Source organism: Homarus americanus, unplaced genomic scaffold (genome assembly GCF_018991925.1).
Source record: "Homarus americanus isolate GMGI-L3 unplaced genomic scaffold, GMGI_Hamer_2.0 scaffold16430, whole genome shotgun sequence".
In the NCBI taxonomy this organism is placed as follows: domain Eukaryota; kingdom Metazoa; phylum Arthropoda; class Malacostraca; order Decapoda; family Nephropidae; genus Homarus; species Homarus americanus.
This window is the reverse complement of record NW_024729259.1, coordinates 732,768-804,856: the sequence shown is the minus strand read 5'-3', so window position 1 is coordinate 804,856 and position 72,089 is coordinate 732,768. Positions and strand designations below refer to the sequence as shown.

The window sequence follows — 72,089 nt, the reverse complement described above, 5'->3', positions numbered from 1 at the left end:
AAACCTGCAGAGACCCTCGGCCAGGTCAAAAGAATACACCAGGACTGGTTTGATGAAAATGAATCGGCAATCAAAGTATTCATCGGTGATAAATGTGCTGCTTTTACTGACTGGCACAACAACCCTCAGTCTCGGACCAAAGCTGATACCTTCCGCAAGAAGAAAGCGGCAGCCTAGCGGGAAGTTCACATTCTAAAGAATGACTGGCTTAAAAATAAAGCATGTGAAATACAAAAACCTGCAGATCAGCACAAGATGCGCGAACTTTTTCAATTCCATTAAAACATTTTATGGGGCAACCACTCGTGGCGCAGCCCCCTCTGGAGAGAGCACTACCATTCATTGCTCAACCGAAACACCGATGTGGATGTCCTGACTACCCAGCAGGTCGCTCAGCATCCAGAGCTGACCCACCTCAGCTATCATCCATCCCTGGATGAGGTAGTTACTGCCATCAAACAGATGAAAAATAACAAAGCCTCAGGGCCTGATGGAATCCCAGCCGAGGTGTATAAAGCAGGAGGAACTCTGCTTACCAGCCGTCTCCACTCTCTCCTGGAGAATATATGGGAAAAGAAGGAAATCCCCCAAGCTCTTAAAGACGCCTCCATTGTCAATATTTATAAGAACAAGGGAGACCAGTCAGAGCAGTGGCAACTACTGCAGGATCTCGCTGCTCTCCGTAGCTGGCAAGATTATCGGACGAGTCCTCCTAAACAGACTCCTTCTTGAGGCGGAAAACTTCTAACCAGAATCTCAATGTGGTTTTAGACCATCACGTGGCACCACTGACATGATCTTTGCTGCCCACCAGATACAGGAAAAATGCAGAGAACAGCATCGTGACCTGTACATGGCTTTCATCGACCTAACCAAGGCAATCAACTGGGTCAACAGGGAAGCCCTCTGGTGGACCCTCAGCCGTTTTGGGTGCCCACCAAAATTCATTGCCATTGTGAAGCAACTCCACAGTGGTATGAACGACAGTGTCTTCCACAACGGCAACCAGTCAAAGTTCCTCCCCATCCGAACAGGGGTTAAACAAGGTTGTGTACTGGCACCAACTCTCTTTTCCATTTTCTTGGCTGCCTTCCTTACTCGTGCCAGTGCCAATTTAGCCGGCGGGGTGGACATCGAGTACCGGATGAAGAGTCTTTTCAATATAAGACGACTCCAGGCAAGAACAAAGGTGTCGACAGTTTCCATTACTGAACTTTAGTATGCAGACGACCTCACCCTTGTTGCTCACACTGAACACGACGTACAGGAGATCCTAAACACCTACGCAGATGAGTAGGCGCATCTTCGGCCTTGAGGTGAATGTACATGACTCAGATTCTCTTTCAACCTGCCCCAGGTTCAGACATACCTCCACCATCCATCCAGCTTAAAAGTACTACCCTCTCTAATGTTACCCACTTTCAGTATCTCGGCTCCCACCTGTCCACCACCGCAGACATCGATGAAGAGATTCAGCATCGGATCAGACGTGCATCTCAAGCCTTTGGCGGACTCCGAAACCGTGTCTTCAGCTGTAGGGAGCTGAAATTATCTACGAAGCTGCATGTATATCGAGCAGTGGTCCTCCCCACCCTGCTATATGGCAGTGAGACATGGGTCACATACAGGAAGCACCTCAAGGCACTTGAAAAGTTTCACCAACGTAGCCTACGTTCCAGCCTCCGAGTTTGCTGGGAAGACAAGAGAACAAATGTCAGTATTCTTGCTGACGCTAACTGTAGGAGCATCAAGGCTACCATTATCCATGATAGCATGATAGTCTTAAGACGAACCTGAAAAAGTGCCAAATCGACCTCCTCACCTGGGAGTCGATTACTCCACATCGTAACGCTTGGAGGAGCACCACGCGAGGTGTCAATACTTTCGAGTTAGCCCGACTGCAAACCGAGGCAGACAAGCGCCAACGCCGGAAAGACGCTGCCACCGCCCCTCCCGCACTAGATGCAGCCCTCCACATGTGCAACGAATGTGGACGACCCTGTGGGTCTCGTATCGGCCTCTTTAGTCACTTCAAAACTCACCAACCTAGGTGACATCCCTAATAACTCATATCATTGTATGATGATCGTCATACTCGATTCCGAGCGACAGCAAAGTTGTAAGTAGTAGTGTTACTAGTGTGTGTGTGTGATGTAAAGGCAGTGAAATAATATTATGAGCGAGATTAGGTTAGATTAGGTTAGGGTAAGTTAGTTTTGGTTACTTTAAGTTAGGTTAGGTATTGTAAGTCACCTCCATTACTATAATCATAAATACTTCTGATCAGTAACACACATAATTCTATCTTATTTTACTTTTCAATGTTGAAAGAATTCGCGCTTAAAATCCTAAGTTATTAAAGTGCAGTAATACATCGTCATGGAAAAACAATGCCCACAGTTTAAACAATTATACATTAAAATCCAGGTATTATTTTTTCATGAGTATCATAACTTCACTTTCACGCAGCCTCCGATAAGTTCAGTCCAGAGGCTTTGATATACACACTTAACTTGATTCGTTCCCACGTTTTTACTAGTTTTAAATTCCTAAGGGCTTCCTATTTTTTTTTATTCTTTTTCAGTGGTTAAACTCCAGGTCGATTCCGGGATCATTTTTCAAGAATAAATTCCAGTTTTCTTATTTTTTTTTCAAAGACAAGTTCATTCTTTTTACAGGGCGCACGCACGCACGCACGAGACTCACCCCCACCTTATTAAGTTTTTATATGTTGATGAGAATCAGGGAAGGTGAAATATACCGGTAAGGTGGGCGTATGGATGGGTGGGTGGATAACAGTAATACGTCAAAGGCAATCTAGGGAGGGAGGGAGAACCGAGATAACGGAGATACGCCAAGAGGGTATTATGAAGGTAACGCGCATATATATACAGTATATATATATATATATATATATATATATATATATATATATATAACCCTGAGTTAGGTTGGGTTAGGTTAGGTTATTCTGATTAGGTTAGATTAGATTAGGTCAAGATAGGCTAAGTTAGGAGGCCAAATTGGTGTGGGGTGTATCAGACTGAGGCCCATGAGAACTGCCTGTGGACACACACGACCCTGAACACTACTGCCCCAGATGAGTGTAGACGTAGAATCAAATGCCGTGACAAAGAACATCTTAGAGGTGACTCCTAACCTTCCACAAGGTCACCATCTCGCCAGCGGAAGTCCCCCGTGATGCGCGCACACACTCCGTAAACTACTTGTGATGTTTCTGTGCCTGTCTCCTTTTGTCTGTTTTTCTTCGCTTGCGTGTTTGTCTTAACGTCTGCTTGTCTGTATAGCAATGACCACAATAGTAATAACGGTGGTGATATAAACAGTATTCATAATAAATATTATAATAATAATAATAATAATAATAATAATAATAATAATAATAATAATAAAATAATAATAATAAAAATAGCAGTAATAATAGAAACAGTTACCGTATACCAATAGCAATACTAAAATGATGGAAATCATGATCATATTAATACAGGTAATAGTATTAGCATCAGTAGTAATAACACTGCTACTAATAATAATAATATAATGAGCAACTGGGATCATAAAATACCCAAATAAACATACAGACAGACTGACGGACGTATAATAGAACGGGACACACACACGCACACACACACACACACACACACACACACACACACACACACACACACATAGCACCATCCCATCTATTGTTAAAATAATAAACAGCTCCTGATTTATGTACTGTACAGCCCTATAAATGTATTGAACGTATATTATTATGTCAAAATCACATGTAAGTTTGTATATTTTCAGCCACCGGCTATAACTTTATTATTAAACCGTTTATTATTATTATTGGGCAGGAGTTTGTCGCAAAGTTAAGGCCACGCTCGTCCTCCAATTCCTATAAGTATCCTTGGACAAATTACACGACCATAAATAACGGTGAGGATCGTACTAAAACTCAAGTGTTACTGCCTGGCAAAGTCAACTCCCTCCAACCCCGAGAAAAAACACCGGATGTAAAGTAGCATTGGCAGCGGACGTACTGGTGACTTGAACCTACTCACTCACACCGGGGAAACATTGGTCTGGTTGAGAACTCGCTAGTTGAGTACACAAAGGCTAAGATTTGACGAACAGGAGAAGAAACCACTAAGTTAAACCTCTTGTCAACCCTATTAGATGAAACCTCTCAAGTGAATAATCTTATATTAAACCTCTTGAATGAAATGCCTGAAGAGAATCCTCTTAAATGAAATGTCTTAAGTGAACGCTCTTAAGTAAACTCCTTAAATAAACCCTCTTAAATGAAATGTCTTAAGTGAACCCTCTTAAGTGAACTCCTTAAATAAACCCACGTAAGTGAATCCTCCTTAATGAAGCCCTTTAAGTGAAGACGAACTAGGTTAACGGAGCAACTTCCTCCCCCCCCCTCCTAGAAGTAACCCACAAGCCTTAATAAACTCCTCCTCCTGAAGAGGATTATCCAGAAAGGAGCTAAATAGTCGTCTTTTCAGGGTAGGAGTAGAAGGATTATCCAGCACTCTCTCCTAGACCTAGAGGACACCAAAGAGGCATTATCCAACCAACACTGGATAAGGGTATTATTCATCAGTACATCAGGGTCTTTATCCTGGAGTTTTTAACAGAGGCATTATCCAGCACCAAGGTTAACTAGAAAGAATAATTTAACAGTACCGCAAGACCTTTATCCCAGGATGTTGCAGAAGATGATGATTACCCAAAGCACAAGACAGGACAAGGACCAAAACAGTTGAAAGTTGTCATCTCCACAAGGTGATGTAAACAAAGGCAAGGGCTCTTATTGGTGCCAAGTGCTGTAATTTTCCTAGTTGAGGATGTCCCTTAGTCTCGTTCAGTACTATCTATTTCCTGGACCACATCACATTTTTTTTTATTTTAGAGAAGTTGATTATGTCTTGAAATAGAGAGAGGTGTGTTGTAAAAAGATAATTATATTTTTATGTAGATAGATTACAATTTGGGATAGGACGAATATATTCTGAAGCAGATCGATTATATTCTGAAATAGGACGATTATATTCTGGAGCAGATCGATTATAGTCTGAAGCAGGTCGATTATATTCTGAAGCAGGTCAATTATATTCTGGAGCAGGTCGATTATATTCTGAAGCAGGTCAATTATATTCTGGAGCAGGTCGACTATATTCTGAAGCAGGTCAATTATATTCTGGAGCAGGTCGACTATATTCTGAAGCAGGTCAATTATATTCTGGAGCAGGTCGATTATATTCTGAAGCAGGTCAATTATGTCTTCGCTTGTAAACAAAACCAACTCAACACCATAAGGACGAGGTGAGGAGCCCCCAAAGTTATACAACCCTCACACAACACAACTGCGCCGTGACGCACCCTGCTGACGGAACTAACTCCCTCCTCTTCCTCCCCCTTCTTCCGGCCCATATACCACAGAGGTTCCTTACTTCCTATGCTCAAATTTCTTCCTAAATGATGATCATGAGAAATTACCCGAGTTTATTTTCTTTATTTTTTTATCTTAGCAACCAGAGGTGAGAGAGAGCGGGTCACAGCACACCAATTCCCCTTCCCGATTGGGTAATGTGAGGACTCGTCTGATTAGTTCCCTCTTCTTTGTTTATAAGGCATTTAAATATGGCGGCTTAATTGTACTAGGACTATACCGTAACTAGGGAATTTCAGTCACAGTTACAACGAAAAATAATAATGTTTGGGTGTATGAGAGTAAAGAGCCTCGTACCCAGATTAGTAGTTCATGTCATTATATCCTCCCCCGTAAATGGATGTAAGACTCACTCAGTTCCATCTCGATACAGCACCATTTTGAGCGTTACTTATGCGACGTATCTTAAGTAAGCCTATTAGCTACGTTATTACATTACCACTTTCGATAAACATCCAACATGGAAACGTTTAAGAATCCGGACCCTGAGTAACAAGGCTAATCACTCGTCACGGTATAGAGGCATGACAAAGCACCACTCTCCCCCTAAAAGAAGCTCGTCGTTAGAGTATAGAAGAAGAGTATGAGGAGAGGACGATGATGAAGAGGGAAATGTGCAATAATGAGGCTGTGTTGTGGGTGGCGCCAAGTGTTGCCAGCGGCCTTGATGCTGGGCAACCATTGGCTGTTACCGTGAAGATGAGTCTGACGAGCTTTTATTGGTTGGTCATGACCCGGACCTGGAGAGAGGCCCCGCCCCTCATCACCTTACGGAAGATGATAGTGGTGGGCGCCAGGTGGGGTGTATGACGGGTGTATATAAACCGGAGGCGCCAGGCACCAGGCAGCCCCGACTGTGTGCCATTGTCCAAACAGCTAAAGGTAACTCTCTGGAGGTTCCCACAGTGAAGAGTGTCGACACAACTTCAGTGTTAAGGGCCATAATCCTCAAAAGTTCTTACGTTAAAATCTTGTACCCTGAAACTGGAAACAAGTGAACGCATCTAGTCCAGTCTGTGCAACTTCCACACCAACTTTGTGTCTTAGTTTACTAAGTTAAGATGCATTCTCGCGTGTCTAGTCGCAGGGAAAGTTTAACGTGTGAACCACTGAGGACCGGGTTAAAAGTGGGGAGTTTTGTGTTCATTACTACTGTACAGGTACTCTTGTAAGTCTGAACGTGAGGGTTTCTCCAGACATTGTATACTCTCAGTACCAGCTGCTGCCAACTGCTGTAACATTTTCATTACAAGTGAAAGCTTCACTCATAACCTGCCCTAAGCACTGGCCTATACGCCGGGAGCTTCTCGAGTCGCCGATTCTCTAGTACAGGTATTTGGTTGTTGGGTCAAAATTATTGTGGTTTATATTTCAAAGACACAGCGTGGTCTCATTACTGTAAATATTGTGAAAGTAAGTAAGATTGAAATCCAGAGAACTTTATGGATTTAGCAGTACTGTACGTAGTCTGTAAAGTGACCCAGGGTCTGTAAATTCGACTAAAAAGTAGCTTTATAGAATAATAAGTGCAGACAAACGCTTATATAACTAAAAAAAATAGAGTAAAGTAATAAAATATGTATAAAAACGACTAACTATAACTTGGAGGACAATGAGTGAATAATAACGATAAAATAACTCAAATTCAGTTTATCTGTAAAGTGACAAAAACGTGTACCTACTAAAAAAAACGAGTAAGGTAACCAGAACAGTTTATCAAATTATGAAAATGAGCATTGTACATCTTTCTAAACATCTTTCGAGAGTTTCCCAGCTATGAGGGCCAGTATACTGTATATATGTAAGTTGTTGGTTGGTAAGTTATCTCAAGAGTTTATATAAATTATTAACTTTCTGATGACTAACTATTGAACCGTGTGTTGGGCAGCCATGTGTATGCGCGTGTTGATGGTGGTGGTGAGTGTGGTGGCGGCAGTGGTGTCTGCTCTCCCACAAGACTACGGCACAGACGTCGCCGGCAGACAACTCCAGCCCCAGCAGCCAGTACCGCCCATGAATGTAAGATCCAACACACTTCAACAAAACAGTAGAGTACCATGTACAGTATTATAACGTTATCTCATTACCTTACGGCCGAGGTAGTGAGGCTAACTGTTGATGTTCTGTTGTGTACATGACAAATATACTGTATATACTGTACACTACATTATGGAGCTTTCTCAGTGTGTCATTTGTTTATGTTTTATTATCTATCAGGAGGATCAGAGTAGAGAATATAATAACTATCATAACAAAAGTTTTGTTGTTGTTTGTGTGGTGCAGTACGACTTCCAGTGGGAAGTGAACAACGAGGAGTATGGCAACTACTACGGCCAGCAGGAAGCCGCCAACAACGGCCGCGTTGATGGCTCCTACTTCGTGTGGCTCCCCGACAACCGCCTCATGAAGGTCACCTACTATGTGGAGGGCGATTCAGGCTTCGTGCCTACCATCACCTATGAAGATAATCATTCTCCTGCCTGGGGAACCCCCTACTACGGGAGGTAGACGGTCTCATCTCCCTCCTGCTGGCCACTCATGTCTAGCCTCGCCCTCACTCATTCTCCGTTTCCTGACGACCCTCCTATGACGACCCTTCAATCAGAGGCGTCCCACACACCAGGACGCCCCTCCTCGTAACAACTCCCCACCAACAGCGATGCTCAATACCCAGTAGGTGGCCGTCCCGGTAGCGCCTTCCGCGAGTGCCGTGACGGCATGGCTGTTCTGACGGACCACACAAGGCTCACACGCAGCGACTCTACTGGACTAACACCCTCAACGCTTCTCTCTGACTGCCACGCCTGCTAAACCTCTTCCTTAAACACCTATTCGTTTGTAATATCACAAAATTTTGCTCCCATACTCTTAAACTTCTAACAGCATAGAATCTATCCATAAACACTAGACAGTATAGCTTTTGTATTAATTGGTATAGAAATAGATATATGTGCACTGATCTGTAAAATACAATAAAAATATATAGTTAGACTTAAGGTTTTTTCTATGAACAAAAATCATTGTGTTAGAGGCAACGAGAATGACCCATTTGAACTAAAGTCACCTGAGTAATAAGAATAATGAAACATGTAAATGATGTGTGATGTCTGGCTTTATGAAACGACACAAGTAAACCGGAAGAAAATCCTCAGGGGCCATTTAAGAGAACCCATGGCAGAAAAGTTGAGTGTCTCTGCGGTTCTAGATTGCAACCACTGAGCCTAAGTGGGGTATAAGCTTGCCAGAGTTAATAACAAAACACATTATAGAATATCCCCAAAACTAAAACCTCACACCAAAGTTTATCAGTATGTGTGTCCCCTCTTAATGAAAATACACATAACCCACGAAGAGTTCAACACGCTCTGAAGGTATAATCCACAACTAGTCACATGGGCTCCAGTCTTAATAGGCCTCCATCTAACGATTAGGTTGGGGCCCAACAGAACCGGAGAATATTTGTATCAGTAACTGGAGTGGAAACCCCCAACGACTGGAGATAAATACTTCCAATGTGTAATTTGTACGGAATACCATTTCCATCTCTACAATCATACCCTTCCCTGTGTCAACATGAAGCAACTGATAATTCTGACAACTAGAAAGACATAAACGGGTAGTGGTTTAGCCTGTGCTTGTCAGAGTCAACAATGGCAAACAGGTTGACCTCATGAAACTAATGATCAAACTATATATGTGACTTGTAACAGCACAATTTGTATTATATAAATATTTACCCAAATGTATATTACCCATACATTCACCAAGTCATTCATCCATGAGTATGAATCAATTGGTGAGTTGACATTTCCTCTGGGGAGTGGGCGAGGTCAAGCTTGGTCAGCACAGCTCAGTAACAAACATCTGACGCGCTTCCTTTTTAAGACCTGCCTGACCACCCTCTCCCTGGAGAGAGAGAGAGAGACTATCATATCACCTGTTACCCAGTGAACATCTCACTTAAGTGCTCTCCCATAAAAGTGTACTAAGACATTTCCCTGAGCAGAGAAGGTATAATATACTCTCAACTGAACTCAGTACCTGTGAAACTATATTTTTCTACAATAAAACAAAACCAACAAAGTGTTTACTTCAGCCCTTCCACTTATCATATCAAGAACTAATATATATTTATATATATATATTATGTGAAGGAAATCATCGAGTTGGGGGAGAAAATTAAGCTCATCCTTGACAACGACCCAGACAAGCATCGGTATGAAGTGTCTAATAACCATCTGTCGAAAGTTATGGAGCAGTATGTCCAGCTTTATCTCGACAACATCAATGCTAGTCGTCAACGTAGTATTAAGGACTTCTTCGCCAGCAACCCACCACAACCACAGCCAGCCCAAGTCAGTGATAGTGACAGTAAGGATATGGACTTTGAGGGGTTTGTCTGGGAGGCCCTGCAAATCTCTGCTAGTAGTGAAAGTGATTCACAGGAGGGCAACTAATCTGCCCTCTGCCTCGGAACCAGCCGCCATCCCCGTGTGCTCAGTCATCTTTTCTACTAACGTAAGTGTTAATAAACCTAATAATATTGATATTTCTCTTAAATATAATTGTGTCGGCCCAGTCTCTATTTCAATTAATCCCATATGTTCTGTTATTTCGTTTACGCATTTCTCGTTTTACGCGGACCTCCACGGGTTCAATTGACAGCGTAAATGCAGACTATACTGTATGTATGTATGTATATATATATATATATATATATATATATATATATATATATATATATATATATATATATATATATATATATATATATATATATATATATATATATATATATATATATATATTGTGTGACCAACACAGACTCACGACTGAACTGTCCAAAATATATATATGTAATGTGGGTAAAATAATAAATTTCTTCTTTCATTTATCTTTAAAGTGAAGTTTTGTATTACCTGTACACTAAATAATTTTCTATTCATCCACTATAAATTTTATTTTTATTACACGAATTATACTTCGTTGAAAAGTAATATGGGCAAAAACATAAACAAATTGTACCCTCTACAAAGTTGCTTAATGGTCTCAGAATCACGGCTAAAACTTTGAGATAACCCCCACCTGGCGACACTTGTAATAGCAGATCTTGATGTTATGTTTATATACCTGTATTGTACTGAACTCGGAAGTTTCCTCTAAATGCAATCTCTATAAAAACATATTACAAACAACTGTACCCTTACAATCCAGTTCGAAACCAAATCAACCTTAAATTAGTTAACAAGCAATCCAGGGTACTGTTCCAGCAAGTCAGACGTCAAGCGAGGGATGGGAATTTTTTTCTGTGACTGAAGATAAGTAATTGCTTCCCTTGAAGGGTTAGGCTTTGAGTAAATAATAAACATGGTGCCTCACCTTGTGCTGATGTTTGGTCATGATGACGGCGGTGGCATGGGTGTCATACTGTGGCCTGCCAGCACGACCGGTCATCTGTAACAGCTGGGCCACCGAGTACTCCTGGTAAGCTCCGCTCACATACTGCGCTGTTGATTTGATCACCACCAGGTGCGCAGGCAGGTTCACCCCGATGGCTGTCAACAAATGAAATAATTAAAGACACTTGTGTCTAAATTACAACCAGCCGTCTCATTTACAGTAGTTTTAAATTACTAAAGATTGTTAGAATGGGTTACAGTGAGCATAACCGTTATCACAATTTTTTGACAATACTGTAGATGGAAACTATGCACAGTATATTATTCACTGAGAGGCAGAGTCAGTGCAAAATGTAAATTAAATGGGTTTTTTTCAAATAACAATGACAGCAACTTAGGCCCCGGCCACATTATACTCTCACGGCTAGTAGTGCTTGCAGAATCTATCAAGAGAGACTCCAGAAACTCAGATTATTTTTAAAATTATCATGGACTCACTTAATTTTGTCATTCTGAGCAAATGAATGCTGATTGATGAATTGTGACTGAAATTTCACAGTTACTACACTCCATTGTAACTATCCACATTCACATCCTCTTGTTAAGATATTGGAAGTGAAGGTGAATATGCTTAATACTGACCAAGAGTGCTGGTCGCGATGAGAACCGGGAGTTGGCCAGCCACAAAGAGTTCCTCTATCTGGTGGCGGTCCGTGGTGTCTAGCCCTGCATGATGGTACCCCACGCCACACAACACAGACTCTGTAAGATCGAGTCTATCAGCTGTGGAGACCTTCAGGTTGTCAAGGGTCAGTTTACTAACATTCAACTTATAATATAGATGTGTAAATGTAGTATATATTACCTTTATAATTTCTCACATAGTGGAACTTCCTTAAAAATGAAGAGGACAACAGCTGTGTATAAAAATAAGAAAGCCAAAACATTGTTTAATTCTATAAATTAAACAAAGACAGTAATGCTTGGAAGAACTTACTAAAGATCGAAACATCAAAAGTGGAAGAGGATTTGGACTCTAAGTACATGTACAGTATATAATTACCATCAACAGAATATAGCAACACAACAAATATGAACATTCCGAAAACTTCCCATTCTCTAGCTGACTCACACAGACTGCATCACTAAGATGTTACCTCTGAGCTTGTTGTCTCTAAGGGAATTGCCGGTAGCGGTGAGTAGCTGTCTGTGACCAGCGTCTCTTACTAGTCGGGCCTCCCGCGTCAAAGCAGTTGCCGTTGTCTGTGCTGACTTCCTTGTTGACACGAAAACCTGCAAATGACGAGGGTGACAATAATGAGGTACAGGTGAGATTTAGGAAAAAAAATTGTGGCAAGACAGGTAACATCATTGTATGTGTTCATAAGGTAAACTTTTAAGAAATTATATACAGTATTTGTTAAAAACCATTAAGGAAAGGACTTAATTGGTGTTATGTATCATTGCAATTCTTAATAAAAACACTCTTGTTATTTGTCAGTTTAAAATATTCTTCCTTGCTGCCTTTCATTCTCCTCGCATTTTTACCCCACTGTGCACATCTTATTCACGCTTACATATCACAGACACCTGAAGAGTAAAGGTGAGTACAATACAAAGTGTGAGGAGACCCACCAGGGTAGGCTTGTTATTGCTGTAGGTGGCAATGACGGAGGGTAAACGGTAGGTGAGGGAGATGTCGAATCGAAAATCTGTCCAGGACTCTCGGGAATCGTAGCCCAGCACCACACGACGCAGTGCCACCGGCCGCAGACTCTCCTCCAACCTGCAGATAACGTTCACTGTAACTAACACACACACACCAACACCATAACTGGCCTAATCTTCAATTACTATTATCATTATCTTAATTGTTATTAAATAAGTCCTAGTTCACCTACTGACTGTTCCACCATCGGTCACGGGTAATTGGACTGTGGAACATATGATACTTATCATTCCAAAAGAAGGAACAATGAAATTATGTACGGTATACTAATCTGGGTTTGTTTTTGAGGGCGGCTCTCGGCCAATGTGCATGACAGCACTACGTTCACTACATTATCACCTAACTACATTCACTACACTTACATATATACACTACAGTACATCCTTTACAATATCTAAACAACAATAATTGCACTATCACTTTTAGGTCTGCGTTTTATTAAGGGGTTCTACATTTGAGATTAAGGGGGAGTGAGGGGTCGGTACTTATATGGGCTAAAATCCTACCTTTGGGATAGCTCTGGGGAGCATGTGCATCTCCATGCCAAATTTTAGTTATAGTGTATCTTCAGAGCTATAGCCAGAGAGCGTGATTTTGCATTAAGAAATTCATAGTGGAGGATACATGTGAATCTCTGAAATATACTGAGAACTAAGGATGTCATTCTAAGATAAGGTGGAGACTTACTTATGGTAGATCGCAGGACCTTGGTCGTCAGAGAGCCAGGCAGCCACGTCCTCTGCATTTGGTATTGTTGCAGACACAGCAATGAATCTGAAAGTGAACAAACATTTCAACCAACAAACATAAATATGACAACCATTGAAAGCAAGACAAATTTGACTGACAATGCAGTTAAGAAATACATGAATGGCATTTGAGAAAAATTCGAAGAGCTTGTTTCCGTTGAAAAGGGATACCTGTAGTACAGTATATGGACAATGATAATTACACTACTCAAGAATGTTAAGTTAATATTTCCCTAATGCATAAATGTAACATACGTAGTAAAACCACAAGCCCACTCACTTCAATCCATACAAGTACTGGAGAACTGAACGACATCATCGTTATACAGTAACTTTTACTGGCTAAGGATAAATTCTACGAAACAAGTCAAATAAAGTTTTAACCTATATTAATGTATCAAAAAATCCAGTGATTTGATAAATGGTTAGTTCTAACAGATGCAAGTGTCACTAGACCTAACTTAACCACAAGGACTGTGACCCAATGTGACTCAAAGACATACTGTAGTGGATACTCTCAACAAGCCTCCTGCTGGACCCGGAACTGTGAAGACCGCCCTCTCTCTGCTGCCATTGTTGGCCATCTTCCCTGACCGGACCATCCACCACTGACATGTCGACAACATCTCACGAGCGTTTTCGGTTTATCGAGCATTAGCTTGCCCTCCCCACTGGTGGTGTGAGTGACCCATACTCCAGCTGGAGAGCAGCTATAGCGCGATATTCCCGACGTGGTTTGAGCTCTTTTCCTTCTACTGCTTTTTTTCCTTTTTTTCGCTCTGGCCTAGGGACCTGCACCTTCAAAAGTGTATTCGTCCTGCGGTCCCCCCTGTAACTGTTCACCTCCCTCCCAGGAGATTGTGATCACGAAAGGGGGTTGGAGCAAGAACCCATCCCAGCCGAGTCTTTCCAGGAAAACTGTGATCGTGCGGGTCCACCTACACCAACACTCAAAAAGAATATGGACAAAGTTAGAAGAAATAGAGGCAGGACCAATCATAGAATGGATGGAAGAGACAGGAGAAGGAAGAAGAGAACACTCGTGGTTCCCTCGCAGTAAAAGAAGAGCCCTAGAACCCACACCAACCCCACTCTATTGAAAGATGCAACGTTATCCCAGTGACAACCTTGGCAGCCCTACCACTTACAACATTAGATCATAAAAGACGGGATGTTCTTAGCAGACACACAAGTACCTGCCCTAGACTCCACACCATTGGCTAGGACACAAGACCCGAAAATGTAAGGCATAAAATTGCAATATTTGCTGAAAATACAAACACATGTAAATATAACACCTAAGACGAAAATTAGCTGAAACACAAACATGAGAAAACAGAAGCACTTGGGTTGAGCCCCAAGACCTAGCATTCTACTACTATTTTCCAATTTCCTCGCTTTTCTTCTTGCACTATCCACCAACCCCAAGTCCCTCCAAATTCCACCATTATTCTTCAAGTCCAGTTCCCGCACCACCAATCTGCGCACCAGCATCAAGATCTCTTCATACTTTACTTCACCCATCGATCGATCGATCGTGGAGATCATTTTACTCGCATCGACTGGACCAACAACAACTCTCTACAGCGCCTCACCAACCAACTCCCTCAGAAAGCTCCTCGCCCAACAGGACCTCTGAGCAAGCTTCTCATCACCTAGTAACTCCTTAGCACTGCACTGTACATCAATACAGTATATATACAGAAAACGCATTGTGAGTTTCTATTCTACCTCAATCCTGAATGTGAGATATCTTACATGTACGTACGTTTGTGAGCCCATACAGAGAGATAATAGACAACCAAAGAGAACTGACAACTGTACACTACAATACTGCTGCAGAATTGATACGTTTAATGATTCCTCCCCTCCTGATCTACGGGTCGCTGGTTCGCGCCCGAAATACCGTCAGGCCATTCAGCTGTGACTGGGGACCTATTTCTAATATTCTACAGTTGTAAAAATGAAGGTCGTCGAGTATGATGATGACCACACTGTCGCACTGTGTACTGAAGGCTTAGTATCAAGTGTGGTATACAGTACATGTACTGTGTCTAACAGACAATTAGGCCTATGGGTCCCACGACACACAAAATATCACCTGAGGGCAGGAGAGCACTGGTTGGGGTGAGTAGGGGGTCTGGTAGCGCGGATGGTCTTCATGCGGGACACAACAGCCTCCAGGGTGGGCCCTCGGCCCTCGTCGCTCAACACGTGTACCTGAAAAATCATTCAATAACCATCCACACAAACACGCGCGCGCGCGAGCAACAAAGTCTAGCAAGTGTAAGTAGAAGAACCCCAACCAAGAGGACCTGAAGTAGTGGGGAATCAAAACTTTGTCGTTTACCTATTGTGAAAATGGATCACCTGAAGAAAAGCTCCTCCACTTATTTCACCAACATAATAACCAGCCCAGTGCTAACCTAACCTTATCCAAATTAACTTAACCTGATCTGTCATAACCCTCCCAGGTAGCATAAGGGTTTTTTAATCTTAAGGTGTGAAAATAAGCAGGGGGCTAATTTTCAGGTGATCTTTGAAAATGATGTGTTATGTTGAGAATTACCTAAATATATTTTCTTATATATATAATTATTATTATGCAGATTTCAGAAGAATTAGTTGGGAAAGAGAGAGAGATATAGCCGTGAACTCACTTCATCGATGAGGAGGAGGGAGACGGCCTGCATGAGGGAGGCGTGATCCCTCCACCGACGGGTGAGAGAGTCCCACTTCTCAGGCGTTGTCAACACCACCTGTAACACAGCTTAAACATTAATACCTGTACAACATTAGTAACATACAATATTTGTAATGTCACCACCACAGCACCCAGTAAACACAAATAAGCCACTGCCACCTGCAACACAATACAAATAAACGACCATCACCTGCAGCACAACACAAATAAGCCACCACCACCTGCAACACACAATAAGCATTGACTTTCGCACCCTTTATCTGGTGGTGAGATCACGTCGAACACACTCGGGGTGGGGTTGAGTGAGATGAAGGTTGCCCTCCTTATTCCGGCGGGTTTCAGGGACTGCACCTTGTACTGTATAGGATGTAAGGTCTAGTGTAGGTCCTGGGGATTGCTATAGCTGAAAGTCATGGTTTAAACCTAACGAGAACAATTATCACTGCGCCTGAAAGAGAGTTATAAGCTCAACCGTATTCTAAATATCTATAGAATTGTTGAACAGTTAAAGACGTTAAGTGTGTTGAGTATTAGGGATAGCGGGTTGCTTCGTTGTGGTTTTAGGTCAAACTTCAGGTTAAGCTGAGTTATGTTAGGTTGTTAAACTCAGGGTAACTTTGGTTACATTGGATTAGGATAGGTTATCCTTGGTTAAAATTTGTCTGATTCAGTTTTAGATTAGGTTAAATTTAATCTGGGGTTAAGATCTGGTTAGGTTATGTCTACTCAGGTTGGATTACGTTAGCTGATGTAGCATATTTTCGTCCACTCACGCTTCAGGCACCGACCTGGGAGTTCCTGATGACAGAGATGTCGTCGTGTTCGGTGTCACCAGTGACCTCAGCACAGGTGATGCCCAGAGGACCCAGCCGTCGTTTCCAGTCCAGGTAGCGCTCACTCACTAGCGCCTTCATCGGTGCCACTGCAATATGGGCAAGAAGACGAACGTTAAAAACAACCACGAACAGACATTAAACATTTTATTTCAAGCTAAACCTAACCTAACTTAACCTAGCCAAATCTAACCTGAACCAACCTAACCTTAAATTAAATCTAAAATCCAGCAAATATAACCTATCACTGTACCCCAAAAACCAACTAAACCCAATATTTTCCAACCTAACCTAACGAGGCTAGGATATTTATTTTTTCTGCTGTAATGTTGCTTCAAGTTACTGGAGAAAAATGGTTTCATGATGTGGTACTATTCTCAGCATTTTCAATCCCACAAGGGGGTGCGAGGTGGAAGGGGTCAATCCAGGAGACAGGAAAAAACAATATTTCATTTATTACTGTGACAGTTCAACAGATGCGGGAAGACAATAACTATTGAAAAAGATAAGAGAGATGATATAAATTTGATGACATTTACACAAGGCAAAACATATAAATTTCTTGCAGAAGATATTTATTCAGGAAAATCTACAATCAAGTTGGTCTAGGTAGCTAGGTAAGGTAACGTTAGGCTAAGTTAGTTTAGTAGATATCGATTTGGTAAATATTCGTCCATAATTAATAATTATCTATATATGCAATAACATTAGTAATGTTGGTAGATACAAGTTAAAGTTGTTGTAGTATTCCTTAAAAGAATTAACAATACTCTATGAAAATATCTTGTTAAAGAAAACGAAAATTAACCACTTGGAAAAAAACAAACAGGAGTTACTGTATAAAGTAAAATGAAAATGACTATATACAGTATTCAATCACTAACTCATACCAGGAGAAAAATAATACATGTTGCATATTAAGTGAAACTTATTAAATTTCACATTATCACTGGAAAAACAATTAATTTCATTGCATTCTAAATGAAACATAATGCTCTACTGAATACATGTTGAATCCAGACACGTTATGGTTCCACAAATGGAATCGATTACGATTCCCTTGGTTTCCCAAGACGATGGAATCTATTACTATTCCTCAAAATGTGGAATCGTTTCCAATGATTACGATTACAGCATGTTTGGTTGAATCAACGTTAATTTATATTACGATGTTACCGAATAAATGTCTAATCTAATCTACTCGACATTATCACTGGAAAACTAATATTAATTTATACTTCTTGAAGCATGCTGTATCCTCACATCATCAGTTCAATTCAATTTCAATATTTATTCCTTGAAAGAAGCGGGATCCTAGTGCTGTCACTAGGTACCTCTGTACAATAACACCAGAAGCATCTGGCAAGTGTGATAAGTATATATAAATATTATAAAGGTGCTTACTAAAGCCTAAGGAAGGAAGGATATTCCTTCAACACTTCCTCAATATTATTTACATAATATCTGGCCAGTATGGGGAGGATCATCGTGTCTCCATCAGGTCGTGGAGTGGTGGTCCAGCAGGCGTCACGGAAGCGTTGTGTGTGGGGACATCTTAGGAGGTAGTGGATAAGGGTGCGGCTGTCGGGTCTTCTGCATAATTCACAAGAGCGTTGCTCAGGGAAGGCGGGGATACCAATCTCCCAAGCAAAGTCATACCCAATGATGATACGGGCAGCAATCACGTCCCTTTTCCGCGACCCTTTCCCATACATACGAGAGGTCAGGAAGTTTACGGAGGTAGGACCAGATGTGTTTATCAAACGAAGATGACAAAGTCCAAAACTTAAACAAAAAAATAGATGACACTGTGCTGATAACTGGGTCTTACTATAGTTATCTGCACAGACTGGGATTAGTGGACTCGCTGAATTCGTCAGAAATACGACTTTTAAGGAGCAGTCTCTAACAACCTTTGTTGACACCCACGGCACTCAGGCGAGTTCTGTCCTCAGACTCCTCGCATCACCATCGGAAGATTGCAAGCGTAGGCAGTATTGGACACACTGTTTATGTTGAAAAATTACCATACTCAAGACGTTAATCCCATATGATTTCTTTTTGTCAAAACAAGCGCCTTTACGATCCTCGGGTTCAGTTTAAAAGGTTTGATTTGGGTAGATATGGTTATATTTGGGGGTTTTCATGTTTTGGGGTCGGGGTTGTCAAGTTTGATTTGATTTGGTTTAGTTAGGTAAGATTCGACTAGATTGGGTAAGGTTTGGCTGGGTTGAGCTTGGCTGGACTAGGTAAGGCTTGGTTGGGTTAGGTGGGTTTGGCTGGGTTAGGCAAGGTTGAGCTAGATTTGGTAAGTTCGACTGGATTAGGCAAGGTTTGGTCTGGTATTTAGCGAGGTGAGGTTTAGTTTGGTTGGGTTTGGCAAGGTTGGGCTGGACTAGTTCGTGTCTAACTGCAGAGTAAATGCGCAGTAGTATACTCACTGTAGACGACTCTGGGTGGTGGTGAGTCGTGATCAGGATGTGCGCGGGATAGCTTGAGCTTTACCAGAGCCAATTCCATCACCACCGTCTTGCCCGACCCTGTGGGAGCTGATACTACCACCGACCGCTCTGGAATGTCGTAACAAAATTTTTTCATATATCTGCCCCACTATTAAGGTTATCATAAATACCCAATACTGTACAACATCGAAACCGACAATCATTTAAAATTATCCTAGTGTCAGGTTAGGTTAGGTCTATCAAACTCAACAAATGCTATAGATACTTAGAAACATTGTCTAATACTCCTGTAGACAGACCATGCATAAGGTTAAGCAAAGGAGTCAGAAGGACCCTCCTGGAAATAAACACCTGGCAGCTTCATCTGCTGTCCTTGGTCAAGTTACCTTGCTGTTCACCGTTGTTGTTTACCTGCAGTCTTGGCACATTGGAAATTGTATACTCCAACGGCCTACCTGCACCGTATATCTACATTGTCTATATTCATGCTGAACTGTATAACTGCATAGTTTATAAACATGCTAATCCAGTTGTAAACCTGTATGACAACTTAACTGAATAATTATTATCACTAGAAATCTTAAGATAAACTCGAATATTCCAAGACTTCAGTACATGTCAGTAGCACCGAACCCCAGTGATCCATTTCAGCGAATCTCTCAGCTCAATAAAATTCTCATGTGTTGACTGGAGTGCAGTGAGTAAGGTCAGTAGAAGTACACCATAATAGTTCAGTAGAGGTACATGAGTTCTTACCTGAGCAAAAGACGTCTGAGAACACGGTTGACTGGACAATGTTGAAGTAGGGGAACTGAGAGAAGATGGAACGATACTGCTCCGCTAAAACCAGTCAAGGAACAATGTTGACGAAAGTAAGTCATCTATTTCACCCACACACGTATCAACAACTACACACATACTGTACATATATATAAACACCCACACTTACTACATGCAACAATGACTTATCACCCACACACTCGACAAAACCCATTATATTTAGTACTATACTCAACATTCGCTCTGTGTATATACATATGGTTTTTATTCTCCCTAGTACCAACTCTTTGCTCAAAATATATAAAAGGATACGAATCTCAGACACCGGGATAAGCATGCCAGTTGAAGTACTGTCCACTGGTGCCTGCCCCTCAACCTCGCTGCAACACCAAAATAATATACAGTACGGTACTTTAATTTTGTAGGCCTAATTATGTGCCCAAATTTGAGAAATATTACAAATATAAATGTTAATTCAAGAACATGTTCCAAGCCTGAAAGGATGTGCAAAAATAAGACACTGTTGAAAAAGAACATAAGAACATAAGAAAATAGGAGCCTGCAATAGGCCGGTTGGCCTGTGCATGGCAGCTCCTGTCGAGTTACTACCACTCTCTATCATCCATGAATCTATCTAGCCTCCTTTTGAAACTTTCCAGAGTTCCCGCATTTACTACAAAGTTGCTAAGCTTGTTCCACTCGTCCACCACCCTATTTGTGAACCAGTTTCTTCCTATCTCCCTCCTAAACCTAAACTTATCCAACTTGAATCCGTTGCTCCGAGTCCTATCCTGCTCGGATATTATAAGAACTTTATCTATATCTCCTTTATTGATTCCTTTCACCCACTTAAATTCTTCTATCATATCTCCCCGCACTCTTCGTCTATCTAGGGAATGCAAGTTAAGTTTCTTTAACCTATCCTGATATGGAAGGTTTCTAAGTCCCGGAATCATTTTTGTTATTTTCTTCGCTGCACCGACTCTAGTGAATTTATATCCATTCTATAAATAAGGGCACCAGAACTGAACCGCATAATCGAGGTGCGGCCTGACTAGCACAAGATATAGTTGCAATAAGACCTCTGCACTCTTGTTACTTACACTTCTAGATATAAAACCCAATACTCTGTTTGCCTTATTTCGAACATTAACGCACTGTTTTCTAGGCCGTAGGTCCGGGCTTACAAGTACCCCTAGGTCTCTTTCACGTTGTTTACAACTGTGAGTTTTCCCTCAGCCATTTTTTTGTTAGTTTAACCTAGACGCCACCGCCACAAATTCCAATAAAATTATACACATTTGCGTGTTGTACGATCTAGTGTCAACCATTGTTTTTCTTATTTTTGGCCATACCTCATCTGATAACTAGTCAGTCACTCGTATATTTGGACAGGCCAAATATTCCTACAAGCACATGCCTGTTGTATCACCCAGCTACACCTACAGTTTTGTATATTAATATTCGCTCATGTGGGAGCAATGACAACACCGAGGAGTATTGACCTCGTAACTCTGGCATGTTTATATTTTGGAAGCTCCAGAGCCCCAATCAGACTCCCCACAACTCTATAAGTTTCTAAATGTGATGAATTACGCAGATGGGGATACCGTTTAAATTCACAAACTGTAAATTACTTGAAATAATAAATACTGTACAGCCCAACAATCAATATACACCAGGTTAAGGGAAAATTACACTTGTCGGAGCCTTAGCGTTCAGTACTGCATTCCGAACTTGGTTATAAAAACATTATTAGTACGGTTAACAGCTTACCTTTCTAAATATGGTGCTTGCTGGGTAGCAGTCTGTGGGTGACGGGACGAATAGTGACTTGGTGGCTGGTGACCTGGTGCTTGAGGTTCATGTGTCTGGTGACCTTGTTGACCTTGTGTCTGGTGAACTTGTTGTTGACCTTGTGTCTGGTGGCCCTGTGGTTGACCTTGTGTCTGGTGACCCTGAAGCTGGTGACCCTGGAACTGATAACCTTGCGTCTGGTGACCCTGTGGTTGACCTTGTGTTTGGTGACCCTGTGTTTGGTATCCTTGTGTCTGGTGACTCTGGAGCTGGTAACCTTGTGGGTGGTTGCAATGGTCGCGGGACACAACCTGAGGATGACCGCTGGCAGGTCCTACATGGAAGCCCGCCAGTTTTGGGACCCCAGGCGGCCACTCAGAAGACACGTCTGTCCACACCTGCACCAGAGTAAACACAAATCACTTGAATATTATACATTAACCGAGGTAAACTGGAGGTCATGATATTTCAATAATAAAGCACTGGTTAAAATATATATATATATATATATATATATACCTGATTTACGCCTCATTTACTATAGAGAAGGCTACTTACACTGTGATTCTTATAGTGAAAATATAATTAAGAACAAGAGGTAGAGCATTCTTATAATCATGCATTATACATAACTAAAAAAATGATAGTAACCACAGCACACTATTAAAGCAGAGCAAATGCAAATACAACAAAATTTGATTCGCGTGCGTCTCACCACTGAATACAACATACATACAGTGGCAGTTTTATTCCGGAAAAATGTACATAAACTCTGACTGACCTGTGAAGGCATCTGCGAGGGGAGCTGCGATAAATCACCGTCATCTTCCGGTGGTGGAGCAACCTCGAAGGGTGCTTGCCAATTCCTGGAAGAGTAATCTCATGACTCACTATAAAACACCTTATGTTAACACTATCATTCATGGCAATTTTAGCGGGATGCATAAAGGCGGCGGCACACTGAGTACTTTGCTTCATACATGTTGTCCGTTTTGCCGGCCGTTGGCCCAGCAAGCTGCGGGACTTCTGCTGTTGCAAGAAATGGACAACGGTTTGGCGCCAATTGGCAGGGGTCTTTGCTGGCCGGGTAGTGCTCAAATGAGCTTCATCTAGTTTAAAGAAAATTTTAAATAAATCCTGAAACAGTAATGATTTAGAATACAACGCATAAACGGTAACATTTTTCTATTCATTCGTCACTTTAAAACTTCTTTAGTATTATTCAAATCATTATTCAGGGTCTTCTTTGACCAGCCAGACGCCGCCACTTTTAAAAAACTTCACGACGTATCCATTGTCTTTTCTTTAGCCTTTGCAGACGCCTCACTTGCTTCAGCAATTGAAGAACTATAGCACAATCCTGCAAGACCTCAATTACTGTAGTAACGGGATCCATGGCGAACCTCGTCTGAACGCTTTGTTGTTTTCGTTGCTATATGGCATCACGAAAATTGTGACCAAGTCCCAGGTTGCTGATCTGACTTTCTGCCTCATTTACACACAGTTGCAGGTCTCAATTGTTTCTCTTACTTTGATAACACAACATACATACTGTATATCGTTTCTTACTATTGATTTTTTTTTAATTTTTTGATTTCTTTCTGGTTCTTTAGTATTACATTATTATTATTATTATTACAGTGTTGTTATTATTATAATTATCACTATATTTTATTTGTTTATTTTTTATTCTTATTAAAACATTTATTTTCTATGAATTATTATTATTATTATTATTATTATTATTAAATTTTCGCCTACCAAGCCCCGATGTGGGTCAGTGACCTGTGCCCGGGTGGGCTAATCCCCGTGAAAAGAAAATTGAATAAAAAGTCCCAGTGTGACGCAAAACGTCTTTGTTTTGCTGGCCGGACCGTGTTGGGCAAACATGTTTGGAGAAAATTGCTCAGTGTGCCCGGTGCCGCTGCCTTAGCACGTATACAAAATCATAAATGACCGTTCTGTCCGAAATCATTTTTCATGTGACACTATCAATATGGTTGATATATGTGTGGACATCGAAAAAATAAATATAATATTTATTCCAAGTTTAGAGTCCACTCATACTACACAATCATTTTAGCGCAAGATAATTACGCCAACAAAAACCTACATGGAGAGAAAATTTAGTAGGTCGGTCAAATGCTTAGGCTCGCCAAACATAAATGTTTTAAAAGTCATTAGGCAGAGTTTGAACTATCATAGCTTTAATTGGAAGGCTATTTAATTCATAAGAACATAAGAATGGAGGAAACTGCAGCAGGTCTATTGGCCCATACTGGGCAGTCCGGTTTACACCCAACCCCTATTGCTCATATATACATCCAACCTATGTTTGAAGCTATCCAACGTATTCGAGTTAATGATATGTTTGGTAACTTGTTCCACTTATCCACTAATCTATTTCCAAATCAATATTTACTTAACTAGCGCTTAAATCTAAATTTGTCTGATTTAAAACCATTGCTACGAGTTCGCTCCTGGTTGGATAGTTTGAGTACCTATAGTATCACCTTTGTTTAGCCTTGGCTTCCATTTATACACCTAGATCATATCGCTCCTCACTCTTCGTCTCTCGAGGGAGTTCAAATTATGATGCTTTAAACCTGTATCTATACTCAAGGTTCCTAATGCCCGGGATTAGTCTTGTCATTCTCCTCTGAATTATTTCAAGAAACTCTATATCCATTCTGTAGTACAGTGACCAGAACTGAACTGCGATCCTAACACTATATCTATGTTGTTTAAGGACAGGCCAGGAATCCAATGCTCTGTTTGTTCATTTGAGGGATAATAAGCATTGCATTGACTGGGATAATGCCTCCTCAATATTACCTTGTAATTCAATTGACAGTAGGAACATTATAGAATCTAGTCTCATTAAACATATCGAAGCAGTCAACATGAATTTAAGTAATGGCATGTACAAACTGGACAATTTTGTAATTAGAAGATTTGCAACCAGATGAGAAGGTTGGGTCACCTTACCCTCTCACCTGACAACCGACCGTTGCGGTGTTTTTTAAAGATTAGTAGGGTCATTACCTAGTACCTGACCATTGTGGACCTGGTCTCACCCTCCTCTGTATATATACACCTTGTTTTGTACTTCTCCTTAGTCTGTACTCACCCCTGAAGATGTGAATTACATGAAAGCGCTTGGGAACTTCGTGTTTTCTTTTTCCTTGTGGTTATCAGCATATATATATATATATATATATATATATATATATATATATATATATATATATATATATATATATATATATATATATATATATATATATGGTTGACCTTTTCTAAATCTTTTCAGTCTCAAGTTCTTAACCCAGATACTGTATAATTAAATGCACCCGAAGACTGTTTCAACAAGCCATAAGCACATAGAGATGGAACCAGCTAGCTAAGTGCTTCATGTGACGAGTTTCATAAAAAATGACATTAAATATTAATAGAAATATACTGAAAACTATAGTAATTTACTAGAATGAACCTGCTGTAGGATGTGGTGACAGTAACCACAAGGGATCCGAGTATAATGATGTAGGTAGCAACCACTTACCACAGTCAATATCAATACACTTGAATTAACTTGGTTTTTTGTGTGTGTGTCTGGTAACAATGAATGACGGCGCCTAAAAGTTTACATGAATGAAAATATGCCTAAATATTATTTAATCTAATCATACGCACGATTAATGGACTCGGTCTGATTTAAGGTAGTTTCTAACACAACTAAAATGAACGCAAACATTAAACAATGCTGAAAAGTTCATCTTTCTTTTGGAGAGGTTTCCCAAACACGTGATGTGATTCAGACACATTGCTGACTCAAAATTATTTTCGACCTCACGAAATATATAAAGAAAACCTCGCTGAACTTCGAAATGAATTTTCTTAGTACAGTATTTACAAAGTTAAATATTCAGTTTTCACCACTTTATTTTTGATGTTGATGGCTACCATAAAACCATTGCTCTTTGATACTAATTCTTTCAAGGCTTAATAGATATTTCAGTGTTTAGACAATTTGGCAAGTTACATATGGTAATGATGCAACAGATCTATATCTTTAGGATGGCCTGATTCTTACAATTTTGTTTTGACCATTAGGAAAGGTCCGGACAATTTAAAAGCTTGACAATGATTCGACAGCAAACTAACTAAATGTCTGATTCTCTATAACTACAAAGTATCAGTTAACTATTGGTGTTGAAATCTACTTCCTGGAACACAAAATGATAAAAAGTAATGTGAAAATATCCAGGGAAGAGAGCGAATAGAATAATACTCACGTAATGGGGAACATCAACTCGCTCAACCGTTCAATGGACAACAAACAAGATTGACATTTTCAGACAATAATTACCACGAACAATATATATTTTTGAGACAAAAGTAACAAACTAAGGTTAAATTTCTTACTTGACATTATCAAAGAATCTATAGAGTTGGTTTTAACAAGTTTTTTTTATTGTGTGCTCTGTAAATATAGACGAATGTACTGGTGGGAGTGTTCGTATTTATTATTATCCTGACCCTTTAAAATTTGGGCGCCAAATGTAAATCATATTCAACACTTGTGAATTTACTTCATTACCTCTTATGTATAAATACACTGGTAAAGTGTTCGTACTTATGAATAAAGTTTAATATTTATCTACCTAAAGAAGAGTAATTTGAGTGGGAATAACCTTTGTTTGGGGTTGTTTAAGAGTAAGCTTCATCAGTGTGGTGTTGGGCCGTGCAGCAGAGCAGGTCCAGTGATGGTGAGAGGCGGCGGGTGGTGTTCAACGAGCTTCACTCTTCATTTCAAATATTGCGGTGAAGTAATGGAAATATTGGAACCTTAAGATCTTGAATGAATTAGCAGTTGCCTTTGAAAGTAAGTATATAACTACTGTGGTGAATACGTTTTGTGAAGGCTAGAAAATGGGGTATGCAAAGGTCTGTGGTGGAGGTGGGCGCCAACCAGTTGTGTACACTGTACTATTGTGTGAAAGTTGGGGGCGTTGCAATAAGCATACGTTGTCTGGAGACAAGTGAATTGTGTGTACTATATAATGTACTTAATATTATTTAGTTGTCAAATATGTGACACGTGAAACTCCTGTGCACTACTCAGGAACTGTGTTGTAGTAAATGTTTTAACTTCGCGATTTAATTCCATCGCTGATTATCTGATGGAGGAGCAAGGGTAAAACCATTGTGAAAACAAATTATACTGACCAACTAACCCATAACTACAGAACGATCGTCTTGTATGGTGGTTCGTCTACAGCGTTTAAGATGGCGCAGAATAACTATAAAATAGTGCCAGAACTAATATGAACTTTTATTAAAATAATTAAAATTGTACCTGGTTCTGTAATAGATGAAATGATATAATTATTGGTGGCCCAGCTCGGACGCCACAAAGAGTATACCAACTCAGGCTCAGCAGACTGCAGTATTGTATTCAGGCATTTTTTTAAAGTAAAAAGTAATGGTAAGGGTGTAGTTTAAGGCTAACACCATAAGGAGTTTGTAGAAATCGTTGGAATTTTTTTTACGCACTAATAGCATGCTTATAAACACAGAAATTGACACGAAAATACATAGAACCTGACCTAACATACCTATAGGTTGGGTATGTTAGGTCAGGTTTTATTAGGTTCTATGCATTATCGTGTTAATTTATGTGTTAAACAACTTACTTTAATATTGAGGTTGATATACATCAGCAATGGCAAGGAGGAATTCGTGGAAGTGTTCACCATCATTTAATGGGAAAGGTCTCTTGAAGAAGGACTTCAGCAGGTAAACAACAAAAATGGCCTTCAATCACGAGCTACATTTATCCTTTATTGTACACTAGTCCGTATCAAGTGGACCTTCCCAATCACCCTACAGATACCTTGAGTTCTCCTTAATGCTATAAGTACATCCACTTAATATTATATGACCGTACCTTGGTACAATCCGTCTAGTAAGTGGGTTACTAAAGTTTCCCGTTTTCTACTGTTTTCTGAGGCTCCAAGCGCGGTGTTATGTAGCGTAATATGAATTAAAGAGACATTAAGTTTGACAATGATGTGAGCCCAGCAGCTTCAACCAGAGGTGAACCTGATGACTTGGTCATCTGAGTAAAAACTCGCACAGTATTCATTGGCTGTCCTTATGTTTTAGTCTTTACCACCATTGGTGAGTAGAATTTTTGTTTTACACTCATAAATATTATTTAAAACATATATGAACAGTAAGTGTTGCTTTCATATTCATATATAGAGATATGACGATATGTTTTCACATGTATTGTACGCACTAACTGTTCATACGTTGGCATTCCCAATCATCTCACTTTATTTCTTTACCATTAGTGGTTAGCTACTTCCAGTGTTCCATTTATTAACATTAAATAACATTACTTAAATCATACAAACAGGTATTCAATTTCTTTTTATTAAGTTCACTACAGATACAACCAGGGTCTTATTTTCTTCAGTTTATTATGTAGAACCATCGTCACTCACGAAAACAATGCCATCTTATCTCCTCGTGTGTGTTTTAATATTCTATTTATTATTAATGAATTGCATTGTTCATTTTACATATATAAACATTAATTCACAGTAATAAACAATAATGAATCTCTTGTACATATTCTTAAGATAAGTGACTGTTTCCTTGAGTGTGCATGTATACATTGGTGTTCCAATATCTGTCTCAATTTTCTTTAATATCAGTGGTTACTTCTACTGTACAGTCTCTCCTCGACTTACGACATATTCGACTTACGACAACCCGGACATACGACTGCCATGGTCGTTTAAAATATTTTTCAAATTACGTATTTTCGAGTCCCGACGTTAGTGATCGCGGTGTACTGACAAAATTTTCGTTTGTAATTCACTTTAAAATGGCTGGCAAGCGTAAAAGTGAGAGTTCTCGTGGTGCCGAGAAGAAAAAGAGACACCCATTTTAGAATTTTGATGTATTTTTTTTGCCTTTTCGACTTACGACCTGGTTGTCGGGACGGAACCTCGTTGTAAGTCGAGGAGAGACTGTACATTAAATAACATAAATTAAAACATACGTATTTTTTACTTTAATTTTACAACAACAACAACCAGGGTCTGATTTTCTTCAGTTTCAGGTGGATAACTGACATTATGGGTGTAAACACTGACAACAATGCCGTCTCTTATCCTCTTGTGTGTTTTAATGTTCTACGTATTGTTAATGAATTGTATTGTTCATTTCGCATATACTGTATAAAGATTAATTCAATCAAATACATATTCAGTAATAAACAATAATGAATCTTTTGTACATTTCTTAAAAAGATAATGGCGTGGTATCCTTAAATGCGCACGTATGTGTGTGTTGGCGTTCTCAATCCATCTTTTTTTTTTCTTTGCCATTAGTGGCTAGCTACTTCTTTTGTTCCATTTATTAACATTAAATAACAGTTAAAACATATATAATCATTTTTTTTACATTTATTTTACTACAGCTACAACCAGGGTCTTATTTTCTCGTGTAGAACTATCGTCCCGGACTCCCGGCTGTAAACACAAATGAAAAGAATGGCGTCCCATCTCCTCTTGTGTGACCATATTATTATTCATTTATATTGTAAAAGGTGCATTCAGAAACATTATTTAAAGAATATAGTTTGCAATTTTCATTAATTGTTTGGTTTTTTGGGGAAAAGAGGGTAACCCATCTCATTATTATTGCTTTATTCACCTTACACTGCAATATTGGAGGACACATTAACGTCGTTATTCGAGGCTTTACTGTACACTGTATTTTGCAGGGTGTTGTTAGAAATGTCATTGTTTACACGGTGCTCGCCTCCTCCTGTCTGGTAGGTGGGGGGTGGAGGTTGCGCTGCTGCCCCCTGACTTTGTGTCGGCTCACTTGTTTCCACTACCCTTCCCCCGAATATCCCATGTACACCCATCCCCGTTCCTCCTTGACTCCTCCCTCTTCTGCTTTATCCCTTAGGCCCCAGGTGACGTTCCAGAACGTCCGACTAGCGCACCCTGGGTAACGTTCCATAACGTCCGCCTATTTTCTTGGCATTTATTTTTTATTTTTTTATTTATTTATTAATTTTTTGTAATTATTTTTGGAAAAGTTGAATTTTTTCTCGATTTAACCCTGCAGGGTACTGCCAGTTGCACCCTAACCCGGGGCTTAAGGGTTAAGCCCTGCAGGAGCTTCTTGTGCTGTTCCCTCTGCATTACCGTGCGATCTGGGTGAATGAATACATTCCGAAATGCCTCGCTCCTTGCTAATTTTTTTGCCTGCCAAATAGCCTCCCACCTTTTTCGAGTGTTAAGGATAATTCTAAGACCACATACACTTTCACTATGTATGTGATCTTCAGCTTCCGCCCTCCTACCTTACCTGAGTCTGCCACCCCTATCTCTCCCTTCATCAATACCTCCGCTACCCTCTTATGATCCGTCTTGTAGTACGAGGGATTGATGATTAGATTGATTACTTTTGGCCATGACTGTGCTTGTCATATACTGTACTGTATAGTGAGACAAATTATAGCATATATTTAAATGATTAACTTCCATACATTGCTTGCACCCACATATTTTTCATCAATTTCTTAGTTCAGAGACTTTTAATCTGAAATATTTATTACTCCTAGGCCTAGAAATAGAATAATGTACCATTGTTAATCACATGTGTTCTTTCCTTTTATTTTTAGTTGGCCCCATAAAAAATGAAGAGACACAGTAATATGCCACATAAGTGGTATAACTTGGAGGAAGTCTTCACCTCATGTGACTCTTTAGAGAAAATATATGAATCATTGAAGACTATTCTTCACTTACAGTTGACCAACAAGTTATCTTGGTCACCTGATCCGAGTCGAGCTATATTGCATTGGTCTCGAAAGGTACGATTGCTGTTAAGTATACTGTAGCATTATTTTTTAAACAAATGTTTTTTGGTAAAAAAAAAAACAATGTTTTTTTTTTGCTTACCCTGATACAAAGTAAATTTTATTGAGAAGAAAATATTTAATCCCATAAATGCACAATAAGATTAAGCTAAGCCTGTTATAATTAATACCATTAGCTCTAGTGTGGTACAGTACACAAGATTTAATTGTTGTCCTCATGAAAATTCTTCTTAATGGTGCAGGGAATCTGGATTTATCTTATATGCTGGTGTTCTTATTATGTCTAATATTCTTTGCAGATAAATGACTCGCATGACATGTCCTCAGCATTTTGCCTTGTGCAAATATTAACATCATATGCAACAAGTGGTGCTCGAGATGTAAATGTTGAAACAATTTTGGAGGTGTTCCTTAAGTGTCACTGGATGATAACAACAGTACTGCTTCTGAAAAATCCTCGTTTTGAAAATCTAAGGAGTGCCTTGACCGGATTGTATTTTGTAAGTACTGGGTTACATGTACTGGCAACTGTTGGGCTTTATTAACTTGTATTAAATTTTGAATGAAGTGCTTTAGACTAGCTACAAAACTTTATATCTCTTTGTTGGCTGTTTAATATTTCTTCTGACTTACAGTATACAGTATCTAAAAAATACACCCAGGAATGCATCCCCCATATGTAATATTATTGTTGGGAAAATATCTACTGGTTTACGTCATTTCACCTTAGTCAGTTCTGCTATAACGCGATAGTTGTGTTTTTGTAAAACATCGTGTTGTAGAAATTCGCGTATTAGAAATAACAGGGCTTATGGAGAAAATAGGGTTAGGTGCAGATTACTACTCGAAATCGAAAAAAATTTAGTAGTTAGCCTAACACAAAGGATAGCACAGTCTAAATAAATGTTACATTCATATCTAAAAATGAAATCATACTGTAAATGTAACACTTTACCTTGAAAAAATATGAATATAACTTGATGGGGGAGAAGGGTGATTTTGAGGTAGATAACATCGAGCTTCTCTTCAAGGGTTATAGCCTTTCTTTTACGATCATCACTGGGAATGCGATCACCAGAACGCTTCTTGGAGATATTCTTTTTTACCATATTCACAGTTAATACCACAAAAATGGAGAAATGGTAAGCAAAAATCGCGTTACACCAAACAAGCATTCGCTTTATACAAATATCGTTCCTCTATTCATAAATCGCATTAGAGCCAATTCGCATTGTCAAAACACGCGCTATAGGAGAACTCGCTGTATTTTGTGTTTTTAGGAACACATCCACAACATAAATAGAGGACTTTCTGTATTTAGTTCCAGACATTTATGATTGCTTAGCATCTTATAGTAAAATATATAAAACTAAAGTTAGATTTTTGCCATTAGAGATATCATATACAGTGGGGTATGCTATAACGAATCTAATTGGTTCTAGAACCTTGTTCGTAATAGCATTCGTTCGTTATAGGATTAATCCGTTCCAGGCCCCCAAATACAACCACTTAACACTGAAAAATATAATATAAAATTATAAAAATTGTAAAAGTGCATAAATATGCATCTAAACCCCTGAAATAAAGAATATCATTAATATTTGTAATAAAAAAACAATAAATTAGAAAAAAAATAAATAAATAATGTTCGTTGTAGGAGTTTCGTTCGTTATAGCATTCTCAATTTTATAGGTAAAACAGTTCGTTATAGGAATATTCGTAGTAGGATCCGTTCGTTATAGCATACCCTACTGCACTGTACATTATTTTGAGTAATATAGGAGGATTTGAATAATTACCAATATTACTGAGGTAATTTTAGAACAGTACAGGGCTGCCTCGCTTATCGCAAAGGTTACGGGCATGAAACTCGTTGCGAATATCGAAATTGCGAACAGCGGAGCAATTTCTCCCATAAGAAATAATATAAATAGGGGGGATACGAGCGTCGCGGTGGTCACGGCCATCAGAATTTAACACTTGTTTTACTCACTACATATAGAACATAAAATATATAAAGAAACAAGGGCATAATATCAAATAAACATGAATAACAAACACCGAGTTTATTAGGTGTATGTGTTTACAAGTACAGTGGTCCCTCGGTTAACGAGCACAATTCGTTCCAGAAGGTTGCTCGTTTACCGAAAACTCATTAACCGAAACCATTGTTTCAATGGGTTTTTGGGTAATTGGTTCCAGCTCACCGAAAATTGCATAAAGTCAACAAAAAAGGTAGTAAAGTACACTTACTTTGAGGTGTGTATGTAGAAGGCTCCTGGATGATGATGATAGGAATTAGAATGGGGATAGAGGAGAAGGGAAGGCATTGGGGTGGAAGAGAAGTCACCCCATGGCACCATTTCACCCATAAAATTTCAGTTCTCTTGGTGAAATTCAAGATTATTTCTTTAAATCAACACTACACTGCATTATATATTGTCAATATGTAAAATAAATTTCAAATTGACCAATAATTTGCTTGGAAACACAGAAAAAAAGCGTTTAGTTGAAGTGTCTCTCAAGCAAGATGTTACCTCTACTGAAAAGACACAGAGACTGACGCCTGTTTGGTGTGTTGACAGGCTGTTTGGCGCGCATAAAACTAGTTTCCTGTACTTCAATTATGTTCAATAATTGTTAAAATGACTAAAAAAATTAATATTAAACTTTTAAAATTATTGAATAGTATAAACTTCTTGATATTTACTAAAACAGTAAGGAATTTAAGCCCTAGAACCGATTACTGTATTGGTGGACTAATACTACAGCTGGTGGACCGCCAAATGCAAGCGAAAACATGTGGAGGGTCGCTCGTTAATCGAGGGATTGCTCGTTAACCAAAGTTAAGAATCTTATGGAAGGTAAATCGTGAACCGAAATCTCGTTAACCGAGGCGCTTGTTAACCGAGGGATCACTGTACAGTTTACAGGGGTACTTTACATGTTTGAGTGTGTGAGTGTTTGAATATTTATGTGCGTAGGTGTGTGAGGTAAGTTTTAAATGTAAACATCACGGAACCTCGTCACCTTCGTAGCCGTCAGTGGTGTTGCAGACCCGGCCATCTCCTTGATTTTGTCAGTGCTTTTAACTATAGAATGCACCGTTGAGGGAGCCAAGCCATACACGTGCCCAATCACTGACGTTCCTTCTCCTTGTTCATGTCTTTTTACGATATCCAATTTCACGTCCACGTAACTGCCACACGTGATCTCTGAGCAACATTGCTGGGAGTTTTAGTAGCTGGTCTCTTAGGCATTGCTAGATCACACAAAACACAACTGCGAGATCACTCAAAACACACACACTAGCACGTGTGAGACTGAGGCGAGCTGGAGCATATGGCGGAGGAATACGTACACACGTACACACACTGTCCTACGCTACGGTTGAGGCGCTGTTCAAAATTTTTGCTCGTAAGAATTTGTGAATAAAATGGGTAACAATAGATTGATTGCGGTTAAACAGGGTTACAAATACCGAGGCTATGAATAACAGGGTTTGCCTGTATATTGTACATTGGTTCTTTTAATATTCAGATAAATGAATATACAGTACTACAGTATATAAGACTACCAAATACCCTGTACAGCTCTTCTGACATAAAATATTGTGATGTATTCAGCCATTAAACCATAAACCCTAGCCCAGTTAAAAAAAAAATTAATGAAAAAGAATGTAAAAAAGGTCAAATGGGCACAACTGCCTGTTAGAGACAGTGTAGATACAGCACACTGTATACTGTACTAAGCCTTGTATGCAAGGAGATAGCATGGCCAGCACTGCACTAGACCACTTTTACTTCCCCAACTTGTATAGGTAGATGAACTGGGATTGAAAAAGTGATGCCACACTCCATGTTATCAAACAAATGTAGATGCCATATAATGCAGGGGCATGACAGCCTAATAGACATGTCTAGACCCTGATGTGCAGGAGTTGAAATCCAGACAATTAAAGGATGCTCCCTCACCAGCCAGATCCACTGATCAAGGAGCCCCATGATGCAATGAAGACCCAAGGGAGGCTGAGTTGCACCAAATGCAGGCATTGTCTCATCTTTTTTATTGTAGCCAGATGTTTGATACAATGATCTTTCTTTCTGACCTGGTGACTTTGAATTTTTCTTCATCCTTTATTCTTTCTAAGTAAATAATATTCATGCCATGGCCATTCATTGATAATAATGTTGATTTTAAATTTTTTGGAGTGAGGTTCTTCAGCTGGAGACTCTGAGCTTATTAACTGTCTACATCAGTTCAGGGTCACTGTGTGTGTGGCATACTGTACTCTCAAGCCATCAAATATCTGCAGAGTTAGTAACTTCAGATTACTGTATAAGGCAAAAAAAAACAATTGTAGGTTTGGCATTAAAAGATTATGAGATGACTAATTTTCCTGATTATTCCAGTCACCATTATCTGTGGGGTTGGGGGAGTTATGTGATTGCAAACAATCTGAAGGACATGCACTTTTTTCAATTCTTTAACTCATTTTATCAGTAATACCGTTCGTCATATCAAAGCATGTTGAAAATCGGCTGTGATTTGAACATGTTCTAGGGTTTCTTTTGATCTTTGCATTTTAATGTTAAAAAATAATTAGTTAAGTTAATTAAGTGATATGAAAAATGTTTGTTTCTACTAATTTTCAGAGTCTCATCGAATGCCACCAGAAGACGTTAATGTCACACTTTTGTGAAGTTGGTCGAACTTTTCTGAAATCTTTGGTAACTCCCAATATGCCAGCACAAATAAGGACCCAGTGTGTGAAGTTGCTCAATGAATTGCTGAAGTTGTCCCCATCCATGGCTCGAGATGTCTTCAGGAAGAAATACAACAAATATTTGTGAGTCGCATGAATTTTTGTCTTGATGAGAATGAAATGTGGAAGGAGGCAAAATTATGAATGCACTGAGGTTATCACAGGATTTATATGTGGATGATGCTCCTGTTACATTACCCAATCACATACTGGTATGAATTGCATAATATGGTAAATTTTTTTGATGAAGTTTGTTGGAGGAAAAGGAACTGTAGTATTTGAGAAGTTTGTAGGATTGATGATGTTAACATCTTGTGTACAGGACCCCCTCTGAGCTGAGTAAAATCGTCTGCCATTAACCAAATGAAATATTAAAAGTGGCTTCCCGTAGTGGAGGGGTTAAAACTGAAGATAATAGAAATCTTTAAAAACTTGAATGAAGAAAAATTCATGGGTACTTACTGAATGTGTGATGCATTGTGGGGAGGTAAACCGTGTGATAGATCATACAAGTCCGAAAATATTTCCCACTGCCCTAACTTCAGGGGAATTATGGAAGCACTACTGTATTATCAGGAGTGTTTGAGCAGAGATGGGTATTATGTATGCAATGGAGGGAGAGGTGTGCCTGCTTGTGGCAAATATTGTGGATAAGGGTTTTGTATGCCAGTGTGAGTGTATGAAGGTGTTGCTATTGTAGAAATGAGAGATGTTTTGGTGTATTGTATTTCAAATGTGTTGAAGGTTTGGGTGTTCACTATGAAAGTAGGAATATGGTTAAATGTAAGGGTTAGTGAAAGTATGGTATGTGAGGTACAGTGTTTGTTGTGTAAGTTGCCTGGGCTTGTGACATCATTGTCATATTAATAATACAGTACTTTTTCTTTATTACTACCAGTATCTGTTTGGTCATTTTCTTTTTTGTGTAGGTTTTTCATTCCTTAGCTCTTTGTGGAAGCAATACTGTACATCTTTGCTTTTGTTATAGCTACAGAATATTCCATAAGCTGCTTTTTTAGTTTTAACAGTTTTGTTTTGTATATTTTTAGATAAAAATATAAACCCAAATAAAATATAATAATCAGGCTCACTATATGGGATTACATATTAAGAAAAATAGCAAATATTGTTTTTGCTATTTCCATCAATATTTTTTTTCACATTCACAGTTGTAACTGTATTGGGTTTCATGGCATTATTGTTATGCTAAGAAATCCTAACTCATGAGACATGGGTATAATCTCAAGGCCAGAAAAGGTTTATTGGGAAATTTTCAGCTGTGGTGTACCGTACATTGAACTGATCACCAGCCATGTCAGTACCCAGGAGGTCACCGATCCTTAAATTGTGGATAACCGTTTTGAGGATATTAGTTCCTTTGGCTCAGTTAGTTTATTTACTGTTGTTTTAATTGTTGCAGTATGGATCTGCCAAATTTGCTGCAAGTCTTAGGTGACTATGATGCCCAGTCCAGTGTAGTAGAAGCCATTTACCGCATGTCCACCTCATTCGAGAGAAGCAAATGTGTTACGCAGTGGTTCCCAGATTTGGACTGTACTCTCCATTCACTATTTATTAGGATATCAGAATTTGATCCTGTAAGTATTATTTGTGATTTTCTTTTGAATGAATTACAGATTAGCCAAGTTAAAGAAGTTACTGTACTATAATAAGTGCATTGAAAAATGTATGGGGGGAAATACTGTATTAAGGTAGACAAAGAGGGGAACTACTGTATAGGTTGGTGGTAAAGAGTGATGGAAATAATGTTCTGTACATAGCATTGTTGAGAGTGAGACTTCAGAACCCATCAGGGTTTTTGAAGGTTGTATGAACACACTAAGAGAATGATAAAGGAGAGATAAGATTGTTAATTCAGAGGTGGATATTCAAAGAATGTAGGAAAACCTAAGAAATAACTGGTAGAATTGGGTGAGAGAGGCACTAGATCAGAGGCAGATGGACAAGGATATCTAGGATGGAGTAATGAGTGAATGACCAGAAAGCATTACATCAAATAGGTGATGCCTAGTTGTGTGAAGTGATAGGGTTAAACTAGATGGATACCTTAAGGCAATGTTGTGGAAGGAAAACCCCATAACAGTACACATCTGTAATAACAAAAAGAAAGCAAGAATACCCAGATGAAATAAGTCAAGTTCCTTTTGATTTTGGCAACCTCATGTCATCAGGAATAAACTTTTGAGGTTAATAAGATTATTTTATTTTGCAGGACTGTCGTCGTTTCTTGAATGCATTTAATGCATTTCATGGAGACAATCGTAAAGTCTACACTCTGCCTTGCCTGTCAGCGATTATTGGTAAATTGCCTTTGAGTAAACCTAAGGTAAGGAAGAGAGCCAATAGAGTACAGTATTTAATGTTCTAGGATAGTAAATAGGAGGGAATCAGCAACATATAGTATTATTACAACCTTAGAAGCTTCTCTTTTTTTTTTTAGAGGGGGGACCATGTAGTGAAAGAAGCAGAAATAAAGTTTACAGGACTCAAAAGAAAACGTATGAATAAAAATCATTGATAGAACTTTTAATGAGACTGGCTGAATGAGTACTGAGCAGTGGTGGATGAAAGATTGAAAAACCTTAGTTGAATAAAGTTGCTATTACTCCAAGAAAAAAATTCAAATAAAATTATAATTACATTATCTTTGTGTTACACACACACTTGCACGGAGACAAACATTTTTAGGGGTGTGACTTTTAGTGGTGTGGCCTTCTGCCAACTCCAAATACTGTATGTACATTTTTCTGAGTAATGTTCTTTAAGGTGCATTTATAGAAGTGGTGTCTGAGTGTTAGCACCAGTTCAGTGGCCCTTCTTAGGTTGTGCTCATTAGCTGGCAGCCTTTACCATATCATGGGGACCAATACAGTACAGTACTCCATCTAAGTACAGTATGTGTAGTATTTTCACGCTCTAAATCTTTCCAGCTTATTAGCAAGATTTGTTTTTTTCTGACAATGATCCGAGAATTTTAGTTTGTTATTAACATAAGCTCCCAAATATTTTTCCATCTAGTTTCAGTTAGGGGGAATGACTTTGCCACACTGGAACATATGATACACTTCCCTACTATTGATGTGACCATGGACTTATTGCATTTAGAAATGCTGAGTTACAGCATCCATTCCCTTGACCGCCCCTGATGCTTATAGATATCTCCCTGTAATGCTTCATAGTCTTTTAGATAATAAATTTCACTAAATAGCTTAGTCACTTACGACACAGTGATCACTGTCAACTGAAGCCACTGTAGGTATGTAAATGCCCAGCAATAACTCGCCAGGCCAACATACAGGCAATTAAAACCTCTAATAATTACTTAAATATGTAATATTAGGAGGACACGTCACTATCTGGCATTTAATTGCAATTTTCAAAACCCCCTCCATCACATGCATTGCTATCGTCATCTCTTGCCCTAGAGCGAGCAGTAAACAAATGTCACCTCTCGAGGGGTGGAGATGGGTGGGATGTCAACTTCGCATTCCGAACTATACAGTATAGTCTGCATTTACGCGGGTTTTGTTTACGCGTTTGGTCATTTACGTGGTTCCTTGCCAGAATGTAAATGCTTTAATTACGCGGTAAATTTGGTTATTTACGCGGAGAGCGGCTGGAGGTCCAGACGCTCCACGCCATTTTTCATTCAAGCTGTCCATTCTCAACCATACGCGGGAAGTGGCGCAGTGATGGGTGCGCATTAGGTCGCTGACGCGTTATCGCTGACGTCATATTACGTATCGGACTGTGATTGGGCCACGCATCCTTACCACCCACGCATTCCCTCCGCCGCTAGCTGTGATTGGTCTAATGTTATATGACGTGGCCTGGGACGGGAGGGAGTGTCTGACCCAGCTGTGTCACTCTCATTGTTCTCCTGTCGCTGCGTATACTGTTCTCTATTGTGCTCGCTAATCTGTTCAACAATGGCATCCGCTGGACCCCCACCACCACAGAAAAACCTTGCATTACCTGGACCCAGCCGCCCCAAGCCCAAGAAGATACGACGTTCCCTAAGTTACGAAATTAAGTACAAGATCGTGCAAGATTTAGAAAAAGGAACGAGACAAGTTGATTTGGCGCGCCAGCATGATGTGAACGAATCTATGATCCGGACGATCAAGAAGGATGCCGCCAAGATTAAAGAACACATGAGCATCACAAAGTCTGCAGGTGCTTCAATGGTGAAGTACTGTCAGAATAAGGTGCTGCTCAAGACTGAAAACTTGCTGGTGAGCTACTTAATTCGTCAGGGAAGACGTAACATGGCGGTCGACACGTGGGTAGTGCAGGACTACGCACGTGAACTGTACGCATCAGTGGCGCACAAGAAGGGAATTGCAGAGCCCAAATCCTTCACTGCTTCCTCTGGGTGGCTGCAAGGGTTTAAGAAAAGGAACAAGATTACCAACATTAACATTGTTGGTGAAGAAGCGAGTGCTGACCGTGCTGCCGCCCTGGATTTTCCTCCATTCTTACGAGAAGTTATGGAGGAAGGACAGTACACCAACGACCAGGTGTTCAACATCGATGAGTCCGGTCTGTTTAGGAAAAAATTACCTTCCAAGACCTTCGTTGTCCAGTCTGCCAGCAAGTGTCGGGGCCGAAAATTGCAGAAGGAGCGCATCACCGTCCTGTTTACCACCAATGCCTCCGGTACCTGTAAGCTCAAGTTGTCGGTGATCCACACAGCCCACAAGCCACACGCCTACAAGAACATGGACATGACCAAGCTAAATGTCCACTGGCTAACCTCACGTAAGGCGTGGATGTTCACTGGTCTGTCCCTCTCCTGGTTTGACGACCCGTTCGTTCCTCACGTCAAGAAATTCTGCGCGCAAAATAATGTCCCATTCAACATTTTGTTGCTGCTTGACAACGCACCAGGACACTAGCCCCTACTGTTGAATCGTCACCCCAATGTAATTGCAATTAAATGCCAGGTAGCAACGTGTCCTCCTAATATTACGTATTTAAGAAATTATTGCATGTTTTAATTGCCTGTATGTTGGACTGGGGAGTTACTGCTAGGCTTTACACATAGGTATACAGTATATATGGGTATAAAGCTAGACGTCGCATTCTGGATTGAACAAAAATTATGGTATACTGTATTCATTGTTCCAAGGATCTGAGACCACACACCTGACACCACTGGTATTTGCACCATGTAGGATTGTCCAGCCTTAAACCCCTCCTGGCATTCCTTCACAGGCTGTACTGTTGTAGATGGTCCATCATGACATTGCATGTAATGCTCCTAAGTACTTTACACACATGCTGGTCAAACTCACTAAACTGTAATTAATCTTATGGAGGCAATTGTCATTCTTTAAAATATAATTCACATATGGCAATATTCAGTCATTGGGATGTTTTGTTCATGCAAACTTCTGTGTAAGAAGATATATTTAAAGGTACTGTGAAGCTTGTATAAATCTCTTTAACACTCTAGGATGCACACTATCAGTTGTGTATGAAACAGTTTTTCACCAAGAGCAGGTAGATTATTTGTATCCTCTCATGAATACCTGTATGTTACTGCTGCTAGAATTTGAAACCTGAATAAGGATGCCATGAATTGGGAGGGAGACTTGGATAGTGCGGTTATGTTTTTAATTTTCACTAATTTAACAGAATTGTTTCATTTATAGTTTTATGGTCATTAATTAAATCAGGATACATTTGAATACATTACATTACATGTCTTTTTAAATTCTTTTCTAACAGGATCCCTCATATCAAAAGTTTTGGGTTGACTTTAACCTGGGTTCTCAGACCATTTTACTTCTGTGCCATAAACAACCAGATATAATAAGAATGGAATCTTCTGCTAGTGTAAGTATTCCCTGTTCACTTTTATGTAGCTATTGGTATGGAATATATTTGTGAAACATTTCTACCTGTTGTCACCAGTCAACCTTGTCTTTTTCTAGGCTTGTCTTGTGTCACTGGGAATAAAACTTTTTCCCAGTTTTTATCTTGTTTGTAGATCCCTGGTGAACCAGCACCATGAATCTTATAATCATGAAATGTTATTTAACATCTATATCCCCTGATATTAAGGTTAAAAAGTCACGATTTAAATAATTTTATTTTAATGATATTTACCTTAAATCTCAGGCTCGGCAGGTTTTCATGCAAAATTTAAAACAGTGCTGTTGCCCTTCTTGGAAAGTTATGTAAGTTATGATATTTACCAAGATGAACTACTTGAGAAGAATTATCATTAGTTAGCTTATTTAGTGTCATTCCCATCATTAAGACTTATAGTTTGTGCTTCTTTTCAGATATGACCATTCTCGGTTTAGTTTTATTTACTTTGTATTTTTATTGTGTACAGCCTCCATGGGAAAGCTTGGTACTTGACCAAGATGATATCCAGAAAGTGGTTTTAACACGTACAGTTCAGGTGTACATCCTTGAAATTGTCATGGTAAAGGTGGAAAAAGTGGCAGAGTTGTTTTCATCACCACTCTCACTTGAAATTAAATCACGATTGACTGAAGTTTTTGTGTTTGAGTTTGCCCCAACTGTTGTACTGGAGAAAGTCTGTGCACTCTTGTTCTGTGAAAAATTTAAGGTTAGTTATTTCTTATTACTTTTTATTCCCATATCATAGAATTATTTGATGAACGCTTAGTACAGGGCGTCCTCGCTTAATGTCGGGGTTACTTTCCTGAAAACGTGACGTTAAGCGGATCAATTTTCCCTATAAGAAAGATAAAATACGGGAGTTACACCTGAGCCTCTGCCCATGAAAAAGTTACATATACAAAAAACCATTGCCATTTCTATAGAGAATAGTATACCGTATATACTCGTCAATAATTCTACCTCGTTTATAGGTCGACCCTGATTTTTTGACCAAGAAATCATTAATTTATGATATGCCTCGTTTATAGGTCGACCCAAGTTTTTGAGGGTAATGGAACAGCAAAACCTTCACTAAAAACACTCTACGTCCTATAAACTGAGGGTCGCTGTGCCTGAAACACCAATCGCCGAAGGCAAATTGTTTACCATTATTACGACACTTTACACTGAAACGCGGGTAGTTTCAGCAAAAATATTGTATATTTCCATTCAAGTATTTATTCAAGTCAATTTGGAGGGAATATTATTGTAATACAACAGTTTTTTTAACTGAAAACCATTCGAAAAGCGATTACGGTAACATCTTTTGAACAATGAAAGAAAGCGAAAGTTGATTGTTTTCGTCATGGTTTTATCCCACTTTCCACTGTAATATGTATGTCTTTTCAGAAAAAAATATTACATTTCTGTGAATGTATTATATCAAGCACAGTATGAATAGAATATCATTGTAATATAACAGTATTTTAACCGAAGACTATTAAAAAAACGAGTAACATCTCTTGTGACGTTCCACGAGTAAGGGCAGCGTGCCGAGCCGAGAGAGCATAGCGTGGCCAGACAAGCAGGTGATGCGCCGTAGAAAGTAGTCCGTGACGACGCAATGCTACTTAGTATCGGATCACCTGGATGTTAAACAAATTTTTGATCTCTAAAAGTTCAGCGACGTAGTACCGAAACAACGTTAAGCGAGGACTTACTGTACTCTATTATCCATTTATTGATGAATTAATATTGGAACTTAAGAAGGTCTTTTTAGATAAAAATGAAATTTTAGTACTGCTTCGTATAAAGAACATCCATTTCATTGGCTAACAAGCTGATCAGTGGCGAAGAGGATAAAAATAATACTCATCAGCTTCATACAATACTGTACAGTACTGTATATGCCTTCTGTGATGTTTATAATATATGATCTTCACTTTTATTATATACCAGATTGTTGCTCTAGAACCAGAAGGCTGGGTTAATATTGCAGCGAGGGCATCCTGTACTCAGTCTGGGGTAAGAATATCTTGGCAAGTATGATTTGAAATATCTGTTCACAACCTCTTACAGTAGGCATTCATTTATTAGAAACTACTCTTCTCCCATGGTTTATGATTCCCATATTTGTTGTGGGGTCAGCTACTTCTACCCTACATAGACATTATTAGTGTGCTCTCCACTGCATTTTCTTTTCTCCTTGGTCATGAATTAGGCAGGCACTGTACAGTACTTCATATTTTCAAGTATTTTACAGTAGAATCCCAGTTATCCGGTATCCATGCAACTGGCAGATAATATAAATACAAATTCCTCCAAAATCAGCTAGAATCGTTAGTTTGAATACCACACGCAACGGGGATGAGCTGCCATTTTTATTGCTATGATAAACAATAAAATAAATACATAGCATATCATAAGATACAATAGCACATATTTTATGTACAAAAATAGCTCCTTCCAAACACAAACCATCCTCTGGGTTACATGACACAGTTCAGCCAGGCAGTCACCCAACTGACTAAGACATGCGGTTGCTACCCTGGCTATGTGTATGCCATGACATCACATCGGGAGGGAATGTGTCCACGCAGCTATAGCCCTGTAACCCACTGCCTCCACACACATTCATTTCCCTGCAAGTTGTGTGTAAATGAGGCAGAAAGTCAGTCAGATTAGCATCTTGGGACTTGGTCACAATTTTTTTGATGCCATATGGTAGCAGGGTCTACCATTACACAACACTAACATCAAATTTCTTCCAAGGTACATATGGTAGTACCTCCCTGTTTGAAAGCTGCCTACTACATACAATACTACCTACTATACTAGCAGTGGTTCCCAACTTTTTTTGGCTGCGACCCTAAATTTCCCAACAATACGGTGTCGTGTTCCTCAGGCATATAATATATTATATAGCTTGAATGTTAAGCAAAAACTTTTTTATGACTTTGTAATAAGTACTATATTTTCTAAATTGTTTGAGAGCCCCTCTCGACCCTACTGAGGACACCGTGCGACCTTGATTTGGGTCGTGACCTGAGGTTGGGAACCGCTGTACTATAGGATGTAATATAGAATGTTTCTTAATTAAAAAACTAAAATTCTGATAATAATCAAAAGAACAGTACTGTACTTGAAAAGAGATCTTTATAGGTAATATCAGACAATCATGCATAAGCAGAAAATTTCCTAATATAATTTTTGTTTTTCACATTGAGTATTGTTTGCATGAATGATCATTCAGTATGGTTTTGTAAGTTATGCAAGTGTTTAGATTTTACTTTGTTTGTACAACTGTATGTAGATATGCATACATTAGTAACAACAATGAAACAAATCCTTGAAACAAACAGAAAAATGGTGTTTGTATTTTCCTTTTTTTTCCAGGAAGGTATTAAATCAAGTTGCTCAAATAGGAGGTATAGAAAATGCTCCATGAACATGATCCATTGTAAGGCTAGTGGTACCAGCACTTCGGAACCTCTGGTAAGGCTTGGTTCAGTCATTGTAGCTAATATTTTGAAAGAGACACCAGCCAATCAGCTATTTATTATGTCCAAAAATTTGACTTCACTTGCAGGATGTTCATCACAGGATATGGATGCCTCAGGTCTCATAATACTGTACATTATTTCAATACCTTAGATCTAATTACAGTGAAACATTCTATTTAATGGACTACAGTATGTAGAGAGAAAATTCCATTACATTGAGGGTCCAGTCGATGTGAAACTTCCATTTAATGAACTATAAAGAAAGTAAAGTCTGTTATATTGAGGGACCATTAGATGTGAAACTTCCGTTTAATGAACTATAAAGAAAGTAAAGTCTGTTATCTTGAGGGACCATTAGATGTGAAACTTCCATTTAATGAACTATAAAGAAAGTAAAGTCTGTTATCTTGAGGGACCATTAGATGTGAAACTTCCATTTAATGAACTATAAAGAAAGTAAAGTCTGTTATCTTGAGGGACCATTAGATGTGAAACTTCCATTTAATGAACTATAAAGAAAGTAAAGTCTGTTATCTTGAGGGACCATTGAGATGTGAAACTTCCATTTAATGAACTATAAAGAAAGTAAAGTCTGTTATCTTGAGGGACCATTAGATGTGAAACTTCCATTTAATGAACTGTAAAGATAAGTACAGTAGTCTGGATCTATCTTGAGGGACCATTAGATGTGAAACTTCCATTTTGTTAGTATGAACTATTCACTCTAAAAAGTATGAACAATTGTGTGTACATGTAACAGTAAAAAAAAAACAGAGGTAAAATTAAGAAAGTTGTGTACAGTATAGAGAGGGTCCCCGACTTACGAGCGCCTGCCAATACGAAGGGGTTAAACATGAAAATTGTAGCGATGTGTCCTCCTAATATTACTTATTAAGTAATTGTTAGATGTTTTAATTGCCTGTATGTTGGCCTGGCGAGTTGGCTAGGAATTAACATACCTAGGTAGCATTTGCTGACGTCACATTCGAGCTATATCACAAAAACTGGTTTTTAGAAAAAAACGTCTTTTTTGTTCAATCCAGAATGCGATGTCTAGCTTTATACCTAGGTATGTAAATGCCTAGCATTAACTTGCCAGGCCAACATGCAGGCAATTAAAACATCTAGTAATTACTTCTTAACATAGTTTATAGCTGTGCGTGAAGAAATGTTTATTCCCTTTATGTTTTTGACTTTATGATAAGTATATGCAGGTATATATATTTTGCACATACTGTATGAATCATTGTGTGTGCATGTAATAGAGTAACAAAAAAAATTAAGAAAATTATGTCCAGTATATCTACTTGAAATTCCAAGTTAAACAATAATACAGTATAGCTCACAGCTCATCCTCATCCACTCTGAGTGCTACTGGGTCGCAACTCTGTTTCAGAATTACATGCTCTCTCCATGGGTATTATTCCTCATTATTCATTGTTTAGGATATTATTCCTAGTTATCATCATTTATACTAGGAATACCTGTACTGTACCTGGAAAAATTCTGGGACTGTGGAATTTTTCTCGATTTGAGAAATTTCTCTCATTACCTGGAAATCTCTTATTCCCAGAAGAGCTCTGACCCAATTGTTCCAGTTAATGTATACAGTACATATACTTACAGGGAGAGGCTTGTATGAGTGAAGAAAATCAGTGTGATTGTTATAATATGAGGGCATTATGATATCAGTTCTTTATGTCTTAAGAAATGTAATACAGTATAGTCTGGGTTTACGCTGATATTTTATACGCGTTTGGCCATTTACGCGGCACCTGTCCAGACTCGCCATTTATTAGTTACGCGGTACATTCCTTAATTTACACAGCAAGCGGCGGGCAAGCTGCTGGTCGCTGACGTCACCGCTGACGTCAGACTCGTGCCGATGACGTCGCGGACTGTGATTGGGCCACGTATTCTTACCACCCACGCACCCCCTCCGCCGAGCACTGTGATTGGTCTATTTAACCTTGCTTGTCCAGTCAACAAAACATTACCGAGTTCTTCACCCACCACAGCCAGCCCAAGTCAGTGATAGTGAGGATATGGACTTTGAGGGGTTTGACAAGGAGGCCCTGCTAGCCTCTGTGGTGGATAGTGATACAGGTGATACAAGTGATACAGGTGAGGGCCAATAATCTGCCCTCTGCCTCGAAACCAACCCCCCACCCCCGTGTGCCCAGCTATTTCTTCTACTAACGTAAGTGTTAAAAAACCTAATATTATTGATATTTCTCTTAAATGTTAATTGTGTGTGCATGCCATCATAAAATTAAGATGTTAATTTTACTACAACATACGTATTGTGTCGGAAAAAGGGTAGTCTGGCGGTCGGCCCAGTCTCTTATTTCAATTAATCCCACATGTTCTTTTATTTTATTTACGCGTTTCGCGTTATACACGGACCTCCATGGGTTTAATTGACCGCGTAAACCCAGACTATAGTGTACATTATACACTAATGAGGTTGTTAAAGCAGGAGGTTGGAAATATTTTTATTGATAATGAATGTTAAAAACATGCATTTAGTATTTCTTAATGGTAAATCTGCATACAGGTACTTACTTACAGAATGAGGTTTGTGTTGTTGTGAAGAGGGATGTAGAAAAGGCAGCATCTGCATCAGCTGCACACCTACATCCTACACAGTGTTCAGAGACTTCATGTGCTCAGAAATATAAAAAGTCCTCTATTACTTATGCTTCTGGCTCAGTCCCTGGTAAGGAAAATGGCTGTCAATTTTTTTCAATTTTGTGATCATCTAATTTTTAAATATTCAAGTGTGATTACAGATGTGTACCAAAATTACATACAGTATTTTCATCCTTGCATGTACCTTCAGGTATTTAAAATTATTGAGGTGTGTGTGTGTTATTGTACCTATTAAAACATTATTTTTTTGTGTAGGAAGGGGCCAGTATGCTGAAGTCAGAAAGGGGTCACAAAGGTAGAAAAATAAAAAGCAGAAAAAACACTCAACCTATGATACCTAATCATACTGTTTGTTCCTGCACAGCCATCCCCTTCACTTGTAGCATCTCTCTCACCCTATCCTATCATCGCCTTGATATTCCTTGCTTTGTCTTTCCTTCCGCTTCAGAATTATAAACTTATTTTGTCCTATATTCTCTAAAAAATATCCATACCACTTAAACTTTGATCAGCTCTATCCATCATATCTTTCACTTCCACTTTATTTTAGCCTCTGCCACTGATCAGCCTGTTAGCTGCTTGGGCAAGTTGACTGTGAAAATGTTTAGAAATTTTATGTAATTTTCATAATTTAGCAAACTTTTATTTTACAAATGGTTTACTTATTTAGCAGACATTTGAGTGCAAAGGTGCATTTTATGTGTAGGATTGCTATTTTGGTGGTTTGGTCACACACTATGTTCCACCTAGTTGTGAATCACAGTTGTCACAAGTTGATAGGTTGGTTATGCTGTTCTTTTCACCCTTTGAGGGTATAAGAGATTTAATGGAATTAGTCAGTGAAATTTGGAAGAAATTAATAATATTACTCAAAATGGAAGTTAGAAAATGGTTTAAGTTAATCTGGAAGGTTAGAAGAGAAAGTAGTTACTTTTTGCATTGGCTCTGATGAGTTCACTTAAAATAAAAATCAGGAATGTTATTTCTCCTATTTTTCTTAGAATTTCCAGAAAATGTGCCTGATTTAAAATTTTTCAAACCCGGATAAAAACTCCCCCATCCCTGGAACTTTCGGGTACTGTGAAAATTTTTCGGAATTTTCTGGAGAATGTGCCCCTTGGAAAATCGTTCCCAAAGCTAGGATTTTTTGGAAAATTCTGGCTTTGGGAACGATTTTCCGAGAAAATTTCAATTCCGGCTATCGGTGAGTTCCGGGTTTGAGGGGTTCCAGCTAACGGAGGTATTACTATTTATATGAAAACGTTATTTTATTTTTATTCTATTTTTCGTAAATACAAAGAAAATAATGGTGTAAATTGCATTGAGTCCTAAGTTAATCAGGGTCTTAAATATGAATCATTGTTAGTAGAACCGTTGTTATCGGAGGCTTTCCTATATTTAAATTTTGAAATTTTTTCCTGAACTGTACTGTACAGTACAGTATTTGAGTTATTTAGACTGTGTAATGATGTCCTTCATATATTTCAGCAATGAACGAAGACAAGTTAACTGATCCTAAGGGTAGTGGAAAGAAACATCCATCGAAACATTTCACCAAGTCTTCGGTATGTTCGTTAGTCCTTGAATCAGACGTGCAGGAGATAACTGGACCTGGCTCTCTGGACAAATATGAAATGGATACCGTGGAACCAGCCATGGCTTTAAGCACTCCTGTGATGAACTCATTTATTAACACAACCTCTCAAGATGTTTTGCTGTTAAATATGGCCATGGACTCAGTTGAGGACAATGCAGGATATAATGAGAAATCAAATATGTCGGATGTACTACAGAAAAAGGCAGTTAAAACCAACGTAATCACTGTCTCAGAAGATGATGTTGTCCCCTGCTCTTTAAATACTCAAGAGATGAAAAACTTGCAGACATTGAAGTGTGCAACAGTTTTTCATCCAAAATCAGTTATATCTTCAGAGTTACCAAGCAAGTTTAAGGGAGATTCTAGAAATATACATCACTCAGAACATGAAACCAATAAAGCCACAGATACCAGAGAAGCCATTACTGGCACGCAACAAAAGAGATGTAGGCGTACAAAAGTTACAAAGAAAAGGACATCAGTCGGTGAGGATGATACACAAGGAGTGGAAGACACATCAGTGCACCTTACTTCAGTGGCATCATCTAAATCAGAGAAGATGCTCTCACACAACAATGCAGAATTATCTAGTGTAATATCAGATTCTAAAAAAAAAGGTAGGAAGATTCCCAGAAATAGTTCACCTGTAGAAGCCACACGTGTATATTACTTGCGTAGTCGCCTTAGATCTCAAAGTGCAGATGGAACTGCTCAACACTCGACTGATTTGAAGGCTAAAGCATCTTGCAAATCAAAGAAAGCATTCACTTCTCCCAAAGTTTCTTCACCCAAGTATGGATATGAGAGATCAAGACGTAAAACCTTGGAACCTGATATTATTGCAGTATCTCCCAGAGGTAAGTCATGGCAGTGTGACATCTCAAAAAAGAGCACTTTTGATTGTTACCTTGTAAGTATGTACTGTATATTGTATATAAGCATACCCCCATATGTTGAGGTGTGCTCGTTCTTTACCAAAGTGAGGTATGAGTGACCTCTACACCCCATAGTTTATTTCCAACTTTTTCTATTCCCTCTAATTAATCTTTTGGTGAGAAAAGGTTTTGGGCATGCATTCTCATTAACTTCATCTCTTGCCCTTGAACATCCATGGAAAGACAAAATAAACGGATCGTGGGCATTCCTGCTAGATCACAGTCACCAAAAGGGGGGCAGGGATAGAATATGAAATTGAAACCAAAATTTTTTTAGTATTGCTAGAGGGTGACTTTGATGAACATGGACCAGGACAACAATTTAATAATTACAAAGTAGTAGTTAAGAGACTGGGAAAAATTTACAGGGTACTATAAGGGGAACGAGGGTAAAAGTAAGTGGGTGACTTATGAGACCTAGAAAAATGGCTAGACGAAGAAATGTGAGAAAACGAAGTAAGGGTTAAAAAAAAGAAAAACTCAAAGGGAATGCAGATAGAAAGATTATTTAAAGAGGAAATGCAAGGAGATTGAAGATGATGCCAGAAGGCTTAATAATGGGGAATTGTACATAAAGGTTAATCAAATGAACCAAAAAGGGGAAATAATGGATGGAGCTACTTATGACCAAAGAGAGTAAGATCCTGTTTGAGACAAGGAGTAAGAGAGTTTCAGAACACGAGGGGGTATTCCGTCCGGTCCATGCGCCTTACTAACATCCAACCTGGATAACACACCGGCAACCCTGCGAGTGTAGATGATAGGAAAGTGCATAGGTTCAGTAGGAGGAGCAGGGATAGAGTGGGAATCGTCTAAGATGAAATTGGAGGAGAATAAGGTGCCAAAGAGATTGTCTTTGTCAGGAGGAGAGTTGGCCATAGAGTAATCAGGTCGGAAAAGAGGGAGTGCAGAAGTTATTACAGATGTTTTTGGTTAAGGACCAGAAGGATTTACTGGAGGAAGAATTAATCAGGACAGCGGTCTTTCTTTTTATAAAATTCCATTTGACCCAATGATTTCTAGAAGTAATGAAAGGGGTGTGGGTAATAGGAGGAGGAGATAGTTTCATAGCTCGATATGCCCTATCTCTCACCCTGCATGCAAGAGAGCAGGAGCGATCAAACCGTGATTGTAATGTGAAAGTTTTGGTAGAAGATGGGATAAATGTACTCATACCACCCTGTATAATCCCAGCAATGCTGTCAGCACATACAAAGGCATCCCGAGTGGAAAAGCAACATTCATCCCAAGGAAAGTCGGTAAAGAATTCTCTCAAGGATTGCCAGTTTTCCCTCCAATAGTGACATAGTTGACGTTTAGAGAGGGGGTGGGGGAGGTGAGGCGGTCGTGCCCAGTTTGATTTCATAGAAATAAGATTGTGATCAGAGGACCCTAACGGGGCAGAAATTGAGTATGAATAGTGTGAAGGGTTAGAGGTAAAACAAAGATCAAGAATGTTAACAAGTTGATCGTGTCGATCAGGAACGCGTGTAGGGTGTTTGATTATTTGTTCCAAATCATTAAGTAGGGAAAAAGAGAGTGCCTCCGCTCCACCTGGGTCATCCCTTGCAGAGCCAAGCCACTGTCTGTGATGTACAGTCACATCCAAAGTTTCGACACCCCTCTGGCTGGGTGTTCGCTGAGGCCAGGGTTGAGGTATGGATGGGTGATCGGACGCAGACATTCCATCACCACAACACTCCGAGACTCACAGCACACGAGCATCGTCGTGCCTCGTTACCACATTGCTGTACTAGTCTGCATCTGATCACCCAGAGAACAGTATAGGAAATAAAGAAAAATAGTCACAGTTGGTAGAAGATATTTTGAGCCAGATGACATCATAAAGGGAAGATTCAAGATCCCTGAGTCGAGCTATGGGTGTACGTGTGTTGCAGTAGTCGCATGCCCCTCCCTTAGAATGGAAGGAGGTATAAAGATTTTTGTTGGAGACTTGAAAAGGTTTGGGTGAAGCTGCTTTGGACAGTTGAAGTTCGGAAAGTAGCTAGAGGTCGGGAGAAGAGGTTAATAGATGGTGCTCCACAGAAGGAAAATTGGATCTCAGGCTGCGAATGTTGGAAAAATGAAGTGTGAAAAAAGCCGATTCTTCAGCAACCGCGGTGGTGTTAGTTGAGGCCTCAGTAACTTGATGATGATCAGGTCGGCTCTGGGGTCCACAACCTTCCCGACCAATGGGATCCATCCAAGGCGGCCCCGCTTCAATATTAATATCAACTGACATAGGAGAATAAAACAGATCAAGAATGAGTACGGTTATATTTGTTGTGTTGTCAATAGTCAGGGAGACAATTGAGACCCTGCAATTGTGTATAAATGAGGCAAAAAGATAGATCAGCAACCTGGGACTACGTCACGATTTTTTTAATGCCATATGGCAGCAGGGTCTACCATTAGACAATACATTATGCTTCCAATATCTTCCCTGGCGGTAGTGCCTCCCTGTTTGGTAGCTGCCTACTACCTAAGACATATCGGGTGTTGTTCCTCCTCCAGCAATGCAACTTTCCGTGAGAGGTAGATGAGAAAGTTTTTTCGTCGGTGAATATTACTCTTCCCCAGAAATGTAGGCCTTCTTCAGCATACCGTCGAGCAAACTGTAACATGCCCTCGCGATGTCGCTCATTTAACTTTTCCTTGGTGGCGGGAGTTCTACGGTGAATGCCACCTTCGTGAAGTCTTCGCCTGATTGTTAAAGGGGAAATATTTAATTGGAGATCCTCTCTTATTGAAACTGAAGTCTTGAAGGGGTTGGCCTCAGCAAAATTCCGGATGGCTTTAACTTGTGCAGGTGTTGTTCTGCGCGGCATTCCCATCCTGTGGTGGTCCTTTAAAATTCCCTCTTCTTCCCATCGCTTAATCCAATAATATGCAGTTGACTGAGAAATACCCAATTCTCGGGCAATTTCAGTGGGTGAAAACCCAGCCTCCTTCATGCCGATTATTCTTTCATGTTCAGTAAATTTTATGCATGTGGTATTTCATGTTGGCAGGGGCCTTCTACAATTGAGGGAGTGGAAGGGTAGTCAGTACTGACTACACCTCTGTCTCCCTCACCTTCCCGCCAATAATGTCAGCATTAAAATTTATAATACATCATACACATTTTTTAAAATATAGAATTTATTTTTTTTTTAAAGACACCAGACTAAAAGGGACGTAATCTACACAAGTCAGAAACAAGGATTGGGGAGGGGGGCAAATAGTCACTCAATGAAAGAAATACCATTTGCTGTTTCCAATATTCATAGTCTTGGAATGACAATGATATTGCTAGATAAAGGCTTGTAAAAGTATTAGGCGTATGCTACTGCACTAATTCACACCATGAGACGGATGGTTCGTAATATAAATTACCATTGCCTTCATTTAAACAACGTCATTATTAAACACACACACACTTACTACAGGTAGCAGTGAACCGATGATTCTGCTTAATACCACAGCAAATTAAAACGGCAGTTTGCGTTGCATGAAATCAGAGTCTTTAGAAAGAAATGTGTTTAGCATCGGTTACACATGACTGGATTAATTACCCGAAAGGAATTAACGTTCAAAGATAATATTAGTATAAATTAATGATAAACAAGCAACCTCATAAACAACCTGGGAGGGGAGTTGAGTCCATTATTTGAATGGACATTAACCTGGCGACTGTATTTCTCTTAAATACCATCATAAAATTAAGATGTTATTTTTACTACAACATAGGTATTGTCAGAAAAAGTGGAGTTTGGGAGTCGGCCCAGTCTATTTCAATTAATCCCATATGTTCTGTTATTCCATTTACACGTTTCTTGTTTTACGCAGACCTCTGCGGGTTCAATTGACCGCGTAAATCGGGGTATTACTGTACTAGAGGTTTTGGATTCGTTTAATACTTTCTGTCTTTTCGTACAGTAAATAAAGATTATAAAGTGTATGTTGAAACTTGAATGTAAACTAATGTTTAATTTCATTTGTCCATTTAATTATTTGCGTACACCGTGATCATCATCTGATCTTGGCATGCTATACCTTTTTGGAAAGCTCTATGTCTAAGCTACAAAACAACATATGAAAATTTCAGAGCTCTAGGTCTGTTTCTAAGGGTTTTAGAGCAAAAAACAAACAAACCGAAGCTAAATTCATATAATAAAAGTTAACGTTAGCTTCCGCTAATTTTTTTAGCGGTTTAGCGTTAGCGAAGTTAACTTTTTAGTTAGCAGATTAGCGGTTAGCGAAGCTAACTTTTCGTTTAGCTGTGCCTACCACTGCAAATATTAATAGGCAAAGTTGAGGGTAGGAGGGCCAGGGGAAGGCAGAGACTGGGATGGGTGAATGAAATTAAAATCTAGGTCCCCAGAGAGAGAAAAAAAGCCCTTAGAGAATTGATAACAGCAGTCCGAGAAAGGTTAGTGTTGAGGAATGTCGTCGCCAACCCTCAGATATGACGACTGTACTCTGATTGACTGGTATACTGAGGTAAAATATTTGCTTTGCATAATTGTTATGTAACTAATACTTATTTGATTCCCATAACTTCATGTGCTATTATTGTATAGTAGTCTACAACTCCAACTACTAATGAACTAATGATTCTTGTTCTGTCTTACCAGATACTGACACTATTCGACTTAGGACTCCAAGGGTTGACACTATGGAACCAGCCACTCCAAGGGCTGATGCTATGCTACCTGTAGCCACTCCAAGGACTGACACTATGCAGCCAGCCACTCCAAGGGCTGACACTATGCAGCCAGCCACTTCAAAGACTGACACTATGCAACCAGCCATTCCAAGGTGCAGCACTATGCAGTCAGCCATTCCAAGGGCCAACACTAAGCAGTCAGCCACTCCAAGGGCCAACACTAAGCAGTCAGCCACTCCAAGGGCCGACACTATGCAGCCAGCCACTCCAAGGTCCAACACAATGCAGCCAACCACTCCAAGGGCTAACACTATGCAGCCAGCCACTCCTATGGCTTACACTATGCAGCCAACCACTCCAAGGTCCAACACAATGCAGCCAACCACTCCAAGGTCCGACACAATGCAGCCAACCACTCCAAGGTCCAACACAATGCAGCCAACCACTCCAAGGTCCAACACAATGCAGCGAACCACTCCAAGGGCTGACACTATGCAGCCAGCCACTCCTATGGCTTACACTATGCAGCCAACCACTCCAAGGTCCAACACAATGCAGCCAACCACTCCAAGGTCCGACACAATGCAGCCAACCACTCCGAGGTCCAACACAATGCAGCCAACCACTCCAAGGTCCAACACAATGCAGCGAATCACTCCGAGGTCCAACACAATGCAGCCAACCACTCCAAGGGCTAACGCTATGCATCCAGCCACTCCAAGAGCTGACACTATGCAGCCAGCCACTCCACGGGGTGGCATTATGCAGCCAACCACTCCAAGAAGTGATGGTCTACAGTTTGCAACTTCTGAAACTTGTAGGGCTGATGCATTGCAGCCTTCTGCTCCAAACGCTACTCAGGATGATGCTCTACAACATATTGGTCCAGACATAATTAACACTTATTGCTCTGCTTGTCCTAGGATTGAAGTTGCACAGAATGTCACTCTAAAGATTCCTCTGCAGGTTGCATCTCTAAGAAGTGAAACATCAAGCCATCTCACTCTTAAGGCTAAAACTATGCCAACTTCTACCAGTAATGTAGATACACTGCCTGTCAATTCAAGGGGTGATGATCAGCAGCCTGATACTTCAGGGGCTCTCAAGTCTGACACTCCCCATCCTGTCACAGATAAGCCTAGCTCTCCCATCAGCCCAAGTTGTGATAATCCTGTGGATAATACTCCAAGGCCTGGTACTCCATGGCCTGATAAGCATAGGTGTCACACCCCAAGGCCTGATACTTCATGGCATGGTAGCCATTGGCCAGATATCCATAGGCCTCATACTCCTGGGCTTGAAACCACTGGAAAACGTGATGAATTACCCACAACTTCACTTTCAAATGTATGCCCAGACCTAATGAGCTCTTCCTTGCCCTTCACACCAAAATCTCCACCAACAAGGTCCCGAACATGTAGGATTTTCTCGCCAAAAGACTCGCCAATTATAGATAAAGATGACCTCAGTCTGTGTTTGGAAGATTCTTCAGGTGTAGATATCCAAAAACATGACACAGATGATGGTAATCCGAGAAAGGAGCTTGATTGCCAATCTTCATTTGAAGTAGACCATTCTAAATCAAGAGAGCTCGTTTTATCAAGAGAAATCCAACTTTTTGAAACTTTACCTGCAACTGAAAATACAAAAATAGTTGAAAAAGACAACCAAGAGAATACTGACTTGAGTATAAAAGATAATGGGTTTACACTTCATGATAAGAATGATAGTTCTAATTATTCCATTGGAGTTAGAAACAGAAAAAGTCCAAGCAAGGCTTTGGAAACTACATTAATGATTCTAGCTGGTTACCCTGTCAAAGCTTCATACTTGACTCCTGTCAAAGTACCATATTGCACAGACATCAGCATGTTGGGCAGTAAATCAACAGGTGATGTGAAGAAAAGGGAGAGAAAAATGAGAAGAAAATCAAACTCCAATTTGCCACTATATAAGAGCAGTGGGAAATCCACCACATTTTCATATGGATTAGAGGAAAGGGGGGTAAAAACTTTAAGGACCAAGAAAAAGCTTTTTGACACTACATCTCATTCTTTGTTGGAAGGAAGTCCCCCACATACTAGTACTCCACATGAAGTTTATACTTTTGATGAGAAGGATGATGCTTCAGAAGTTTCTCCTTACTCCAGACAAAATGAAAATAAGGTCTGTAGAAGGAAATGCCAAAGTGTCACCAAGAGAAATTCAGAGAAATCTTTTTTCAAAAACAAGAGATCTTCAAATAGTAGTCGCAAAATTGATGAGAGGAATGACAGCTCTTATGAAACAGACAAGAATGATAAAATGCCTGAAAACAATACTGGCTCAAGACTCAAAAACTTGAATAAATCCAAAACCAGTGAAAAAGAGAGAGGGAAAAGGCCTTCACAGAGGAACATATCAGCTGGTGGACTTTTTGAAGACCCACAAGTTGTAAGCATGAAATCTGTCATACATGATGTTTATTCAGATTTTGATAGTCCAGATCAATGCATAGAAAACAGTTGGTTCTACAATCAGAAAGAAGGTCGGAAATTTGAAGGGTCTACATATTCTATGAAAAGAAAATCTTTGTCACGATTAGATTTGTTTGACAACAGACCTGAAGGTGATTGGAAGCCTTTTAAAGAAAGAAAAAAAAGAATATCCAAAGAATTGAAGGGAGAGGTTTTGAAGTCACACAGGAAGGCAACTGTTAATAAGAGTCGCAGAAAGAAGCAAAATAGCCAAAGTTTTGCCAAACACTTTTCTTCCACTGATAGACACTCTGATATTGATACTGACAATAGATCAAGTAGACTTGAAGAAAGCTCTGATTTAATTATATATGAAGAAGGATGCAAGAATGCTCAGAACGAGGCTCTTGAAATTTTACGCCATACCAGTAAAAGCTCAGTTGAGTCTAACACCCAGAATGTAATGGAATACAAACTTTTTCCATCAAAAGCAAAGGACATGGATGAAAGTCAAAAGAGGTCGAGGACTGACTTGGAAGAAAGTTTTGGATTTTCCTCACCTGAATTAATGGCACATCAGGTCAAGCAGCCACATACTAAACGTATTCGAAAATCTGTCGAAGATAAGGGAATTAAGTCCTTGGTTGAAAATATTCTTCCACAACAGCAAAAACCTTCAAGTCAAATGAGGCCAGTTGTGAAACCTAGCGATGTTCCAAATCCTCCACATAATACTCCTGTAACTGATCTCTCAACTCAGCCATTTGATACCAGGGATATTAGTGTTATTCTTTCAAATCGGCTAAATTCCCAAAACGTCTCGTCCGGCAGGCTTCAGAGCACTTTAATTGAAGAAATAAATCATCCCAATATACCCAACGAAAGGTTTAGTTATGTAACTGAGTTAAACTCCTCCTATAACAGTCTTCCAGTTGACCCTTCCAAGAGTGAGATGGAAACACAAAATTCTTCTTTAAAAGACATACAAGAGAATGATATTTCACCACTACTTAATAAAGATATCAGCTCAAAACTTGACTTTGATAACTCAAGTGAAGAAGGTTTTCAAGAGCCATTTGAAATGATACCAAAATGTTCTTGGATGTCATTGCATGAAGATTCAGAAGAATCAAGGGAAGATGTTTCAGAAAAGAAAAACGAATTAACTGAGGACCATTTGTGCCACCTAGAGAACCAGGCAAGCATATCAACTACCAATAAACCTCAGATTTCTGAAAAGGCATCTGACTCTCAAGATCACCTCCAAGAAAAAGTGAGTAGTCTACCTATGCCCTCACTGCAGAACTGTTGTAAATCACAAAAAAATTATAATGATAATTTAGACGCTCGAGGTGGTTGTGAAGAAAATGTAAGTGGACCTTCATCTATGATTTCTGTTACCCTCAATAGTCTTCTTAACAGGCTCACAAACAAAGCTTCTAGTGAACCTGCTTCAAAGCCTCAACATACACCAAACAGTTCCAGAATAGTAAGTGCCTTCACCTTTACAAATTATTGAGCATCTTAAAGTTTTATCAGCTTTACTGATTGATTGGTGATCTTGAAATTATTTTAAACTTGACTGATACACTACTGTTATTTTTTTCATTTATTAATGGGTTGATAGGGTAAGTACTGGATTTTATTTTGTGCATTTTAATGTAATTTTAGATACAAAACTGGGCATTTGGTAGTTATTTGTGTATGGGACCTTGTGAAACTGGTGACTATACTCATCAATTTTGAATACTTGCCGTCCTCCCTTCTTTATTTCTGAATTTCCCCCTTAATACAGTACTGTAGTATGAAAGTACAATAAACCCTTGCTATTCACGGGTTTGCGATACGCGTTTTCGACTTCACTATAAGCAGATGGTGGCTAGCTTATGAGCCTGCCCGCAGCACAACGAGTCACCTCCATGCACCCGCAGCATCTCCACTCCCTTTGTTTGCGCTCAACCATTGCCTGTGATGCAGCATCTCTTGTGTTGTACTGAAAACTTTCTTGTTTCTGTGTGAAATGGCACTTAAAAGACTGCTTAGTATCAGTGCTAGTGATGCGAGTGGAGTGAAACGTTTAGAGACCTCAAAGCCAAAAGGAAACAACTACCAATCATGAAGTTTTTCAAGAAGAACCAGCTGCTTGCCCAGCTGATTCGTTTCCCTCACCTACTCGGTCAGCTGCTGCCGCCACTCCACCCCCACCGGCCACGCGCCACTCCACCCCCGCCTCCTCACCATGCGCCTCTTCTCCACCCGCCTCCTCTCCACCAACCACCACTGCATCATCCTCTCCAATAGTGATCCTGTTGGTCTCCTTATGCTTCAGTAACCAGATTTCATTCTACTGTACAGTACACTTCACCAAGTTGCAAACATCCACATACGAAGGAGAGTAGTACAGTATTGGCGACTTAAGTTTCTCATACGCAGTACAGGTGTAGAGGTATACTGTAATGCACTAAGGTACTAAAGGTAGTACAAGTTGCTATTCGTGGTTTTGGAATTTGCGCCATTCCTTGGAACCTAACCCCCGCGAATAGCAAGAGTTTACTGTATGAGGTTTTACTGTAACGTTGATATGATGTTTCTTAATTTTCAGTTGGCTGAGATATGTGTTCTTGTACATTTGATATTATTATTGTTGGTTTTTAAATGGTTTCTCTTGTCTACTTCAAAGTAAGAAGAATTAATTTAAAAAGCAATGAATATCTCTGTAGGCCAAGTGAACCTAACCTAAACCTAGCCTAACCATTTAGACTTAGGCCCAATAGGATTTAGGTCCCTTTTGAGCAGTTATCATAAATTTCCATTTTCATATCAAATATGTGTAACTGTAAATTGTGTCTCTAGGAATCGACTCCGGTTCACCCAGCACCCAGAACACTTTTTGTTACTTCTAAGGAAACTCTGTCTGAAGGACAGGAAAAAACAGCCCCAACAGCTCAGAATAGTTACTGTGATTCTCTGCAGAACATACAGACTTGCATAGAACATATTGCAGATGGACTATACAGGTAAGAATCTTATATTGAGTTATTGTGTAAGGGGGGGGGGGTCACCCCTTCCTTCTCAGGAGGGTTGAGACTAAATAGTTCTCTTGAGCTGCTAGCCTTAAGATCAAGAAGCCACTGTGAGGTAAATGGTCAAGTCCTAGTTTTTAAGGTTAATATTTCAATCAGTCTCGATGAAGGAAAGCACAGAATTTAATAACAAATCTTTAAAATAGCAAAATAAACAAACGAACATAAAAGGGTCGAGATAAGTCATAGGACAACAGGTTGTCTAATCTGGTAAAATATATTGACCAGGAGTCGGGTGTGAGGTCATGTTGTGTTTTGTTATCCCCTGTCAGGTTGACAGTTTTCATGCAAAATTTGGCTAGTTTTGGGGTCTTGGGCTGTTCAGGACTCACTGTCTAGGTCTATATTAAGTCATTTATGAGTAATGGTCTCAATTCCTGGCCTTCCTTTGCCTGGTGTCACCCCCATTTGATTTGGGAGTATTTATCTAATTTACCTAATGGCTCCCATGTCTTAATTGGGGGTGAGTGGCCTGTGTAGGGTACTCCACTGTTCTTGATAGTCTTTGTATACAAATTGTAGATTTTCTTCAGGTATTCCAGTTTTCACTTATCAGTACACTGAATCTGTACAGGACAAACCATCAGGAATAACAGGGATTTAACAAGCCATTGGCAAAAACGACTAAAGATTAATGACCAGTGAATAAACTCTTGATAATGACAGTTGATATAGATACCGTATATGAAAAGTTTACCACAGCTCAGTTACTTATAAATTAATAAAATTTTTATATATTTTGTGCTACATCATAACATTGTTGCTGGTAAAGCATTATGAAAGTTTTTACTGTTACAAATTCTCAAGTACTGTATTGAATTGACCTGGAGCCCTCTATTGTTTCCTGTTACTTGTAGCTGGAAAATGGAAGACCTTCAAGTATGTTTTATTATGCTAATAGTTTCAACAACCAATATACAATAGCCATATTGTATAATGCTGTCCTAACCAAGCAGAGTTGGGTCTATTTGTACATCAGCTAATTTTTGGTCGCATTGCTGCTGCATACAGTATTTGCCGAGATTGAATATGGTGAAATGCAAGAGGATGGAACTGCATCGTATTAATACCTGTTGTAGGGAAATTTATACATGTCCAAACGTGATGATGAATTTCCTTAAATGAAACCAAATGTGGAAAATATCTGGGCTTTTATGTTAAAAATGAACTGAAGTTTTTGGGTTACTGTGAAGGATAATCTTGTTAATAGGACTAATGCAAAAATCCTACTAATACTCAGATGGCCTGTTACTCATAGGGCTCTTCGAAATTGTAGTGCTACCTCATTTACAGTACAGGGTACCTGTACTGCAGTTCTTCTTAGTCATTGATATACAGTACGGTATATATAAAAAACTGCCCATTGACTAAGAATGTCCAGAGGAGGGGCTAGCAAATTAGTACTGGCACTCAGACACCTCACCAAGAGAGATTATAATGTCTACAGTTGCCGAGTAACACAACAGAAGGGTAAGGGGCATTTTGATAGAAGTTTATAAGCATCTCATAACATCATATGTGTTTATCTGAAATTATTAGATGGTTACCTCACAAGAGGTCACAGCCTTACGTTAAAATTATCAATACAGGAATTTGCTAGAACCAACTTTTTTGGCATAGGACTTGTGTACTCTTTAAAGGATCTGCCAAAGGGTTTTGGGACAGTGTAAACTGTGAATTTCTCTAAGCCTAGATTTAACCAACACTGGAACATTTTCAGGTACAGTCTCGTTCAAAATTCTTTGAACACTGCTGGAGACAGCTGGCAACTCAAGGCCGTTCGTTTACCATCATATGTAGTATAATATAATACGAAACAACAAAGCCCAACCATTAATTAAGCAACGGGGAACTAAGTAACCAATCACTGATAACCTTTTACATTCATTCATAATTTTTACTACGTACTATAGTAAACAAATGACCTTGAGTTGCCAGCTGTCTCCAGCAGCGTTTGAAGAATCTTGAACGAGACTGTACATTCAAGAGCCTGTTATGTACCCAGTACTTGCCAACATTGCTCAACAGAAAACTGACTTACAATCCTGTTGGTAGTGAGATGGTAATTGCTAAAGAAGATAAAGTTAAAATGAGCAAGCATATTATTTGTGCCACCTTAATCACCTCCAACATTTTGAATTTCCCTTCTAAATAAGTGGAGACTTGTTTTTCCTCATTTTTGAGATTTTATGCTTTCAATCATTTAACATAGTATATATTTTCGTTAATTATATGATCCTAGATAACTTTGTATGGTGTCATGGCACTACCTTGAGATGAATTTTAAACCCGATTTAAACGTAATGTTATTTCTGCAAATCCCGGTGTGCCTTCCTCCTGCACAGTTTGCATGCGTATTTGCTTTACTTACCATGTTTGTCACTTGTCAAGTTGCTTTGTCATAGTATATGTACAGTACACTGTTGGTCATCCCTCATTTTGTCACTTTTCAGGCTTTCACTGACAGCATGTATTAGGGATACACAAGCTCATGAATGCACCAAAATACTGTATGCACCAAACCTGTACTTGAAAAAGTTCATACTTGTTTCCACATTTTATACTGGTATATTGTTCCATGAATTTGCCTCTTATTCCATTGAAGGTAATTCTGCTAATGAGCCGATCAGTGGTGAAGAGGATAAAAGGGAGTTGGTTTTGTCCATGCACTATTGTGGATACAGTAAGACCATTTATCCTCCACATGTATGAGAGATTAAATTGGTTGTTAAATTTTACATTTTGCTTCTTATAGTGTGACTAAACTCCAGTAGTGTACTTTGTATATCTCTGTAAAAAAGTGTTTGTCCTTTACAGGCTGGCCTCAGCTTTGAAAAGTCATCAAACTCATCATAGGTGAAGTGGATAGATCCTTATGAAACTAACACCATTCAGATCCTTATGAAACTAACACCATTCAGAGTTGGGATCTCCATGGGAGCAACTAGGAAATCTTTTTTTTTTTTATAATACAGTACAGGTATTCTCAGTTGTAAATATCAAGGTTTGGTTTTTTAGTAACACTGAATAGATTGTTTCACTTTACAATCTTTTCAATCATGTAACAGATATTTTAGATATTGTAGTCAAAAGGAAAGGAGTTTTGCTTTTCCATGTAGGTATGCATTACTTTAGGTTTAAATTACAGTGTGGTTCCTTTGCAAAATATAGGTATTTCATATTTCTTATACTAAGCAATATATTTTACAGCCAAACTTTGAATTGTAAATTTTTTGTGCTGCTATACCAAGTGCTACCTGAAAGGAATTACTCACTGTCTTTTCATACTTAACTCCACGATTCATCCTATGCCAGTACAGTACATACTTCCTGTAATTTAACTTTTTCCTCACAGAAAGATAAGACTTACTGTACTGTACTCTTGTTTATGCTCTCTGAACAAGTCTGCCTATTTTGACTGGAAACATAGAAATTGAAATTCTTTTCCATATGTTTGTCTCAAACAAGAATGATTATTTTAACTTTTTTCATGTGATTGACCTCTTGCTTTTCAAGAGTACATTTCACACTGTCATAAGATACATACATATACTTATTTCTCTAATACAGTACAGTACACTGTACTATATAGTACAGTACTTAGGAAATATTAGAATTACTGGTAGCTTTCTTTCATTAGCACTGTATGTGAAGGATATATAACATACAGCTCCGAATGGTGACATATCTTCAGCATCAATAATTTTATGTTTTATCCTTCCTAACCAACAAAGGAAGGGAGACGTAGAAGGTAACAGAAAAGATAGATTAGAAATTATTGTGCATTAGTTATTTTATATTGTTAGACTTCAGATTTTTATCTCCATAAAGATGTTAAAAAATTTATTAATATTATAGTCAGTTACCCATGATCAATGGACATGCAGTGATTATGAATAACCTGGTTTCACCATTATCTTATTTTACTCTGGCTGCAACCACTGGCTGCCATCCCATCTTGTATTTCACCAGAATTTTGTGTAATTGTATTACAGTTTGGTACAATAAACAATCTAATAGTATGTACTAACCACAAAATATGAGATTGTCTTTGCATCATGGTGAGCTGGCTGAAGGTGAGCCACAGATGGATAAGCACACACTGATCATAGTTGGTTGAATAAAATTTGGATAGATGTATAAGTACTTTACTGAAATGTAAAGACCCCTGGCCAAATTAGGAAAGAAAGGAAAACATTGTAGGCATCCCCACACAGAGACAACGATTTTTTAGTGAGGAACAGTGTTTTTATAAATCTGCTGCATTTAAAAGTACAATATAGTCAGTTGTTGTATGTGATCCCTCTTTTCTTACAAGATGCATACAAAGATGGTTTTCTACATCAATATCACTCAAGGTTAGTGTAAGTGCAAACATGTTCAATTGTTTTGCTTGTAGTTATATCAGAATCATTAATAGTTGATGTAAATGAGTACCGGTGTTATCCATTGTACCCTCATTTTCCATGCTAACATTTGAGAAAATATTTACTACATCTACACTCAAAGGTTTATTAGGGTTATGTATAATCTAAATCTCTGATTAAAGATGCCTTTGTGTTAAGGTGCAACCCTATTACATCCTGTCTTGAAACTGCTTTACAAGAGTAATGATATAGTATCGGTGATAGCAGTAAAGATTTCTGTTAATTAAAAAAGATGAGTCAGTATGCCCCTAAGAAAATTAGTTTCAAATGGCCTGATGTTGATGTTTTGTGTACATAATATATTTAGTTTGAACTAGTACGTATAGAGATGATTATTTCTATTTTAATTTTTGGAAGGAGAACAACTTGAACCAATTTATAATTTATTTTGCGTTTATAGGATAGTTACAACAGTTTTAATAATGGTGAGAATATTTAGATATAACTTTATATCTTTGATTTGTGTGTCAAATGTGTATTAAGAGGATTTTTGTTAAATAAACATAAAAAATAACTTCATCTAATACTTTAACTTGTACACCACTGATTGGCCTTTTAGCTGCTTGGGCAGTTTGTCATGTCTGATATGCACTATTGGGAAGTACTGGGCATGCTCTGGCTCCAGAAAGTATCTTATCTTGCAATGGTCAAGTCCAGTCTTGAATGAGCTCTCACTTGGTGCCATTATAAGACTGGCAGATTATTCTCACTCCATAAAAGTTTACTTTGTCACTTTTCTGAACTTCTGGCTTCTTCAATCTAAGGCTGTGACCCCTAGTACCTCGACTGAGGCACTTATACTATAGACTTCTATTTAATTACCCCTTGCCCGTTGATAGTATAACCTGTATAACTGCAGGTGTTCTAATCTCATTGTCTTCGTATAGAAAGTAACCACAATTTTCTTTTGTGATCTAACTTTTTATGAAAAACAAAATACTGTCGGCTTCAGAAAAGCTCTGCATCAATATTTTATAAAACTGAGTTGTATGAAATGACAGGAAGATACTAGATGGATAGCTCACAGGGCTTGTGGAAGAGGACTTTTTAGACTGTCTGTCTCACAGCAGGTAGAAGGTGGATAGTTCATCATCCCTGGACTGAAACACTTAGTGTGGATGACATGGACACCAAATGGATAAATTATACCAACACCACCATGGAAGCTCGCCACCACTTCTTCCCCGAGAAGTCCATCAGATCACACCCAGCCAGAGCATGCAATTCGGTACGGTACGATTAATTTATTGTAATTCGTACCAAAGGAAAAATACCGTACCGTAATTTTGTACCGTACAAGTACGATAAAATATCGTACACTGACCCTCTCGGCTCTCTCTGACCATCACCACGACCTCATCTGCAAATTTGGTGAGAAGCTTCTGCATCATCCTTGACATCAGCTCCTACTACCACCCGAGTTCCTTCGTTGACGAATTGCTGTTCAACATTACATCCACATCCAGCCTATACGAGCATGTATTGATCGCTATAAGAACAGCCCAGTCCCAACCATTGTAAAAATCATCAATAACTTGTAATCAACCAGTGTATTCACTCCCAGTCAATCTTAACTTTTTGCACCGTCACTATGTTGAAATGCCCTGTAGTATGACCTCCCCTCATAGTTATTATAGTATATCAAATTTGTATCACACATGTTACTTGTACTATATTATTTGTCAATCAAGAGACCCATTCCCCAATTATGTAACTATATTTTCAGCCTTCCAGCTGCCATGCTCTTTTCAATAAACCGTTAATTATTATTATTATTACACACACACACATACACATACAGCAGTGGACTATACTGCACCATCCTCGTCATCACCACCTCCTGCCACCGGCACTACCCCACCCACCTCGCGCAGTCCGCCACTACAACAAAATTCAGCCCACAAGAGCCCACACTGATAGATATAAGAATAGCACCATCCCATCTATTGTTAAAATAATAAACAACTCCTGATATATGTACTGTACAGCCCTGTAAATGTATTGAAAGCAGATCATTGTCTAAATCACATGTAAGTGTATATTTTCAGCTACCGGCTGCAACTCTATTAATAAACCGTTCAGTATTATTATTATTATTATTGTTATTATTGTTATTATTGTTATTGTTGTTATTGTTATTGTTATTGTTATTGTTATACAAGAGAAGGTCCGCTTCCCCCCCCCCAAAAAAAAATATATATGGTGCCAACTGAACGATCCCTGGACACGACCCCCTCTCGAGCTCAGGAGGTGAAGTAGAGGCGAGCGAACAAAAAAAAAAATTGCACCAAATAAAACTAATGAAAGTATGTGCGTGTGTGCATGGCTGAGTGCGTGTGTATGTTGTTCCAATATGTACACTAATTACACACGAGAAAGAGAGGGAAGAGGTGAGTAAAAAAAAAAAAAAATGGGTTAACTTCTCTTGCATCATCATCCCTTTGCTTTCTGTTGCTGCATGTTGCTGCCCTCACCTAGCTTGATCGTCTGCTCTTCTTTAACAAGCTACACACACACACACTGCACCCACACAATCCCGTCTCTTATCACACTCCAGGATAAAGATCATTCCACAGCTTGAACTCACCTGGACACTTGTGCTGAGTTTGCCATCGGTAGAAGGAGCTCGTTCATCGTGTGCCCCTTAATCTGTGATGCTGTTAAGGGGTTGCTCAGCGGGTTACACATACACACATGCACACGCACACAAACACCACATGCACATGCACACACGCATGCACACGCACACACACCCACAGGTTGTATAAAGGTTAGCCTCTAACTGTCGATCCCTGGTATATGAGGAGACTGCTGGCTCCTTGTTTTATGTTCCGATTTAAAATTCTATAACTCTGGGAGGAGGAGTAGGAGAGTGAGCCAGTGAGGAGGAGGAGTAGGAGAGTGAGCCAGTGAGGAGGAGGAGTAGGAGAGTGAGGAGTAGGAGAGTGAGCCAGTGAAGAGGAGGAGTAGGAGAGTGAGCCAGTGAAGAGGAGGAGTAGGAGAGTGAGCCAGTGAGGAGAAGGTGTAGAGTGGGTCAATGAGGAGGCGGCGGAGAGTGAGCCAGTGAGTAGGAGTAGGAGAGTGGGTCAATTGAGGAGGCGGCGGAGAGTGAGCCAGTGAGGAAGATGAGGAGGAGAGTGGCTCAGTGAGGAGAGTGACCCAGTGAGGAGGAGGAGAGTGGCCCAGTGAAGAGGAGGAGAGTGGCCCAGTGAGGAGGAGGAGAGTGGCCCAGTGAGGAGGAGGAGAGTGAGTGGGGAGGAGTGACCCAGTGAGGAGGAGGAGAGTGGCCCAGTGACCCAGTGAGGAGGAGGAGAGTGACCCAGTGAGGAGGAGAGTGGCCCAGTGAGGAGGAGGAGAGTGGCCCAGTGAGGAGGAGGAGGAGAGTGGCCCAGTGAGGAGGAGGAGAGTGGGCCAGTGAGGAGGGAATTTTGTTCTCATATCTCAGTTATTTTACACAACCAAGTAGAAAAGATGTAATTAGATAAAAGATATGGTATTATTGCATTTTCGCACCACACATTCCTACCCTTAATCTATTATCATATTCGAATAAGTCGTCTAATTATAAGATAATTTTCTTCTATTACATTTCCGTCACAAATGTATAATAACTGAGATAGCATATCCCAAATTTTCTCTATTTCTTCGATTAATCTTCCGCCATTATCGCCTCTCACACTGCGTCTCCTTCATGCGTCCCCGTACACGCCACGCGGCCAATCAAAAGCGTTTTTTGGGGGTCAACCAATTAAAATGATTTGTGGTTTAATTCGCGGTATTTTTGGCCCAATCAAATTCGATTTTTGTTTTGGGTCTCATATTTCCAAATTAAAATTCATTTCCGACCATGGAAGTCTGCGATGGGTGTCACTTAAAGTATATGGAGCTGTTTGAGAGTTTTGGAGAAAAAGAAAACAAAGAAACTAGCATTTTTAAGATCTCACGGTGTTCTCCCGACCTCAGTGCAGGAACGAGTGTGAATATGGTCAAGACCATTGTGGTAACTCATCCCTTATCCCAAAAACAAAGAAGAGACGGCCAATAAGGTAAGAAATAAGTGATTTCATCATATGGTGAGAGTCAGTTAGATTAGGTTAGGTTTGGTTTATGTTTTTCTAGTGTTTTTTTTGTGTATTTTGTATTTGCTTAGCCATTATTTTTTTTTTCAGCAAACGCCCACGAAAAAGAATTCGATAAAAAAACCCGACCAATTTCCGACGGAAGTGAAGGTCATAATCGGTCTAAACACACATAAATACACTAGAAAAATATATTTTTTGACTTTCTAACGGAGTTGGGTGCGCTTACCAAAGATATAACTTTAACATAACGGTGAAACACACGTTATCGTGAGTCAAATTCCTGCATTGTCACTTTATATTCCAATGGTCAACCTGAATAAAAAGTACCGTCAGTTTTGATGATCTAGTTGACTAAATCCAGTGTTGTTCCGGATTGTTTATTTATTCATTTTATTTTTTTACGAATTTTGTGTTTTATTCATGCAATGTAGTGTAATTAACTTAGGTACTTACAATATTTTAAGTTATCCTTTTCACTATTTGTCAGCTTAATAGTGCGTCGATAGGCCGGTTAGTTCACTATTATGGGCTGTTGGCAGATACTGGGTATGTAAATGGGCTTTTGAATATACCAGATCATGTCTTAGTGCTGGTCTGGCCTAATACTGATGACCCAATAGGTGTTAACACTTACCTGCCACTGTGTAAAGTAAAGGAAGCACGATACTTACTTTATTCAGAACGCGTGCGTGCTGCCATTTATGCAAGATGTATTGTATTGGCTCTGGGAGGCTGTAAAGATAATCTGATTACCTAACCTAACCTAACCCTCCCAGGTAAGCTGAAGGTGTTTTAGTCATCAGGTGAAATAAATTGGGGTTGCCACATTTTCAGGTGACTCGATACGTTTTATTAGTAAGTAAGATCTGTGACAATGAATTAGGTTAAATGTTAGTCCACCTCTGAAGCTTGATTATTTTATGAGTGGTCTTCCATAGATGTACTGAGTACTATTGACGTTGTTACTCTCAGACTCTCTCATTATCAAATTGAGTCCATTACAGTGTTTTGTTTTTCTTATTGACTATGTAAAGTATTTCTGATATTTCTCGAAAGATATAATAATAATAATAATAATAATAATAATAATAATAATAATAATAATAATAATAATAATAATAATAATAACTGGTACTTACTGGCGGCAGAATTTCTTTGTCTCGTAAAATACAGTTGCAAAGTTTATTATCCATTTTGACACGTGTGACCTAAGGGCGTTGACCTTGATATTTATTTGAACTATCTTGACCTCCGTTAGTTGATGGTTTGACGAATAATGTGAAGCCTTCTACAGCAAGGTGTTATTGGAAGTGTTTATAATCCTACTTGTATTTATTTTTTTATGTTAATGCCGTGTATTTTCTTTTCACTACTAAACACAGCACCGCCTGTACATTTACTGTGTTTTACCGCTACTGCTGCAGGATTTTGTATTGGTAAACGGGTGGATTTTGTTATTACAGGAAATCCGCGAAAATAGTGTAATTTCTAATCATAAAATCCATGACATTTGTATTTTTTTTTAGATTAAAACAAAATTCTGCGGTATGGGTTTAGTACAGGGTATACTAAGCCTTCAGTACATAAGGCAGCAGTCATAATGTTGGTCACTTGTTAAGCAGAGGGTGTAGTGTTATGATGGCGTATGAACGTAACCTAACGTAACCTAAACGAACCAAATTTAACCTATCCAAACCTAACTTAATTCGACTTAATATTTTGCTGGTATGAAGGACTTTGTGTGTGTGTGAGAGAGAACAAGAGAGAGATGTTTCGGGAGTTTGCCAGAGAGTCTATAGTTATTGAGGGAGGTGGCGGAGTAACAATGGGTCAACATTATCTGTGGAACATCTGTATTACCAGTGAAAATCGAAGACCGTCCAGTTTGCCCTACTAAAGCCGACATACGCACGCCCGCTTCGATGTTGGAGGGAGGAAAGGAGGGCGTGTGGCCGTGCCCCTCCCTCCCTGAGTGGTGGTGGTGGTGGTGGTAGAGGTGGAGGTGGTGCGCTGCTCAGTGTGGCTGGGGCAGTAGTCCTCACCTGTTGTTGCCAGGACGCGCGAGGGCTCAGTGCTGTGTGTGCGGCCGAGGGGTGAACACCGTGTTAGGTCCAAGACTGTCCCCCCCTCACTCAAGGCACTGTACGCCCCTCGCCCTTCCTCTTCCCTCGTGTGATCGCAACCCTTCAGTACTCCCTTTATTAGACCAATAAAGGTTAACTCCTGAACGTGTGGATCTGTTTTGATGTGAAGAGTGTGAGTTATCGTTCACAAACAAGAAGAAAAGGAAAAAACAAATATTAATGAAACCCCCGAACTATACGATGCAATGAGCGCTTAAGGAGTGTTGGGAGGTAGGTGTGGAATAACGCCCCCGCCCTCTCTCCCATCACCCCCCCCCCCCCATTGTGTTGGAGTAATACATTAGTGACAAGGAAAGAGTGATCTCATAGTTACACGCCTCTGATATGAAGACTTGTACTCCATTATCCGTTTCCTCCCTCCCGCGTGAGTATATCTGGCTGTGGCGTTGTGGTCTGTCACAGGAGTGGTAGACGAAGGAAAGGTGTGTGTGTGTGTGTGTGTGTGTGTGTGTGTGTGATAGATAAACTCCCCGCAGTGACGCACACAAATCAAGAGGATGTATTAATGATGTATGATGGCGTGTGAGTGTAGCGCGCACACTAACACATACATACACACAAACATACAGACACACATACACACAGTTACCTACACAGACACGCAAATACACAAATACATACACACAAACAAACAGCCACACATACACGGTCACACACACACGACTATTGCAGGAGAGACATACGGTGATTCAGCCTTTATTAATACACTATACATACATTATTCTTTGTTATTATTACTGTTATATCTGAGTATCGCTTCGTGTTATTCGTTTCCATTAACTCTCTTTGCTGTTATTCTGTTTTCCTCTCTTCACCTCTCACCTTCCTCACCTCCCTCAGTTTCTTTACCCCCTCACTTTCCTCACCCCTCACCCGCCTCACTTTCCTCACCCCTCACCCACCTCAGTTTCCTCACCTGTCTCACTTTCCTTACCCCTCACGTGCCTCACTTTCCTCACCCTTCACCCCTCACTTGCCACACTTTCCTTACCACTCACCTGCCTCACCTCTCACTTTCGTAACCCTCATTTTCGTCACCTTTCACTTTCTTTACCCCTTACCTTCATCACCTTCATTTTCCTAACC

General features: G+C 39.4%; 3 protein-coding genes across 4 annotated transcripts; all 3 read left to right on the top strand.

Annotated features, from left to right (window-relative positions):
- The first annotated feature begins 26,691 nt into the window (after positions 1 to 26,691).
- On the top strand, positions 26,692 to 35,684 carry LOC121866373. The gene is made up of 4 exons (XM_042365999.1): positions 26,692 to 26,805; positions 30,634 to 30,825; positions 31,131 to 31,331; positions 35,487 to 35,684. Exons 2-4 carry the CDS (start codon positions 30,649 to 30,651, stop codon positions 35,682 to 35,684), a joined length of 576 nt encoding a protein of 191 aa, XP_042221933.1. The 5' UTR covers positions 26,692 to 26,805; positions 30,634 to 30,648.
- A 1,333-nt stretch (positions 35,685 to 37,017) lies between these two features.
- On the top strand, positions 37,018 to 43,970 carry LOC121866527 (synaptonemal complex protein 2-like). Its single transcript, XM_042366295.1, has 5 exons — positions 37,018 to 37,194; positions 37,830 to 37,943; positions 41,351 to 41,458; positions 41,964 to 42,203; positions 43,436 to 43,970. Exons 1-5 carry the CDS (start codon positions 37,018 to 37,020, stop codon positions 43,523 to 43,525), a joined length of 729 nt encoding a protein of 242 aa, XP_042222229.1. The 3' UTR covers positions 43,526 to 43,970.
- A 3,474-nt stretch (positions 43,971 to 47,444) lies between these two features.
- Positions 47,445 to 66,489, top strand: LOC121866372. 2 transcript variants are annotated; one of them, XM_042365998.1, is made up of 5 exons: positions 47,445 to 47,698; positions 49,120 to 50,085; positions 54,780 to 58,540; positions 60,121 to 60,284; positions 63,168 to 66,489. In XM_042365998.1, exons 1-5 carry the CDS (start codon positions 47,518 to 47,520, stop codon positions 63,208 to 63,210), a joined length of 5,115 nt encoding a protein of 1,704 aa, XP_042221932.1. In that variant the 5' UTR covers positions 47,445 to 47,517; the 3' UTR covers positions 63,211 to 66,489. The 2 variants fall into 2 exon arrangements, with proteins under 2 accessions (XP_042221932.1, XP_042221931.1); XM_042365997.1 differs by having other exon boundaries at positions 54,780 to 58,756.
- Positions 66,490 to 72,089: the final 5,600 nt, after the last annotated feature.

What these genes read in the sequence shown, in the direction of transcription:
- LOC121866373 (XM_042365999.1), top strand. Translation starts at nt 30,649, where the DNA reads ATGAAGAGACACAGTAATATGCCACATAAGTGGTATAACTTGGAGGAA. An exon ending in TATTGCATTGGTCTCGAAAG is followed by an intron (nt 30,826 to 31,130) that starts GTACGATTGCTG and finishes TATTCTTTGCAG; the next exon opens with ATAAATGACTCGCATGACAT. An exon ending in CCTTGACCGGATTGTATTTT is followed by an intron (nt 31,332 to 35,486) that starts GTAAGTACTGGG and finishes ACTAATTTTCAG; the next exon opens with AGTCTCATCGAATGCCACCA.
- LOC121866527 (XM_042366295.1), top strand. Translation starts at nt 37,018, where the DNA reads ATGGATCTGCCAAATTTGCTGCAAGTCTTAGGTGACTATGATGCCCAG. An exon ending in GAATGGAATCTTCTGCTAGT is followed by an intron (nt 41,459 to 41,963) that starts GTAAGTATTCCC and finishes TATTGTGTACAG; the next exon opens with CCTCCATGGGAAAGCTTGGT. An exon ending in TGTTCTGTGAAAAATTTAAG is followed by an intron (nt 42,204 to 43,435) that starts GTTAGTTATTTC and finishes ATTATATACCAG; the next exon opens with ATTGTTGCTCTAGAACCAGA.
- LOC121866372 (XM_042365997.1), top strand. Translation starts at nt 47,518, where the DNA reads ATGGTAAATCTGCATACAGGTACTTACTTACAGAATGAGGTTTGTGTT. An exon ending in CACCAAACAGTTCCAGAATA is followed by an intron (nt 58,757 to 60,120) that starts GTAAGTGCCTTC and finishes TTGTGTCTCTAG; the next exon opens with GAATCGACTCCGGTTCACCC. An exon ending in ATTGCAGATGGACTATACAG is followed by an intron (nt 60,285 to 63,167) that starts GTAAGAATCTTA and finishes TGTCCTTTACAG; the next exon opens with GCTGGCCTCAGCTTTGAAAA.